The 72,089-nt window shown below is 37.4% G+C and overlaps 1 protein-coding gene across 1 annotated transcript; it reads left to right on the top strand.

Moving 5' to 3' along the window:
* Window positions 1–19,555: 19,555 nt before the first annotated feature.
* Window positions 19,556–50,720, top strand: pax3a (paired box 3a; the record flags this gene model as incomplete). Its single annotated transcript, XM_079818973.1, has 9 exons — window positions 19,556–19,640; window positions 20,481–20,716; window positions 21,279–21,408; window positions 21,671–21,814; window positions 36,316–36,515; window positions 37,147–37,312; window positions 38,226–38,446; window positions 46,514–46,777; window positions 50,703–50,720. 9 exons carry the CDS (start codon window positions 19,556–19,558, stop codon window positions 50,718–50,720), a joined length of 1,464 nt encoding a protein of 487 aa, XP_079675099.1.
* Between the last annotated feature and the right edge of the window lie 21,369 nt (window positions 50,721–72,089).

Here is a 72,089-nt window from a genome sequence, read left to right as displayed (position 1 = left end):
GATCCTCCAGCAGGTCCGCCTGGTACGCCTGAAACACCGCCATGGTGTGAAAAGCAGCACCAGCCTGACCCGCTGCCGTGTATGCCCCTGCCATTAAAGCACAGTTTGAGCTCTCAGTGTTGATGCCCACGAAATGCGAGAAAAGTCTTTTGCAAACTTTCCTCGCCAGTCGGTAGCCTCAACACATATCCATATTCCCCTATCCCCTCGACATCAGCGAAGTTAAACGCTGATGCTGATGAATATTGGGTCGAATATGGATTCTTCCATGCCCTCTCGATCTCTGTAAGAAGATCAAGAAGGAATGGAAGGCTCATCTGAGCTGATGGTTTATGGCCAAGGAGAAAACGATTGTGCAATCTACCACGAGCGATCTCTCCTCTAACGCGCCAACATGGCAGCCGCAGCCTGCCTGCAGTACGTTCCATAACATTCATCAGCTCAGCATACACGGTCAGGGTGGCTGAGAGGATTCATACCACTCTCACCAGCCATCCCTAAGAGCACTTGCTGTTTAGTCTCGTTAACCGCCAGATCGTCGCGACGATCGGCGAGCTGCATCTGAGAACCCATGATGTATGCCAACGCTGAGCCTCAGCTTGAGCGGGACAGCATCATCCAGTCCCAGATGCCAAACTTTCTTCCCTCAGGAAAAAAGCCAGACTAGAGTGGAGCGATCTCAGATTGAAAACCGCTCACACTCACACACAAACAACTTCAAATGAACTTGACTGTGCATGCTCTTGATCCCAGGCAGTAAATACACACTCATGTGTATTAATAATTGAATTTGTTTTACCTTAACTCGTATAGCAGTTCAAACAGACAGTCCCTGAAGACGAGAAAGATGTGTATGTGTTGGCACGGCGCCCTTTTATACTTCCGGGTCGCACGTTGATGACGTCATGGGCTGACGTCGGTCAAAGACTTTGCCGTGATTCGATAGTAGCTTCAGACACCAGTCACGCCGAGGGCGTTCCCCCCCCCATAGCGTCAGCTAGACGCAGCGAGAGTTCCCTTTCGAAAGGGAACTTTGTGTTTGCCTGAGAAACTTCGCGTTCGCTTGCAAAAACCTTTGTTCCTCCAAGAAACATTTCGTTCGCTCGCGAAACCTTTGCATTTGCCTGAGAAACTTCGAGTTTGTTTACAAAACCTTTGTGTTCCTCCAAGAAACATTTCGTTCGCTCGCGAAACCTTTGCATTTGCCTGAGAAACTTCGAGTTTGTTTACAAAACCTTTGTGTTCCTCCAAGAAACATTGCGTTTGCTCGCGAAACCTTTGCGTTTGCCCGATAAACTTTGTGTTTGCTTCCAAAACTTTGTGTTCCTCCAAGAAACATTGCGGTCCTCCAAGAAACTTTGTGTTTGCTTCCAAAACTTTGCATTCCTCCAAGAAACATTGTGATCGCTCGCGAAACCTTTGCGTTTGCCTGAGAAACTTTGAGTTTGCTTCTAAAACTTTGCGTTCCTCCAAGAAACAGTGCGTTCGCTTACAAAACCTTTGCGTTTGCCTGAGAAACTTTGAGTTTGCTTCTTAAACTTTGCGTTCCTCCAAGAAACATTGCATTCGCTCGCGAAAACTTTGCGTTTGCCTGAGAAACTTTGCATTCGCTTGCAAAACTTTTGTGTTTGGCTGAGAAATGTTGTGTTTGCTCTCAAAACCTTTGCCTTCCCCAAGAAACTTTGCATTCGCTCGCGAAACCTTTGCATTTGCCTGAGAAACTTTGTGTTCGTTTACAAAACCTTTGCATTCCTCCAAGAAACATTGCGTTTGCCAGAGAAACGTTGTGTTCGCTTACAAAACCTTTGCATTCCTCCAAGAAACATTGCGTTTGCCAGAGAAACGTTGTGTTCGCTTACAAAACCTTTGCATTCCCCCAAGAAACATTGCGTTTGCCTGAGAAACCTTTAGTTTGTTTACAAAACCTTTGCGTTTGCCTGAGAAACTGTTTGCTTCCAAAACTTTGCATTCCTCTAAGAAACATTGCTTTCACTCGCGAAACCTTTGCGTTTGCCTGAGAAACTTTGTGTTTGCTTCTAAAACTTTGTGTTCCTCTAAGAAACATTGCGTTCGCTTCCAAAACCTTTGCGATTGACTGAGAAACTTTGTGTTTGCTTCCAAAACTTTGTGTTCCTCCAAGAAACATTGCGTTCGCTCGCGAAACCTTTGCGTTTGCCTGAGAAACTTTGTGTTTGGTTCCAAAACTTTTGCGTTCCCCCAAGAAACATTGCGTTCGCTCGCAAAAACCTTTGCGTTTGCCTGAGAAACATTGCGTTCACTTACAAAACCTTTGCGTTTGACTGAGAAACTTTGAGTTTGTTTACAAAACCTTTGCGTTCACCCAAGAAACATTGCATTTGCTCGCGAAACCTTTGCGTTTGCCTGAGAAACACTGCGTTCACTTACAAAACCTTTGCGTTTGACTGAGAAATTTAGTGTTTGCTTCCAAAACCTTTGCGTTTGACTGAGAAATTTTGTGTTTGCTTCCAAAACCTTTGCATTTGCCTGAGAAACTTTGTGTTTGCTTCCAAAACGTTGTGTTCCTCCAAGAAACATTGCGTTCGCTTCCAAAACCTTTGCGTTTGACTGAGAAACTTTGTGTTTGCTTCCAAAACTTTGCGTTCCTCCAAGAAACATTGCGGTCCTCGAAGAAACTGTGTTTGCTTCCAAAACTTTGCGTTCCTCCAAGAAACATTGCGGTCCTCCAAGAAACTTTGTGTTTGCTTCCAAAACTTTGCGTTCCTTCAAGAAACATTGTGATCGCTCGCGAAACCTTTGCGTTTGCCTGAGAAACGTTGTGTTCACCTACAAAACCTTTGCGTTCCCCCAAGAAACATTGCGTTCACTTCCAAAACCTTTGCGTTTGTCTGAGAAACTGTGTTTGCTTCCAAAACTTTGCGTTCCCCCAAGAAACATTGCGTTCGCTTACAAAACCTTTGCGTTCCCCCGAGAAAAATTGCGCTCGCTCGCGAAACCTTTGCATTTGCCTGACAAACTTTGCATTCGCTGGCAAAACATTTTAATCTCTTTGTGAGCGAACGCAACGTTTTTCGGCAGAATGCAAAAGTTTTGCGAGGGAACGCAAGAGCATTGACAAGTAATTTTCTCACATTTTTGTCCCTTTAGGGGCTCCGTGCATGTGCATATTTAAGCATACATAGGGAAAACTTGTAAAACAAAACAATTGTCTCACTGTACTGTGTTTAATCAACAGAGGAAGTATGCTAATATCTATTAGTTCAAAATGTGACACTATTCACCTGTGGTGCCTTGCCTTATAACTTGTTTCTTATTGTTCGAGGTTAACCTGCAGTGAAAGTCAACCGTATTGACGGCCAGCTTGTGAGGAGCTCTGAACTTTGTAACTGAACAAGCGTTTTGAAATGCGCAAGGGCAGATTCCTCTGCGTTCGGGACGAGCACGGGTGGGGAAGAATGCCTCCATTGAGACCCGAGCTTCAGCACAGCCTCTCTTTGAGGTCCAGTTGGGCTTAAAATGTTTAAGACCAGAGAAGGATTAGAGAACAAAAAGATCCTTCTCTGTCATCAAAGAGGATCTTCTCCGGGACTCATCTAACTGCTCTCCATGCCTGCCCGCAGGTCTGAGCGATGGCGAGAGAGAAGAAGTGTAAGAGAGAGAGGAGGGGTGCAAATTTCAAAGGTAATCTTTAACTCTAAGCCTGGCAGACTGGCTGAAACAGACTCCCTCCTCCCAGTCTGAGCCAGCATGTTGTCCATCCCTCCCATTGGGCTCGCCTCTCCCCTAGTCGCCTGCATTCTTCCTGCCCTTTTGTTCCGAGGGCACTGAAGTGGCTGTATTCATGGCCGGGCCAAGCTGAGGAGAGGAGGATTTTGCATGACCTCGAAAGGGGGCGAATTTAACTCGAGACCGCTAAGTCTCTTCCTAAAACAACACTCCCTTGAAACAAATACCTGCTTTGTTCCGGCGGCTCTTTCAGGGCCGCGGCAGGCAGGCTATTAACACAAAAAGAGGGCAGTCCAGGAGAGAGCGGCCGCTGTGGTCAACCGACATGATCCCAAAACAGATATGGCTTGTGTTGCCGTATGTAGATGACCTTGTCTGAAAGTCCACGCGCACTTTGTTTGATTAAACTCCCTCGGACGACATGGGACAATGTCTTTTGAAGCCTGGATTGTTGACTGTTGGCTTTTGTAAAAGATTCGGAGGCATTACCAAGGTTTTTTATGGTTTAGTTTAGTTTAGCACATGCATGAAGAATAGCCTGTTATGTTTGGTTGATTCAGTGTTCTCTTCTGGCCTATAAACAACTTTTCTTTTATGATCTTTTTGACTCTGTTTGTATATACATGTAGACAGGACATTTATTTATGCATTTGACAGACACCTACAGTAAAACTTTTGCATTTATTTGTTCAACTGGTATCAACGCCAAGGTCATGGATTTGATTGCGCATATTGATAAAATTGATAGTTTCGTTATATCAGTATGTACCTTCCCTCGGAATAAAACCCATGACCTTGGTGTTGCTAGCGCGACATGGTCTACCAGTTAACAAATTAATCAACAAATACTGTATGTCTTAAAATTTTTTGGCCATGTACCATTGTTCCTTTGAAAATACCATGGTATATCAATAGGCAACCCAATCTCACGGCAATTCATACATTTTATGAGGTGGCTAATTCATATGAATTCATTCATACGAATTTGTAAGATTCATTTTTGCTAAATCATGCGTATTTTGTTCATCAGGAGATTGTTGGATCGTTGTGGTTTGCTATTGGTCGATCTCATGTGAGTGACAGGTTGTCCTGCCCTTGTGCCAGTAAACACGTCATCAGAGAAGAGATTTCACTGCAAGAGGAAAGGAAAGTTATCTTGATTAAAGATTATGAGGGTACACACATTTCTCGAATGTTCTCGGAAATACTGGTTAATATATATATTTTTTTTATTTTGTGATTTTTTTTTTTCTTCAGTTAGGGTCAGGAACATGCCTGCAGAGTTTTGTCACTCTGAGGTGTTGTGAAATGCGTGTACAAAATTTCGGACGATTTTGATGTTCGCCGGTCAATTTCACCCACAATTTCATGGTTAACCGCAGCTACACAGACCCAATAAAAAAAAAAAATCTCTTTTTGAATGCCAGTTTCTTAACTACCCTCTGAGAGTATTTAAAGTTACGTTTCACGAGTTCACACTTACATCAAATTAAATCGAGTAAAGATTATACGAATTTGGCGTGCTGTCTGGGGGAGGGCTGAATTTTGATAGAGATAGTCTAGAACTAGACTGTATTGTATTGTATTATGGATTGTGTTGACGTCTAATAAGAGTTTATTAATTCAAAATGAGGAGATGTGGTGGTGGAGGGATCGATGCTAAAAGACTGTCAACGAAAAGGAGGTAAATCTGCAGTATATATACACCTCTTATCGTTGATTAAATGGATTAACTTAAAGTGCTCCACTTGTGTTTAATTAGGTTTAATTATCTGAACATGCTCCTCCCGAAATTTGTTAATAAAACCACTTATTGGCATTGCATTGAAGGCATACATTTTCAAGAATTGAACGCATGATTTTAGTGTTGCTAGCACCATCCTCTATGGTTTAAACAAAAATAAAACATTTAAAATAATAATAAAAAAATACTATTTATAATATTAATATTATACAAATGATTAAAAAATAATGTGAGAAGTCTTACTATTAAAGGTTTACTGTTTTTACCAGACATTTTTTTTTCATAGCGTTTTTTTTTCTCTTCCGCCCCTGTGCATTGTATTGATCCAATTAGGGACAATTTGACCCCCAACATAAAAATCTTACCCAGAATTCTAACATAATACAATAATTTTAAATCTAATGATATGCACGGATAAATCATTTAAATACTGCAATCAAATCATAATTAATACTTCCATTGAAAAATAAAAATTGATTTGAAAACTGATGGTGTAGAAGGTCACACTGCAGTCCAGTTAACTTCTTGGCCTTTAAAATGATTTTATTGCACCCAGCTGTATAAATCTCTGAATGAGCTGTAATTTGTCCTAAATATGCGTCATATCCATCATATCCTGCTTTACATAATAGAAACATATATAAGCTGACATCAGTTTTGTTTGCCATGCAATAAAAACATTTACATTTACATTTTACATTTATGCATTTAGCAGACGCTTTTATCCAAAGCGACTTACAACTTGGGGGTACAATAAGCGATTGGTCGTGAAGAGTCGAGTGAGCGCAACAAGTGCCTGAAATACTTGGTCCGTGTACATTTCTCAGTGAAGCACAGGCTAGAGTAGGGAGGGAAAGAGGGGAAAAGAGGAAAGGAATTTTTTTTTTTTATTATTTTTTTTTATTTTTTTTTTTTAGGAGGTTAAGTGCTCACGGAAGAGATGAGTTTTTAGTTGACTTTTGAATGTTGTCAATGAATCCGCATTTCGGATGGCGGTGGGCAGATCATTCCACCAGCTGGGAACGTTGAATGAAAATGTTCTGGAGAGGGATTTTTTGCCTCTCTGTGATGGTACCACAAGCCTTCGCTCCTTAGCTGAACGAAGGCTTCTGGTGGGGGTGTGGCGACGTAGAATCGAGTCAAAGTATGCAGGAGCTGAGCGCGTGGTGGCTCTGTAGGCAAGCGTCAGCGACTTAAACTTGATGCGAGCAGCGAGTGGTAGCCAGTGCAGAGAGATGAAGAGTGGTGTGACGTGGGTCCTTTTGGGCTCGTTGAAGACCAGACGTGCCGCTGCATTCTGGATCATTCGAAGTGTTTGGATCGCACAAGAGGGGAGTCCAGCCAGAAGCGCATTGCAGTAGTCAAGTCTAGAAATAACCAGGGCCTGGACAAGAAGCTGTGTTGCGTGTTCTGTTAGGACCGGTCTGATCTTCCTGATGTTGTAGAGCGCAAACCTGCAAGAGCGAGCTGTCTTAGCAATGTGATCTCTGAAGGACAACTGGTCATCAAATGTAACTCCAAGATTTCTGACTGATTTTGAAGGGGAGATCAGGGATGCACCTAGCTGGATGGTGAAGTCATGTTGCATAGTGGGACTGGCGGGAAAGATGAGGAACTCAGTCTTTGCCAGGTTGAGCTGTAGGTGATTTTTACTCATCCATGCAGAGATGTCAGCCAGACAGCCGGAGATTCGTGCAGCTACTGTGGGGTCGTCTGGTTGGAATGAAAGGTAGAGCTGAGTGTCATCAGCATAGCAGTGATATGAGAAGACATGTGCCTGTATGATGGGACCTAATGAAGTAGTGTAAATGGAGAAAAGGAGAGGTCCAAGCACTGAGCCCTGAGGAACCCCCGTGGTCAGTTGATGTGCTTGGGATTCCTCTCCTCTCCAGGCAACCTTGAAGGACCTACCTGTGAGATAAGATTCAAACCAATGGAGCGGAGTCCCTGTGATGCCCAGTGATGAGAGGGTGGACAGAAGGATTTGATGATTTACCGTGTCAAAGGCAGCAGATAGATCAAGGAGGACAAGGACTGATGATTTGGACTCAGCTTTAGCTATCCGCAGGGCTTCGGTGACCGACAGTAATGCAGTCTCTGTGGAGTGGCCCCTTTTGAAACCGGATTGGTTCGAGTCCAGCTGGTTATTCTGTGAGAGGAAGGATGAAACCTGGTTGAAAACAACTCGTTCAAGAGTTTTTGCTATGAATGGCAGGAGAGAGACAGGTCTGTAGTTATCTATGAGTGATGCGTTTAAAGTGGGTTTCTTAAGCAGTGGAGTTACCCGAGCCTGCTTGAAAGTGGTAGGGAAGGTGCCAGTGCAGAGCGATGTGTTGATGATGTGTGTGAGTGCAGGAAGGAGAGTAGGAGAGATGGCTTGAAGGAGGTGTGAGGGAATGGGATCGAGAGGACAGGTGGTAGGATGGCTGGAGAGGAGAAGTTTAGATACTTCGGGCTCAGTGAGTGTGGAAAATGAGGAGAGAGTATGATCGGTCGTGGAAGTGGCTGATCTAAAATCCACAGTGTGTGGGGGTGAGAACTGATTGCTGATAGTTGTTGTTTTGTTTGTGAAGAATTGTGCAAAGTCGTCTGGAGATAGGGAGGTGGTGGGGGGTGGAGGAGGAGGACAGAGCAGAGAGTTGAATGTTCTGAATAGTGTGCGTGAGTTTGAGGTGCTGCTGATTTTGTTTTGGAAATAAGAATATTTAGCTGCGTGTACTTCATTCGAGAAGGATGAGAGCAAAGACTGATACTTAGCTAGATCTGATGGGTGATTTGATTTATGCCATTTCCTCTCTGCTGCCCTGAGTGTTGTCCGATGTTCACGAATAACATCAGATAACCAAGGGTTAGAGGGAGTAGCTCGTGCTGGCCTAAAAGAAAGAGGGCAGATATTGTCTAGACATGAAGTTAAGGTGGAGCATAGAGTGTCAGTTGCAGTGTTAACATCCATAGAAGAGAATTGTGTGGATGAGGGAAGGGAGGAAGAGACAGTAGAGGAAAGATGAGAAGGAGAGAGTGAGCGCAGGTTTTGTCTGAAAGTAACTGGTGGAGGAACTGGTGGTGTGTGAGTAGTAAGTTGGAGATTAAATGTGATGAAAAAGTGATCTGAGATGTGTAGAGGTTTGACCAAGATATTGTCTGTAGAGCAGTTGCGTGTGTAAATGAGGTCCAGCTGGTTACCAGATTTGTGGGTATGTGACGTGATGATGCGTTTGAGGTCGAATGAAGCTAGGAGGGAGTGGAAATCTGAAGCATAAGATTTGTCCAGGTGAATGTTGAAGTCGCCGAGTACTATGAGTGGGCAGCCATCCTCTGGAAATGAAGACAGCAGAACATCCAGCTCATCAACAAAGGTGGTCAGTGGACCTGGGGGGCGGTAAATGACTACAATATGTATTTTAGTGGGAGTTGAAAGCGTTATAGCATGATATTCAAATGTGTTGTTTTTGCAAAGAGCTGTGTGAGATGAGTACATGGATTATCAGGATTCACGACACAATATAATTGCAATTCTTAAGTATTTTTCATTTTGGCAAGTTCACTCTCAGAATAAAAAGGTACTTACCTTACCTTCCTCAGTGACAGCTTTGTACCTATTTTTCTCAGATTTAAATTATACATAATCTGAAAGCTGAATAAATAAGCTTTCCATTGATGTGTGGTTTGTTAGGATAGGATAATATTTGGAACTATTTGAAAATCTGGAATCTGAGGGTGCAAAAAATTCTAAATATTGTTAAAATCGCCTTTAAAGTTGTCCAAATGAAGTCCTTAGCAACGCATATTACTAATAATAATACATTTTTGATATATTTACGGTAGGAAATTTACAAAATATCTTCATGGAACATGATCTACTTAATATCCTAATGAGTTTGGGCATAAAAGAAAAATCAATAATTTTGACCCATACAATGTATTGTTTGCTATTGCCACAAATATACCCGTGTGACTTATGAGCTCCAGGGTCACATTTGTACATTTTTGTATGATCTGCTTATGCCTCAGTGATTGTTAGGTTTAGGGCAGGACCTTCATAATAGCTTTTTTTTTTAAATTTCATATGATTTACATCATACCAATGTATATGTGAAATCACCACCTCGTAAAAGTTACGGTACGTGAGTTGGGATACACCATTAGGAAACAGTTGTTGTAGCATTCAGCCAACACTCAGGACTTGTAGCGGGATGGTTTCTGGCCACGGCCCTTCAGCACTGTACCCTTGAGCAAGACACCTAATCCCAGGTTACTCCATGCGGATTGTGTCTATATATTACTCATCTGCTTGGGAGAAAAGCTTCCGCTAAGTGGTTAGCTTAAACCTTTTCTGTTCATTTTGAGGAGTGCAGTACAAAGACAACTTTTTCTTTTTTTTGTGGTAATTTTGTGTATTTTCACTATCAAGTACATGCGAATGGCTGATGGGGAAATGACTTGCATGCATCATTACTGAAAACGGATTTCACGTCAAAGTGCTGTATATCCCCATGCAAAATTTGAGCTTAAATCAATATAATCCATTAGACATTTGAAAAGCACACAACAACTTGTGATGTTGACAGGAAAGGCCCCCTCCCATTGACCTTGCGAGGACCTCAGAGCAAGCCCTTCTTAATGGACTGTGTGTGTGTGTGTGTGTGTGTGTGTGTGTGTGTGTGTGTGTGTGTGTGTGTGTGTGTGTGTGTGTGTGTGTGTGTGTGGAGATCAACTTCTGTTTTTTCTCCTGTCAAATTTGATGATTACTGATGGAACAACAAAAACTGGCTATGCATATTCTGTTCTGTATCAGTTGAATAGATGTTAACCTCTGGCATATGAAGTTGTATGGCACAGCAGCTTCAGTATGCTTACAATTAACTGTGATATGTTCTAGATGTTTAAAGACAAGCATTGGGGGTGTGTGAGATGTTTGCAGTGAGAGATCATCTCAGCCTGAGGCTCTCTATAAAACAAATCATCCCAAACAACGCCTTTCTTTGCCCTTGTGAAGGAGTGCTGCAGGGGTAAAACACAGGACACAGAGATTGAGAATCTAATATGATCCAGACATTAAGACATTTGTGCTTACTGAGGGGAATGGTGCCTGGAATGGTCTGGAAAAGACAAATGTATTTAGACAGATGAGTCTTTTTTTTTAAGTGTCATTTGGGAATTAAGTAAAGACTTGGCATGAGTCTTTATTGGCCAGATACCCTGTAACACGCACACACGCACACACACACACACACACACACACACACACACACACACACACACACACACACACACACACACACACACACACACACACACACACACACACACACACACACACACACACACACACACACACACACACACACACACACACACACACACACACACACACACACACACACACACACACACAGGAAACATTCTGCATTTTTACATTTTTAATAAAACATTGTTTAGTATGTTTTTAAAGCTATTTATATAAGGACATATGAAATGTTTACTTCATAATATCAATGTCATTATACAAATTTGTGTCCTCATAAAACACACACACACTGTGTTTTCATGTTTTATTGGGACTTTCAATAGGGACTTTCAATGATTTTATACTGTACAAACATTATATTCTATCCTCTTACACTAAACCTTCCCATCACAGAAAACGTAGCATTTTTTACATTTTCAAAACACATCACTTAGTATGATTTATAAGCTGTTTTCCTCATGTGGACCAAAAAATGTTCCCACAAGGACAAGGATTATTGAAATTACCAGGCCCCACACACACACTGGTTCACCATCTTTGTGGGGACTCGCCATAGACTTCATGTTTTTTCTGTAAAAAACTGTATTTTCTATCCCCGTACACTAACCCTACCCTTAAACCTACCCATCACACAAAACTGCATTTTTTTATATTTTCATTCTGTATGATTTATAAGATGGTTTCCTCATGGGGACCTCAATTTAGGTCCCCACTGTGACACGAGTCCCCTTGAGTCTGCGTGCATTTAAGTCCTCACCAGGATAGAAAAACATGAACACACACACACACTTTATTTTATTAGTATTACGATCTTGGACCCACATTGCCATCTGAGAAGCGGTAACATAGTTGTTATTACTTTTTTATACCTCAAGGTGGCGATGTTGACTTGATCTGTTTTATTAACGAAATTTGTTCTAGAAACTGGTTTCGCGTTTGTTGACAGCGTAAGATCTTAGTGTGTTAAACCAATGCATATTATTATTTCTTGTAAGTATGCCTATACTCTGTTTTCTTTAAATACGTTACAGTACTTAATGAATGGAATACGTGGCTTGGTCTCAAGACTATATTCTGATTAAATGAACGGATGGCAGGGAAATATGAGCGATCTCATCGGTCACGTGAGGGCAGGGTGGCAGGCAGTCAGGAGGTGTGAATCTCCCGTGTTGAGAGCGCTGGAGCTGTCCGACAGCAGAGGTGCTGAAATCACACAGGTCGCTAATTATCTCCACTCACAGTCTGAGAGACACAATGATACCAAAACACTAACGCTTTCCTTAACATAGTTGTCTTAAAACTGTAATTCCAATAAATACTGCATACATTCATGCATGCATACATACAGATCTCCGAAGCAGAGTCAGAGAACAGTACACCTGTACATTCTCTGTGCACATCTTTAAAGGGATAGTTACCCCAAAAATTAAAATTCTGTCATCATTTAGTCCCCCTGAAGTTGCTCCAAATCTGTATGAATTTCTTTCTTCTGCTGATTCTACTGAGGATAGACCCTATTGACTTCCATAGTATGGGAAAAAAGTGAGTAAATGACAGAATTTTAATTTTTGCGTAAACTATCCCTTTAATAAAAACTTTTGAATAATAAATGATATATACTGTTAAACATTTTAGTGTGAAATTACAGTATATTCCAGGTTAATAATTGCATGACTTTCACAGTAATTCCACAGTAGGAATTCTCTTGTAACTCTCATAAAATGACAAACAATATCATACTGTACATGAATAAATTATGCTGGTGAGTTTTTTGTTGGTTCACTTTGTGTTGTTTGTTTATTTTGTAATGTTCAGAATGTATCTTTTTTTATTATTGTTTGTTGAGTGTCCCCATTGTTGTGTTTTGTATGTCAAGTATTGATGTCTCTGCATATAAGTGATGGAAGAAGAATCTCAGCAGCTGCTTCATATTGTGAAATGTCCATCTTCAAACAATTATGAATTTAAAATAAGATATTGGTAAATCTTTATGCTGAAATAACCCTAATAATAGTGTAGTTTGACTAACTTAAAATCAGCCAATTCGTTTATTTTATAATCTAGCTTGTCATTGTTTTACCAAATGTTTTCATTTGTCACGCTTCTGACTTGGCTAGATCAGAAATTTGAATATGAATATACAAGGTCCGAGATCCCAAGCAAATGGAACACCATTATGGTGACATTTCTTGCAGTGGTCAAAAACTTTATCATGTGAATTCACAGTAAAACAAGAGCAGTAAATTACTGTGATGTCAGCATCATTTTGCTGTTGATTAACAGTAATTCGCAAGAAAATGACCCAGCATGCATTCATTTCACTGTACATTTTTGACTACAGTAATTTATTGTAAAATAATACTCTTTAATCCTGTACATTTCTAGCAATTTCTACAGTGTATGTATAAAGGTGACAGCATGAACTGACAGGTCTGTTCTCAGATGTGAGTTGGTTGGTTAACTTATCATTCTTTTTTGATTTTTAAATATAAATTTAAGCACTTTTCTTGAAACCAGCAAGATTTTCACTTTGCCATTTCCCCCCATTTGCAATTATTTTAAACCAACTGGTCTCAATTGACTTAAGTCAGTTAAGAAATTATCAGTTTTATTCAGCAAGGACGCGTTAAATTAATCAAAAGTGACAGAATGAAGACTTTTACATGGTTAAATTAAGCAGAACAATTGCTTTTATCATTTATACTAATAAGAAACGTTTCTTGGGTCTAGGATATTAAGTAAAGATCATGTTCCATGAAGATATTTTGGAAAATTCCTACCGTAAATATATCAAAAATGTATTAGTAATATGCGTTGCAACGGACTTCATTTATGACAACTTTAAAGGCGATTTTCTCAATATTTCGGCCAAATATTGCCCTATCCTAAACCATACATCAATGGAAAGATTATTTATTCAGCTTTCAGATGTATAATGTATGAATCCTAATTTCAAAATTTACCCTTATGACTGGTTTTGTGGTCATATTAGAATGATTTCTGAAGGATCATGTGACACTGAAGACTGGAGCCATGATGCATCACAGGAATAAATTACATTTTAAAAGAAAGTTAAAATAGAAAAATATATATTTTAAATGACTGTTTGACTGTATTTCTGATCAAACAAAGTCAGCCTTAGTGAGCATAATTCCACTTGCATAATTGCTTGCCTACTGCCAAAACATGTATATACTTTGCCACTGTACACTCTTAAAAATAAAGGTTCCAGCGATTACAGCGATGCCATTTTGGGTTCCCCAAAGTACCTTTCAGTGAATAGTCCTTAAAAGAACTTTTGTTTTCTTAGAAAGAGCAATGTAATAATATGAAGAACCTTTTTCCACAATAACCTTTTATGAATGGAAAGGGTTCCGTGGATGTTTAAGGTAATTCATTGGACCATCAATGTCTCTTGTTAGTTTCAAGCGCCCTCTGGTGGACACCAGTATATAACATGCAACGAGTCTTTCAGAGCGCTTGAATCTTCATATCTCTCAGGCTTACCACCTGTTGAGATGAGCGCTACTGGTTGCCGTGATCACCTGAGAGCGATAATGCCGAAGCACTGGCCCCGGGGCCAAGGTTCACCGCGGGGGCAATAAACTCCCTGTCCCCCTGCCATCATGTAAAGACATTACTGTGCCCCGCGGCCCTCACAACAAACGCTTCATTTCCAAAGGCTCTCTGACTCTTACTGGGTCACTTTATTTACCCTGTGTCATGCAAAAACCTTAATTTCCTTTGATTCCCAGTGCTGCTATATTGCCTTGAGTTACTTACATTCATTACCACCATTTAATTAGTGCCATCAAACACTTCACGGTTTACAGTGGCTCAATGTGACATTAGTCGAGACTGTTAAACTCATTAGCAAACTCTGATAAGGGGTAAAGGTGAGATAGTTGGCATTTTCAACTGCGAGAAATCGATAGGCCTACAAACAGCCAACCTACGTTATATATACATATTTTATATATAGGCCTATTATATTTTAATGAACATATTTTCATGAATTTGAAAACCATTTATCATAAGAATTTAGTGGCAAAGGCCTCAGTGATCATTCGACCTCCCTAATAATAATAATAATAATAGGCCAAATGAGTGAATAAATAACTCATCATCTCAAAAGTGTTGGCAATTTTTGTAAGTGTTGTGAGCTGCAGAGCAAACGCATTTAACATGAGAAGGAAACTGCTAACAACCATCCCTTTATAGTTATTCTAATGAGCAGGGGAGTAAATAAAGTCATCACAACAGCAAGTGTCCATTGTGAAGAGAAGCAGTATTGAGTAGTTTGTCACTTTACTGTAAGAGCGACGTGTTTCCCCACAGCAGCTCCAGCGGTAAATATTTACTTAAGCATTCGACAGTGGGATGCTCTAGAGAAGTTACGCACATGGGCTGTGTTTGTTATTTCATATTCACAATTATTTGTATAGCGCCTTTCAAAGCAGCTTTACAGAAAATGCATGCGTCTATCAGTACAATTTAGTCTCAGATATGATTGTCCAAGTTATGTAGGCCTGTTACGGAAAGGTATACAAATGTATTAATTTAACCGATGTATACATTTAAGGCAGAAACAATGAGCTCATTGAAGTAATGAATACATAACAACATGATTATAGAAAATTTAGCATAGGTGCATGTTGATTCAGAGTTAACTTCATCTGAAGTCCTCGCAGGATATATATACAAATAAATGAAATTATATTTGGTAGCCTACACAAAAAAATATTAGATTTGTTCTGAAGCCTGCGCTTTTGAAGACGTAGAACGTGTAGTTGACACGTTTCATAAACATACATGATCAAAATGTAGTTATGAAAAATATGTATATAAAGTCTATTATTTTAGGGAGACTATTAGTTGCACTATTTTGATCACTTTTTAGCTTTTTTGCATTGCATTTAAATTGTGGGTGACAAATGAAATGTTGGGAGTTCATTGTAAACTGCACGTATAATAATGATATGCTATAAGAATTTAAAAAAGTTTTAGATTAGCATGCTGTTACTGTAGCTGTGTATTTTATGCATTTTTCAGCTATCATGTAAAAACGTTTAGCTCTTTTCTTTCATCCATTTAATATATTTAGCCTAAAAAAATTGATTTTAAAAAGCAGACATGAAAAAATGCAATGAACTTACTGTACTTTGCTATTTTAATTTCCACCACTTTTATTTTACTTTAAAAAACGTCCATAGTTAAACTTCGATTTTTGTTGGTTGATATTTTTGCAGAAGAGTTATCATTTACAGATATGTCCGTGTTTACTTTGAAAAGCAACCCCTATTCAGATTAGAGCAAAGTATTACATCTTAAGTCTGAAAACGAGAAAGAGAGTTATAAATTATGAAAGTTATACATTGTGAAATGACCTACTGCTGAGAGTGTACATCAAACCATATCTTCAGTCACTTCGCTTCTGTTTCAGTCTATCACTTGGTTTTGCAGTCTCTCCTCAGAGCTGAAACATTGTTCTTGAGTTTAATCATAATGGCATTTTTTTTTTTCAAGAGTTCTATGAAACACATCCAGGGGTTATTTGGTTTTAAAGTCTAAACTAAACCAGGGCCGCTTACATTTCTCCAGTGTGGCGTTTGCCTCTTTATTTATGATGTCTTTTCTTCCACCGATGTAGAAAATTTCTGACTTGGATTTTTCACTCCAAAATTGATTTGACACGGATATCCAGTATCCCTTTAAAGATAATCAAACTGAGTCTCTCCTCATTCCGCGTATATCCCCACTCACTTTATGACCATATCGAGTTACTGCGAGCCTGTTGTGTGCAATAGACATTCTTCAATCTGAAAACATTATTATAGTGTTTATTGCACTGTGAGCAGGGAAAATAGCTCATGCTCGCCCTAAACATTTGTTCGTAGCAGGTTTTTCTGAGATATGCAATGCAAAGAATTAATTAGAATAAAGTTTGTTGTGGTAATGAAATAAGACCCCCCCCCCCCCACACACACACACACTCGCAGAGACTGAAATGCACAAGCAACCATAGGCCAAAATACAAAGAAGCAATTAGTAAACACTCAGTTGAGCCAAAAGTGGCCTATCAATACGCACACGAAAACGTAAGGAAATTTCATAAAAGTAAACCGTGTGATTTGCTTAAATCTGAAAAACAGCTATAAACATATGTTGCTGCACACGCTGATACCATCGCAATACGCAAAGCATGCAAAATATTAATTAAATTACTTTGTCAGGATACCAAAAAACGTACATGCGGTAAATCTTAAATTAACTGTTTTATGTCATGAATATGATTTAATTAATTTTGAACAGACCTGACTACATTAGGCTGCACCGAGTTATTTTAGGAGTATTTTCTATAGATTGTATTTTCTGTATTTTCTTCAGATAGCACCTTTACATTTTCCCTTTTATATTAGTGCGTGCAGGTATTTAATAGCCTATATTAAATAAATGCTGCGACTTTATCGCTAGATGTTTTTCCCTGCATGAGACAAATTCCATTAACAGGCTCAACTAACACAACTTACATTTTAATTTATTACATTTGAGTGAGTTAAATGACTTCAAATTACAATTAGTTTTAAAAATTGGAGAAATGTTATTAGTGCGTGAATGAACGTCCTTTTCTCCATGGTCTGTTGTCAAAGTTTAAAGTGTTCTTTTATCTATTATTATTATTACACACACACACACACACACACACACACACACACACACACACACACACACACACACACACACACACACACACACACACACACACAAACAGCGACGCGTGTCATTTTAGTTTTTTGTTTTGGCAAATAGCTGTCTAAATAAACGACAACAACAACAACAAAAAAACTTTTTACTTCTCCCCCCAGTAAAAAACTTTTACTTAAATAGGCCTATAGATATTAATAATATTAATATGCAGTGTAATAATTATTATAAGTGTTTAATGGATTTCATGGGGTTTTCGAATGGATTTTATAGATAGATAGATAGATAGATAGATAGATAGATAGATAGATAGATAGATAGATAGATAGATAGATAGATAGATAGATAGATAGATAGGCCATTTCCGATATGAATTGCAATAATTTCACTTCACTTTTGATGTTTTATCCCTCAGGCCAATCCGGCAGAAACGGTCAGATGTCAATTAAAGTCAGGATGGGCGTCTGTGGCGCTCCTCTTGTTCTGTGGGCAGCCTGGCCTGTGGCGCGCCGCGCGGGCTCCGCTCTCCACGCCGCTGCGCTAATCCGTTTATGGAGCACCTGGGACCGTGGACGGCAATAACAAGCGCTTATCCGTCGCCGCCGCGAAACATGCTCATCTGAGCAAAGCTATGCGATAATGCCCACATCCCAGAGGACCAGAGGGGCACTTTACCCCCTGATTGAACTGTCGACGTCTCTGAGTAGATAACTCTTGAGATGACAGCCAGCGTATTTGTCACATTAGTCTGATGGAAATCGGACAAGACCTGAGATTCATGGGACATTCTTGAGTCAGATTCAGATTTTTTTTTTTTTTAAATGTCCCCTCTTGTTTTTTTTCATTAGGCTATTTTCAACTCGGAGTGGGTTCTTCTGTTTGAACAGTTGAACGTGTGATAGTTTTTTTTTCTTTTTTTTTTCTGTTTGATTGACCAGGGGTCTCTCTGAATGAACGGGGACCTTTTGACTGACGCGAGGTTCTCATTGAGCTCCTGCAAAGAAAAGGAACTTCAGTGACTGCGGGGAACAGAGGAGGAGCACGTGAGATGGAGAGAGTTGAGTGCGCGTGAGAGAGAAATGCGGACTAATGCAAGAGAATGAGTGGGATGGATGGCTATATTGAATGTCTCTGCGTTATAAATAACGCTTCTTCACAATTGTATTCGTCTCCACAGACAGCTTTTACGGCACTCTCGGCGTCATACCCTGCTGAGACCCCCGCGAGCCGCTCCTTTCATTCTGGAGAGACTCTACTGTCCACACGCATACAATAAATACCTCTGTGCTGTGCAGCTTTTGGGTTTTTACTTAAAATGTGGGGTCTGAAGAGTTTTTATCTGCTCAATACCAATAGATAATAAAAACGGTTGAGGCAGAAGAACGCATAATGGAGCAACTCTGCAGTGTTTCCCAACTTTGTTCTAGAAAGCTTCCCAACTCGCCCCAGATCATTTTAGATGTCTCCCTTATCTGACACTTCCATTTAATGTCTTGGAGCCTCAATTAACGATCATTTTGATAAGCAAAACATCCAAATTGTCTAAGTTTGTTTGGAGGACTTCCCGGAACGCTCGAGTGGCTCCAAACCACAGCATTCAAGAAAATGAAATGTTATTGAAATGAAATGAAATGATTTAAGAAAACGCCTGAATTATCTTCCAGATTGCTCTCGGCATCACAGTTTATGTGTGAGGGTGTTATCAGTGACACATCCCCTTGAACTCCCGAGGTCATGGCTCAAGAAAGTTTCGAGATTTGGACCAATCAGAAGGCTTTCCCAGGTCTTTGGACCCTCCCTCCTTGACCAATCACAGTCCTCGATGGGTAGAAGGAGCCAACAACTCAACAACTGATAAAATGTTTCGCCACTGATCACCGTTTCAATCCACAACAACAAGTGTGTCAACAACAACGGAACTGAAGCTCTGAGAGTTTTATCTTCCAAACCGCTTTGAGAAAACCTGGATATCCGTGATTAACTACAGAGGATTGGCAGCGACGCTTTGACTTTTGAAGTTGACTTTTCGTTTTCAACTGAAGACTTGTTACTTCAACAGTCCACTGACACTTGCCGATCAGTGCTTCTCGTTTGGATAACTTCACTTCTTCTATCAAGTGCTCGTGCACCCGTTTCTTTCGTGCAGAGGAGATATGACCGCATTAGCGGGGGGCATTTCCAGGATGATGCGCCCCACGCCGCCCCAAAACTACCCGAGAGGAGGCTATTCCTTGGAAGGTAAGGTGTTCCTACACAGCCCGAGCTTAGATGCATTCACAGAGTTGGTTCTTCACAAGACAGATTTGATCTGATGCACTTGAGAAGAAAAGTGACATTATAGGCCTGAATATTTAAAATTAGGCTACATTGTAAAAATGTAAACGCGCATTGAAAACTTGGGTTTAATTTATTTATGGCGTGCAAGCTGAAACAAAACAAAGAACAAGCAACATAACGGTGGACGTTTTGTACAGTGAAAAACATTAAGTGTAGGCCTAGACTGTGTAATGAAATTTATTTAATATTTAGTTATAAAAACTTTGGGTTACACTATTTGAAGGTGTCTTTGTTACAATGTAATTATACATTTACAGAGTAATATTGAGTAACTACATTGTACTTACTATAGGATTAGGTTTAGGGTTAGTTGCATGTAATTATGCATAATTCATAGTTATTGCTACAGTAACATGCAATATATCTAACAATGACGCTGTAAAATAAAGTGTTTTAACCTAGGCCTATATAAAATATTAACTATATAAAACTGTACAGCTTTTATATACTTTTAAATACTTGTATACTGGCTATATAAAAAAGTAACATATTTGCAAATTATTGTCATTAATTGTATTTTTTTGGCCAAACGGCCAACGCATTTTTTATTAGTAGCTAGTAGTATTATCATTTGTTATTGGTAGGCAATTAGTTGTAGTTTCATTGTTGTTGTTATATGTAGGCTAGCTATTTGTATCATAGGAAAGAACATACCGCTGTCGTGCTGATTATATTTTCAATTTTTGTCCCAAGGAAATCACATACAGTGTCAGTCACTGACTTTTCCTCCTCTTACTGCAGTCTCCACGCCGTTAGGTCAGGGCCGCGTGAACCAACTCGGTGGAGTCTTCATAAACGGACGCCCTCTGCCCAATCACATCCGCCACAAGATAGTAGAGATGGCCCATCACGGGATACGACCGTGCGTCATCTCCCGACAGCTGCGCGTCTCGCACGGATGCGTGTCCAAAATTTTATGCAGGTACCAGGAGACCGGATCCATTCGGCCCGGTGCTATTGGTGGCAGTAAACCCAAGGTAGGACATAATGTATAGGTTCACACTAGTTTCACATTTAACTGTGTGCATGGAGTTTTGGAAATTAAGAGTTTTGAATTAACACATGTTTGGTATTTTTTCGTTGTTGTGCCCATTGCTTTACAGTGTACATAATATGTATTTAATGGTTCTCATCTAGGCCTATATATAGGTTCAGCAAATAAATAAATAAAACCAATTTGTATGGTTCTAGTTAGCCAAAAATGTTCTTCAGATCAGTTGATTTGTCTTTGGGTCTTTTGAAGCACCAATGCATATGATTTCTTAAAGAATTAGAGAATAATAAGTTCTTTCATGAGTCTGTAAAACGCTAAATTCTAAGTGCAATTTACTGTTGTTTTACAAAACACAATATATCCCACCTCCTCGTTTAATGACGGCCGGGGAATAAACATGTTATAAACTTCTCAAAACTAAATGCAAACTGATTATTTGATCCATACATTGGATAAATTGTTGTTATATATTTTAAAATTGTTTTAGAAAATTATATCTATATATATAAATGAAATAAATGACCGTGTTACATTTGTAATAAAAGCAGAGCACAACTCCCGACGTGGAAAAGAAAATCGAAGAATACAAGAGGGAGAATCCAGGGATGTTCAGCTGGGAGATTCGGGATAAACTTCTGAAAGATGGAATCTGCGACCGAAATAACGTGCCCTCAGGTACTGAACTTTATCTGTCAATCTCTGCAGTTTACTTCGTGTTTTTAAGATATTGCTTAGGCTACCACACCTGTTGCTTGAAATAGAAAAAAATAAAACAACACAGATGGTTTGTGACTTTAAAACATCCCAATAAAATGATATACTAAATGCATCGTGTTAAGCATTTACATTTTATACCCGCGCATTTTCAAGCGTTTAAACATTCAACAAGTGCAATTCTGTGATGTCATTTCATGGCGCTTTTCTTGTCTCTCCGCAGTGAGTTCCATCAGCCGCATGCTGCGCTGTAAATTTGGTGGAAACGGGGATGAGGATGAGGATGATGATGAAGTGGAAAAAAGGGAGATCGAGGAAAACGAAAGACGAGCCAAACACAGCATCGACGGGATTCTCGGCGACAGATGTAAGTTCTGACGAGTTTTATTATTTTTTCCCTTGCGGATTTGAGATGAGCACATGGGTTTACTTTTATAACAGATAGAAAACATTTATTGTGTATGTTCCTCTTCTTCCTAATAATAACTATAATAATAATGAAAACAATCACGCAGGTTATTATTAATAGGCTATCGTGGTAATATATGTTCTGTTGAGACAATAGGCTATTTTAAATTTTTTGACAAAAGCGCAGGTCTATTTGGAAGTGCATGAATGTCATAAGCACATGTATAGGCCTAATGTTTTTATTTAGTTATTTTTTCCCGCCCGATTGAATATCGCTATTAATGATTCACTTTGAATCTTTTGGCACCAAATACTCAATAGATTGATGGGAAAAATGGCCATTGCCTTCAGAATATTTTAGCGGGTTTTTTTTTTTTTGTCTTTCCTTAAACTCATTGAAACTGAATTGAGGAGCATCGGAGATTAACCTCCTAAAACGAGACGTTCCTGGAGTGAAACTGGCCGAATCAGTAAATCAAACATTTGTCCAAGAATAGCGTTCACTAAAAGACGCTCCTGCGGTGCACAATCGGACACTTGAGGATGAACTTGGGAAACAAAAGCGAAAGAGTCCATGAGACTCACGCTTCAGTTTCCCCAGGACAAAGCTCGGCCTAGCAGTAGCTTGGTCCTGACAAAAGACTCCAAGCTTTTCAAAATTTGGAAAGAAAGGAAGAAAAAACGGTCCAACAAAAGGTGCAGAGAGGACATTATGGACGGGCAATGAGAGATGAATTATTCACGAATGGCCGTAGTCCCGACTCAGAAGTGTTTTATAGACTTCGAGGCCTGAATAATGTGTCCATTTTTAGCTAGATCATGTCTTGGAATTTTCCCTTTCACCTCAAAAAACGACGTCAACAACATTTGGAGGTTATGCTTAATTTTAGGATGTTTTCATGTTTAAGCATTTCAAATTAACACTTGTTGATCATGATGTGAATTTTCAGTTTGATGCCTTAAAATGTTTCACGTTTAAATAAGCTATTTTTTAGCCTATGGAATTCCTTGTTCGATAGCTACTGTTTCAAGTAAAAACGCGCAATAGGCCTACAGGCTATTTATACTTTTTAACACAATAGGCCTAGCCTTTTATATAAAACAAGTAAATAAGTAGGTAGGTTAATGGGAGTTTGAATTGACCCCCATAGTTATGAACCTCCCAAAAGATGTCAAAACGCCTATAGGTTGATGACTGAAATGTATTCTTTATATGCTGTTTAACAATCTTTTTCAGTAACCATAAAAGCAAGATTACGAGTTCACATGAGGAAGTAGGCTATTCATATATTTTCGCCCTTCTTGCGCTTTCCTAGCATCGGATATCGACAAATCAGAAGTAGCTAGCCTAGGCTACTCTCAGATAATAATAAAAAAAAAAAGTAGGCTACAAATCACAGGTAAGCCTATCATAAAAACGTTTTTATGCTTAATTTTGCTTGTTTAAAATGTTTTACTGACGGTTAACACGGCTGACACGATAACGCCGCGAAAATCGCAGAAAAATTCGCAGATAAGCTAATTTAGTAGCTAGGTCAAATTAAACTCCATGTTTTCATGGAACTTTAATTAGTGACACTCAAAAATCACAGATATAATTAAAAACGTTTTTGTGGTTACAATCTTGCTTGTTTAAAATGCTTTACTGACTGACGGTTGACACGGCTAACATTGCTAACGTGTTGCTACACGATAACGCCGCGAAAACTGAAAGGTTCACACAAATAGTAATTCGTTAGCTAACCCTAATTGGTGAATAAAGCAGCATTTTTTTTCATGGAAATTTAATTAGTGACACTCAAATGTCAAAACAACGTGTCAAAATATCATGAAAATCTTTAACATTCACACAGGCGATAGCCTCGAGGCAAAACCCATTTCCCCAGTTGAAGAAGAAATTGTATGTATTAACTTGGAAATTGATACAGGCAGCGCGTTTTTCTAACCCCCACAGGCCTGAAATTCTTGCGCAGTGGAGTTTGTTCTAGATGTCAAGTGGGGAGAGAGAAACTCTGAGCTCGGTGCGCGCAAGCCGGATCACCCCGCGTCATGGGCCGCGCTACAATTGGCGCACATTATACTCAGTCATTGCAATGAAAACCTTTTCTAGTAGATTAAATCGAGCCCTTTATTCCTCCCCACTTTCATCTCAGGACAAAAACCCGCCCCCTTCCTCTCCGCCCGGGGCGCGCATTCATTCCTCCCTGGCCTTTTCCTTCTCTCTTTTCCAGCACCGCCATCACGAATACAGATCAGTTGGTAATTAGTTTAACAAACGACTGTCGATATGTTGTTGTTGTTGTTGTTTGGAGATGGATGATTGATATGAACTTTTGAAACGCACAACATTGCGAATGCACTGCTAAAACCTGGCTGCGTTAAGAAAAACTAGAGAGAAGTAAACTCAAAGTTGGTTTAGTCATTAGTTCAGCTTCATGATAGCTAGATTGTCTTTAGATTGTGGAGTATTCCAGTTAAACAAACTAACGCAAAAATGAAAAAAATGTGTGTTTATGAATCACAATGTTGCTGATTTGTTAAGGGTTTGTTGCCTCTCAACATGCATTTCTGCTTGATTGCGTTATGGTGTTACAGTTGTGCTATTTGCAGACTTTCCCCACCCACCCCATGTTTTATTACACTTAACCCAAGCACACTAAAATTATTTGTGATTTATCTGCCAGAAATCTACTGTGATAAGTTAATTTTTAAAACTTAAAACAACTTTTTAGGGCTAAAGCATTAGAAGCTTGTATTTGCATGCATTTAAATCTGGACTTGCAACAAAGTTAGTTAGATGTCTATATCTGCATTGAAAAAAAAGAAAGAAAGAACAAAACAGTGAATGAAAGAAAGGAAGCGCAAGGGTAAAGGAGAAAGGAAAACAGCCTTTTGAAAGCCCCGTTAATGTTTTTGTTTTCCTAGAAGGATCAATCACCTCTGGCTTTTATTCACATGTAGATGTGTCTACATCATAAAACTCAATGAGTCCTGATCTCCATTGACACACTGTAAACTTCTCCTCTCTCCATTCACTCTCGTCCGTTTGTTTGCAGTGGGCTGATTCTGCGCTGGCTGTATTTCACTCTCTCCTCCCTGCTTGTGGGAGTTGTTGTTTTTTCCTATTCGGTACTCAGTTAAAATCTCAAAAGGGTGTTTTCAGAATCAAGAGGGTGTTCTCTAGCCAAATATTGATTAAGTACGTGTTTGCTGAGTCTATAGTTGTCGGGTAAGAGGGGTGTGTAGGCTCTGGGCCCCTGCTCCTTCAAAACCTATTGTTGGGCCCCTTAAAGGCTTGAGATCAAAGCAAAGGCCCCTTCAGATTTATTTGTCTGGGAAAAGGCAGAGTAGAGAACCATTGCTTACTAATACGGGATTGAGCATACACTTCAAAAGATGTTTTTCGAACGTTGTTTGATGAGGCTCAGAGCAAACATATAGATTTATTTCCCTGTAATAATTAGATTTTTCTTGTAATTGTTATTTAAATGAGCTTTTTTTAAATGTTGAAATAAGTGCTCACCATGGCTGCATTTATCTGACAAAAAAATCTGTAAAAATAGAAATATTATTACAATTTATAATAATAACTTATAACTACAAATAACTTATCTATTTGGTTATATTTTAAAATGTTATTTATTCCTGTGATGCAAAGTCTTCAGTGTCACATGATCCTTCAGAAATCATTCTATTTTTATTTTTTTTTTAAATATAAAATCATATTTTTCATCAGTTGGCTTTCCTCCCCTAAAATTATTGGATCCGTCTTGGCTCCTCTCTTGTTTGGGTTGAAAATATGATAACGACTTCAGTTCATGAAATGAAAGCTAAAACTTTCCAAACATTATTTTTTTTTGAAATGTCAAATCACGGTTCTAGCGCCTGGCGTCGTAAGTGAATCGATAAAACTTCTCCCACAATGCTGTGTTTGCCTGAGCACATCCCCTCCTTTTCCCTATACCATTAACTTTGGGAAAACTGACAATCCTCGAGCCTCATTTAGCTAATTAAAAGTAACTAAAGTCATCAAAGAGCCACGGCCCCTCTCTCACAGATTCTCATTCACGGCAGGCGAAAAAGAAAACTCCGAAATACAAACAGTCAAAGGGATCAAGTTTTTTTGAAAGGGAGTCCCGTGGAGGCCAATTGAATGAGCTTAGTGCTTTCAGACGTGCCATGGTGAACGCAGTCAACATGTAATAATTAGTTTCATTGAGCTGCATTCCAACAATCTGCTGCTTTTCTCCTGGGCTCATTGTCTCCCAGCAGGCCAATAGCCAGGAGGACAGAGAGAATCAAGCAATGACAACACATGAAAGATTCAGCTGCCTTTGTCTGAGAAAGCAAGGAGGACTTTGTTTGTGTAAATAAAATAGGGCTTTTGCCTGCTTTGCTGACTGGATACCAGCGCAAAAGAAAAGGGTGGAGAGAGAGCAAAAGATGCCCTGCAAAAACAGACAGCTGTGTCACTCAATAATAAACAGATATTTTTGGAACTATTTTTTTCTTCTTCCCGCAACCGCAATTGTACTCTTAGCTGTACAGCCAGATGTATTTGTCCAAAATTGGACCACAGATGGGCAACCATAGCCATATCTGGCTTGTGGGGGTCTAATTTTATACATTCTTTTGAGATCTGCCCCCTTCGATCAATAAACAAGGGTTCTTCTTCTCTCTCTCTCTGCTGGAATGTTCCTCAGTCATGATTCCGGGGCCCTGCGGCAATGGAGATGAGCAATCATCTGCCTTTTATTCAGCAGTTCCTTGAAACCCAACAATCTTCGCCCTTCTCTCTCCGAGTTTATCGCGGTTACGGATCGCGTCAAGTTATCCGAACATCAAGCGGCGCTAAAGATGAAACGTCTTTCGACTAAGGGCCGTCGTTGTCGTATTCGCACGTTTTCGTGGCGTTCTCAGAAACGACCTAGACCGTGCATCATTTCCACATGATGTCATTCCATTTGATTTCAAAGTGGCACGCAAAGGAAGAAAACACGCATGCACGCGGTCGCACCAAGCTTATCTCCAAGTGAATGCGGCCTGTATGCTTCATTAGGTCCGCTTTATACGCTGGCACCAGCATTGTGATCCTCAAATATTAATTCAAAGAACAATTAATGAATGCGAAGCATCTTTGAAGTGGGGGTGCGGGGTCAAACCCGGACCAGCCCCTAGCGACTGATGGACTCCTCTTCCACTCCTCTCTTCTCAAAGACGGTTTGAAGTGTCCAAAAGAAAAAGTGAGCAATAGAAGGTCAATGAGAATAGGGGCTCCTCGCCGAATAGAGCTCTCTGTTTCCTTGCAAGTGTTTGAGTGAGTGAAACTCTGGCAAAGGAGCGATGAAAAGGAGGGGAAAGGAGAGGTCGAGGGTTTCAGGGGCCTTGCCATAAAGACTCACAATGAGGCAGTTAATTGAGAAGAGCTAGACGCCGTTGTCAATCACTTAACTTGAGGAAATTCACTTCTTAACTGCCAAATGATGCTGGTGAGAGAGGGAGAGAGAGAGAGAGAGGGAGATAAAAACACACAGAGAGAGTGGGAATCTGTAAGAAACGACGGCAGAATCATGTTGAGATGACTAAAAGCTTGAATGAGCCGAGTTCTCTCGTTGTTCTGGAAGCCTTATGACTTCCAGCTTCTACAGTGGACCATTGTTAGCTCACTTTCTCTACTTCATGTAACTTAGACGAGCACCAACTCAAACGTGCAATTTCTGATTTGTTTCAGACAGAATTCATTTGGTTTTGGAGAATTTACAGAAGACTGTCAAATTGAGCTCCAAACGTGTTCCAACTGTTGTCTTCGCCGGTTTACATCATTTTAAAAAGGGAGTTTAATGAGTAAAAAATTCGCAGGGAAACACTGTCATTTTACAATGCCACGTCTGAAACTGAAAGTGTTTCTTATGCATTACACGCTTATGTTTCATAATTCATCGTTTATGTCGCATCACAGCCTTTGAAATCTAAAAATGAAGGTTCTTCTATGTTTCTTCAAAGCGCTTTAGATTAAACAAATGCCCGTATTCATTTCAAGAATTAGGTTAAGTTCACTCAGTGGGATTTTGTTGGTTTAAAAAACTTGATGTTGCATCGATTTAATATTTTAAATATGTTCCTTTTGGCATTAGGCTATAAAACCCTTTTTGGTTCTAATTATAACGTTTTTTTTTCAGAACGTGGTGCATATTAGCTGTTGTTTTAAGAAACACAAGACGTTTTACCTACTTAGTGTGGTTACCAAGTTCCTGCTGAAACCAAACTTTTGAGTGTATTTGAATTAGGGCATTGCATAGGACTGTCAGTCTCTTATTCGTACCCCAGAGAGGGTGAGATGTGGCTGGGCAGGGTCAAGGGGGAGTCCTGGGTCAGTGGCTGTGCAAACTCCCTCTCTGTTGGAAGTGCGGGTTAAAATAATGTGTTTGTTCAGTGTGACAGGTAACAGACTCTCTATGATGGCCAATAAACGCTTTGAAACTAAAGAACACAAAGGAGAACTGATTTGCATTAAATGGTTGCATTATACTGTGTTTTAGATGTGCTGTTTAGCATCTTTTTCCACAGAAAATTTGAATATATCATTCAGAAACAATGTAACAAATCCAATTCTTAATCAGTGTATATATATTATTTTTTGAGTAAAAAAAAATCTAAATATCCCCAAAGCAAAGAGAAGAAAAATGGCATAATATATCAGATTTTTTAGAGCATTCATATTGAATTTAGTCTTTTTTAATATTATAAAAAATATATTTTATACATATTTCATATAATTATTATTTTTTAAATACTATTATATTAAGCATAAACATAAAACATGATTATTTTAAGCATAAACCATTTGATTATTTCTAATATAATATAATTCTAATATCAAAGATAATGTGTTTTGTATGATGAGAGGTGAGGTCTATAGTTTGCCCAATGTGTCTGCAGTTATCATGGGATATTTAGTGTCATTTTGTCAGCTTAGCATGTGACCTATACCTGTCCCAGTAATGGCTTACTCAATATGTGCATGTTCGGTACAAAAGCATGCGTAAATATAACGTGATGTCAATGTAATGAGCGTGCATATATTTAGGAGCATGTGGTGTGTGTTCCTGCGGCGCAAGCACTGCGTGGGTGCTGCGTTTTGGCTTTGTCCCGTTGTTGGGAGCGATTCCATGCTGCAACAGGCACCTCTGTCCTGTTCTGACATCATAATGAGCAAAGCATGCTGGGAAACCATAATGCCTCAGCATCCCTCCTTTATGTTCCTTGTGTCCATCTCCAAAAATGGATCTTAACGTATTTCTTTTTAATACACAGAACAACAGTTTAAAAAAATCACTGGCTAACCATCATATATTTTATGTATTTATTTATTACATTAGTGTTCAAAAGTTTGGGGTCAGTACTATTTTTATTTTTTTAACAAAATGAATACTTTTATTCAGCAAGCATTCATTAAATTGAACAAAAAGATAGACATTTATAAATATTTTAGTGCTGGGCAATCGATTAATCGCGATTAATCGCATCCAAAATAAAAGTTTGTGTTTACATAATATATGTGTGTGTACTGTGTATAATTATTATGTATATATAAATACACACTCCTTCATGTATATATTTAAGAAATATTTGCATGTATATACTGTGTGTATATATATATATGTATATAATTTATCTTATATGTAAATATAACATATTTTTATTAAATATATACATGCATGTGTGTGTATTTATATATTCATAATAATTATACACAGTACACACACACACATATATTATGTAAACATTAACTTTTATTTTGGATGTGATTAATCGCGATTAATCGATTGCCCAGCACTAAAATATTACGGTTTTCACACAAAAAATTTAGCAGCAAAACTGTTTTCAACATTAATAATAATAATAAGAGAGTTTATTGAGCAGTAAATCAGCATATTAGAATGATTTCTGAAGGATCATGTGACAATGAAGACTGGCGTAATGATGCTGAAATTCAGATTCGCAGGAATAAATTAAATTTTAAAATATAATCAAATAGAAAGCAGTTATTTTAAATTGCAATAATATTTCAGTTTTTACTTCAGTTTTTTTTTTTTTATCAAATAAATGCAGCCATGGTGAGCATAAGAGACTTATTTCAACATTAAAATAAAATCTTACTAACCCTAAACGTTTGAACAATATTGATATAATGACTTATTATATAATGATATAGGTAATACATGTATGTGATATGAGCAATTCCAGGCCATTTTAGTGTAGGTTTCATAACTTTTGGATCATTTGCACCCATATAGGCAACAGGCAAGCTCCGCCCCTGATATTTTTCAGGACCATGATAACAATAAGCACAGTTAGCGGTTAGTCACATTTCAAGGATGATACTGTCCAAAAGTGTCCGGTCATGTTTTAGTCCACCTGCAAGGTTAAAAATGATCTTTCAAATGTGCTCTTTTCCTCTTTGTCTCTCTTTCTCCGTCTACCTCTCTGTCTCTCTCGCTCGGTTTCTCTCGGGGCAGCTGCTGGGGTCGTGGCTCTTTAGCGAGTTGAGTGACTCCCTGCTCCTCCCTCTTAACAAAATGCCAACCCCAGATGGAGTCGTGATCGTTCCGTTAACCATTCTTCTCCCTACATCTGCTGGGATTCTATATACTCTTTAATTCACTCACCAGTGGCTGGCTGGGGCGCGGGCTGAAAGGGCCAGCACTCCTCCACGCTGCAAATAAATGCTTCATTTGTCTCTTCTCTCTTTTGTTTTGTTTGGGGAACACATGTCACGAGCTCAATTACCCAACCATTTAACAGCCCCTGAGGAGGAGAAGACTCTCCCCTACCAGGAGCTATAAACTGCCCAGATGGTCGTCTGTGGACTCCGGTGCTCTCGCTCCAGCATCCCTGTGTTTACTTTCACTTTATCTCTCTTTGTTTTTGCGGCTTTGTTTGCGTGTCAAAGTGCGTGTTGTATTAGAGTTACCAACCTGACTTTCCTGTAGAAAAATCACAAAGGAGATCTTTTTCAAATCTCAATTTCTTCAGCGAGTGGAGTCCGTTTCTCCTGGGGAAAAACACTCCAGTAATCTCACATGAGGCAGATAAGACCCCAAAAATGTCTCAAACCATACTCAGATGGGATACCAGGCTAAAAGAACTCAAATGTTTCTCCTCAAATTCTTCCAAGACTATTGTTCCATGTTCTTCGGGTTATTGTTCTTATTTATAAAAAACATTTGGAGAAGCATCTGAGACGAAGTTGATCATTTAAAAGTATAGTTCACCCAAAAAGGAACATTTTGTCATCATTTACTCGCCCTCATGTTGTGCCAAACATGTACGAGTTTCTTTCTTCTGTTGTACACAAAAGATGATGTTTTAAAGAATGTTGGTAGCCATTGACTTCCATAGTATTTTTTTCCCCTACTATGGAAGTCAATCGTCAACTGTTTGATTACCAACATTCTTTAAAAAATCTTCTTTTCTGTTCCACAGAAGAAAGGAACTCATACAGGTTTGAAACAAGGGTGAGTACGTGATGATAAAAGCGATAGTCCACCTCAGGTTTTAAACCTGTATGACTTTTTCTTCTGTGGAACAAAAACAGTTTTTTTTTTCAGTCCATGCAATGGAAATCAATGGGTTCCAATGGTGTTTGGTTCCCAAGATTCTTCAAAATATCTTCTTTTGTGTTCCACAAGTTTGATGGCACGAGGGTGAGGGTGACAGAACATTCATTTTTGGGTGGTGTGTCCCTTTAAATGAAACATTGCTGAGAACTCGAGTCTGTTGAGCTATGAAATTAGCAAGCTTTGAGCAATAGTTTTCCTCTGGGTTTTCAAATCCATCATTTTAAAGTCAACAAAACTCCCTTCGAGTTTTGCACAAAGCTGCATTTGCTTTGCGTCATTTTGGCTTCTGTTTTGCAGCCTTCTCTTGTTTCTCTGTGATTATGCCTGGAATTCACCACATCCACTTTAACGTCCATCCAAATGCTACGGAGTTCATTCAGTAGAGCACTCATTTCTCTCTCTCTCGCTCTCTTTTCTCGAGTGCACTGATAAATGCTGTGTGTAGCTGGCAGGCTGCAGGTTTGTGGGGTTTGTCCTGTGTGTGAGAGGAATATAAATCTGATGTGTGAGCGAGAGGCACCATGCGCTGGTATCATGAATTAACGCTCACTAAATAACAATAGACCAACTGATGACTCTTCCTGTGTTTAGAAGCTCCAAAACTACCACACGTCCTCTAGCTAATGGGATATTTAAGCAATGTTTATCCATAACTACTGTGAAGTTAAAGCAGGTCATACTATGCTTTTTATGATTTAAGACACTAGTTTATGTCTAGAGGTGTAAAAATCTGACAATGAAAGTTCAATGCGTTCACCACAGAATTTAATTTTGAATGTAATTAGTTATTTATTTTAATGAATACAATAAAACCCAATGTTATTTGTGTTAATTACCTAATTTTAGACACATTTATAATAAAATTCCTCCATATCCAGATCATGCCCACTTCTAGGTGTAGATTGTCCTTCCAGTTACACAACAAAGCAAATGTTGACTCCCCTAGTTCTTATGTTTGTTGTTTCATAATTTAATTTGGTTGGATTGTCTTTACTTTTAATGCCAGTGGAGTGGTCCACAAGTTACCTGTCTTGCCTCCTCAGTCTTGTTCTTGGTGTGTCAGATCACTCATTGTAGCTAGACCTTCAGTTGTCTGCTTTAATGGAAATTTTGCAGATGAAAGACAAAACCTCTGTCAAAAGTCAAAGAGATGCAGAGTAGATGAGCACGAGGGCGAGAAGATAGATGGGCTGAGCTGTCGGTGGTGTATTGGGACAGGTATGCTGTGGGAAGTGGACACAGTATGAGTTTCCTGTCCTGCTGAAATTCTGATGGACAGTGACTGAATCTTTTGGTGAGTCTGTCAGTGTTGCCATTTAGCAGGGCGAGACGTTTTCAAGTCATAAGACCCCTGATTTATTTAGAATTCAAAACTTTTCGGTGGCTTTTTGAGCCGTTTAACAAGTGTTTCACACAATTCCAATACGGGACAGCGATGATGTCAGCGAGAAACGTTTTTTCTTTGCATTTTTTCCATGTACAGGCGACAACGTTGTCTAAAGGATCCCCGTTCACACGGATCCATGAAAAACGACTACAAACACTGTATTATTCATGCCTGGCCAATAGTTGGTGGAACACTAAGCGTCTATAGACTGAACACGTAATACCCATGCGCATATCGTTCATTTTTTTCCGCAAATTTGCGTTTTTAATCTTTTACAATAACGCTTGCACTTGAAATGCTGTTGTCATGAAAATGGACGGCCAAAACACGTTAAAAGTTTCCCGTTTTTAGTTGAAAATGGTGTGTAAACGGCCCCTAAAATGATTTGTTTGACAAATGCTGTTCTCCCTATGGGAAGCTTTTGGTTATTCTGGGAAAATCCTATGCATTTTTGTGATGCATTTTTAAAAAATCTTGATATTTTAAGATTGTTAAAATCCAATTTTTTTTTCTAAAGGAAATTATGGGAGCCATTTCTGTCTGTATTGATCTGATTCTCAGAGTGAATCTGGTTTATGATGTTAAATGAATCTCTACTCCGATCTATGGCTGTTTGTTGTAAAAAATCCATGGAAAATCATGGAATGATAAATTATTTGGGAGACGTGCCTGTTTAGCGTACGTCAATGCTGTAAATGGACATGATGGACGAGACCGGGGCTGACTATCATCTTAAACTAGAATCGCTATTCCCACACACCCCTCTCTAGTCACTAAACTAGTCCCCCAGGTGCCATTGAGCGATCGGCCCCCTCTTCTTCTTCTGTCCCCCCCCCCCCAACTCTCTCCATATCGCTCTTTCCCCATCACCCCCCCCTACCACCTCCACCTCTGTAACCCCCTGGCCGTGGAGGAGGAAGGGTTCGGGGGCGGCCCCCCGCTGTTCCCCTGCGGAGCCCCCATTGCCCTGCGTCCAGCCCTCATTGTGCCCACCTCCCCCCCCGCCCCCTGCCAGGCAGGTGACAGGGGCCTCAATGCTGCCCGGACCGAGCTCATGGAACCTACAGATGGAGCGTGGAAATCAGACTCCAAAGAGCTCAGTCACCATTCTCACTAAACAGGCCAACAAAAGACTGCCAAATAACTCCCCAAAAGAGATGGAGTGAGAGGGAGAGAGAGAGGGAGCGCGCGAGAGAGAAAGAGCCAAATGAAACAGTGTAATTTACAGATTACAGTCTGTTGCGTTTGACTTTTTTGCAGCAGTAATGATCCAGAGAATTATGTGAAGGGAGACTTACTCAATTTATTATTTTCTATTTATTTTATTGTACTTATTTACTTTTTGTTTTATTAATTTTTTTATTTAATTTTACTTTATTTTTTGCAGCATTTTATTTTGCAGCAGTACTTTTAGAAACTCGAGGGAATTGTGGGAACACTGGCTTATTTATTTAATTTTTATTTATTAAATGTTTGCAGTGACAATGATAGAAACTCAAGGGAATTAAGGGGAGTCTTATTTTATTTTACTATTAGTTTATTTATTTTATTTGTATTCAATTTTTTTGCTGCGGTAATGATAGAAAGTAAATTATGGAAAGCCGAAAACTGAGATGTTTTGCTTGTATCCAGATCATAAAATGATTTGGAATCTCTCCTGCTCTTTTTTTTTCTCATGCCCCCTGCAAACTTGATTTGATGGTTTGATTTTCTGGATGTTAGTTTTGGGAGAATAACATGTTTTTATGTGCTTTTCTAATTTGCGAGTCAGTTCTCTGAGGGCTTTCTGTATGAAGGATATGATGGATACCATTTCCTCAAAAAACTGTTTTGCTGTCTACTCAAAATAGTCCAAACTTTTGGGGTAAATGGCATGAAAAAAGAGACTTTTCTCTAGTGCTAGAAAAGGACAGCCATCCCTGTCTCTCTTTCCGATCCAATTCCTGTGAGATGCTGGAGAGATGCAGTAGCATTTCCTGTGTGGCTCCAGGGTGGAGACCGAAGGCTTGGCTTTGCGTGACTCTTCACTTTTAATTAAACATTGAATTATCTCTCTCTTCTTCACACTTTCTCTAGTTTGCTTTCTTTTTCTATAAGAGAAATACACCTGCAGATCTGTTGGGAAGTCCAGATGAGTTTTCACATAGATTACTGAAGAAAAATGAATGCGATTGCCACTTTGCGTATCCTACTTTTTCTGCATATCCCTTACTTTTTTGGTTATTATACGTGGTCAATTTGAACTGAAACTTAATGTAAAGTAAGTTTAATGGACGTTTTTAATTGCAGTTTTAATTTTAGGATCTGCGGATGCGGTTTCGCTTGGCGAAGTCTGGGCGTCTTTTTACGTTTTGTGTTTTCAAACATATGGGGGTGAAAATCGAAGAGAGAGCGAACAAGAGAAAGGAGATGGCTAGTGTCAGACGAAGCAGATGTGGCGTTGGCGAGTTCTGGACGGGGGCTTTCGAGGCGTATTACTGGACAATAGCTGGCTGTCACGCTAGTTTGAGGAGCCTAATCATTTGATAGGGCCCCCCTCCTTTGGGTACAGATTCCCTGAGCTTTAGTCCACTCACACTAACATTCTCTTCTGCTGAATTAGCTACGAAAGAACCTCTCACCCGGTCCAACTTTGCCCGAAATAATACCTGCATATGAGCGAGTGATGTGTGACGTGTGCATTGGGTGAGAGTAAATGTAAGAGATACTGGCCTTCAATTTTAAGCTGGTGGAAACAAAATAACTTATAACAATATTGCGGTCAATTTATCTAGCTGAAAATAAAAAGATTAAAGTGATACATGCATTTAAATGCGTTTTTCAGATTTCAGAATTGCCATGCTGTGAATCTTATTGGATCTTGTAAAATTTTACATTAAATGTGTATGTTTGCATATTCAGTATGCAGAATGTGTTTCATTTAAATATTTTAGTCATCCATTGTGAATCAAAACTACAACCTCATTTCTAGAGTATTGCTGCTCAAAAACAATTTCTAGCGGACTTATTTTTGATTTATAAAATGTATACATTTACTTACTTTTTATTTTATTTATTTATTTATTATGTTTGTGTATGTATTATTTTATTTTATTTTTGGTTTATTATTTTATTTTATTTATTTTTTATTTATTTTTATTTATTATTTATTTGTTTCGGTTTGTTCCAAAACTGTGACTTTCTTTTGTCTGTGGAATACAAACATTCTGATCACTCTTTTCTATATCATGAAACTATCATGGACTGGGGCTGTGAAAAGTGTCATAAATCGTAAAAGAAACTTTTGCACTATTTTCCAACTCTTTTGAAGCCATGCAATAGCTTTGTGCAAGGAACAGATCCAAATTCATTTTAAAGTTTGCGCTCCGCTGAAATAAATGAAAATCTCTTTCAGAGTGCTAGTTTTATTCTTTATTCAATAATCATCTCATTTTAATGTTTACTTTGTAGCAAGCCACTCGGATGAGGGCTCAGATGTGGACTCAGAACCGGGTTTGCCACTAAAGAGGAAACAGCGGCGCAGTCGGACCACGTTTACGGCCGAGCAGCTGGAGGAGCTGGAGAGAGCTTTCGAACGCACCCATTACCCTGATATATACACCAGAGAAGAGCTCGCTCAGAGAGCTAAACTCACAGAGGCACGAGTACAGGTACATTCATGCACTTTTAATATCCAACTCTTTTACAAGTAGAAGTTTTGTTAATGACGCGACCATATCAACTCTGGCTCTTTTTTTTTGCCTGTGAAAAACTCCACACATACTTTCTCATAAGTTGGATCGCTGCTAAAAAAACTTTAATGTGGTTTACACTGGGAGACTAAATTTACCAGCATTTAGCCCTGCACCCCTGCCCCGAAGTCACATGACACACTCGCATAAACACAGGCTTCTTTGTGCCACGTCTGACCTCTTGTTTTTACCCTAGTATTCTGTGGCAGAAAAGCCCCAAAACAGAATCTTTTAATAAACTCTATTATTAAGTCCTTCTAACCCAATTAAACTAGAACCCGTGACATGATGTCATCGCTTAATGAGCACAGATGTTTTGATCGCAATCAGACCAAACAAGCTTCAAGCTACTGAACACACAAAGAGTGCCTGTGTAAACTCATCACACACACACAAACACATTCTTATAAAAATAACATGGTCGAATATCATATCCCTGAATAAAGTGTGATAGGAAGTCCATGCTGAAATGTGTCATGTTTTGGCACCAGTTTGTGTGTAAAAACAGTCTTTTGAGTGTATGAATGTTTAATATAAGCATGTCCTGCAGGTTTGGTTCAGTAATCGAAGAGCTCGCTGGAGGAAGCAGGCAGGAGCCAATCAGCTGATGGCGTTTAATCACCTGATACCTGGTGGTTTCCCACCCTCTGCGATGTCGAGTCTTCAGCCCTATCAGCTGGCGGACAGCCCTTACCCTCCCTCATCTATCTCACAAGGTGAGAACTATAAAGCATAATAATACACTACTGGTTAAAAGTTTGGGGTTATTCAAATATATATAGAAATGAATACATTTATTCAGCAAGGATGCATTCACTTGAACAAAAGACATTTACAGTGTTTCAAATTTCAATTAAATGATGAAAAAAGATTCCTGAAAAAAAAAAAGCATCATATTAAGTTTTCAAAATTGAAAATAATAATACATGTTTCTTGAGTACCAAATCAGCATATTATAATGATTTCTGATGGATCATGTGACACTGAAGACTGGAGTAATGATGCTGAAGATTCAGTTTTGCCACCACCGGAATAAAGTTTTTTTTCATATATATTTAAATAAAAAAAAAAAGTAATTTTAAATGGTAACAATGTTTCAAAAATATTACTGTTTAACTGTATTTTTGATCAAATAAATGCAGCCTTGGTGAGCAGAAGAGACTTAAAGAAATCTTACAGACCCCAAACTTTTGAATGGTAGTTCTTTCAAACAGTCATGCAAATTGCCAAATAGTATCCCTACGGCACTTATGAAACAGTTTCTGAAACAATTTTTGGTTCATTTAGTTCTTGGAAGCTCAAAGATATGAATTTGGATGGAATTTGTATTAGCATAGCACCTCGATGTTTATCAAAGAAGCTGTGTCTAATTTTTCCACCCCTAGGTGCTGGCAGAGGGAAATAAAATTGCCAACTAGCAGCTTTAAAAACTGAAATGATCTTGAAAATGTCTTTATGTACAACAATTATCACCCAAAAAGCCCTAGTTTTTATAAATATCAACTAATAAAACGGTATATAACTTTAACAAAATGATTCCATTCTCATTTATATCTTTCCTCTGTCTTTCTCTTTCTCTTTCTCTTTCTCTTTCTCTTTCTCTTTCTCTTTCTCTTTCTCTCCCATCAGTGTCAGATCAGCCCAGCACCGTGCACAGGCCTCAGCCTCTTCCCCCCACCTCAGTGCATCAGACTGGGCTTGGCAGCGGACCGGGGGCCCAGGAGGGGAGTTCGGCCTACTGCCTCTCCTCTGGACGTCATGGCTTCTCTGGTTACTCGGATGGCTATGTGGCCGCGCCAGGCCATGCAAACCCAGTGAACCCCAGCATCAGCAACAGCCTCCCATCACAGGTCAGTATCATTTCATGTAAAATATACAGTTTCGAACATATAGTACATGGCTGTATATATTGACCATTTGCCAGAGGTTTCTACCAAACAATCTGTGTTATAGTTGGAACGTTGTTATTCAATTCACATGCAAAGAGGTTAGGCAATGATACAGGGTCATACATGGAAATCTTAAAAGGTACAGTCACAAAATACGCCTGTTGAAGGGCTTTCAATAGTCATTATCAGGGTTAGTGCAGATTCTGTTTGGGGTCAACTTTTTTGTTGTTGTTTTTTTTTGTTAGAAGTCTCTTACTCACCAAGGCTGCATTTATTTTATAAAAAATACAGTAAAAACAGTAATATTGGGAGATATTATTACAATTTAAAATAACTGTTTTCTATTCTAATATGCTTTAACATTTAATTTATTCCTGTGATGCAAAGCTGAATTTTCAGCATCATTACTCCAGTCTTTAGTGTCACATGATCCTTCAGAAATCATTCTAATACGCTAATTTGCTGTCTAAGAAGCATTGATTATTATTATTATCAATGTTGAAAACAGCTGTGCTGCTTAATATTTCTTTGGAAACAGTGATACTTTTTTCCAGGATTCTTTGATGAATAGTAAGTAACATTTATTTGAAATCTTCATTATAAATGGCTATACGGTCACTTCACTTGATTGATTTAATGCATCCTTGCTGAATAAAAGTATGATTTCTTTAAAGAAAAAATCGTATTGACCCCAAACTTTCGAATAGTCTATATTCTTAAGCTTAGATCGTTGTTTATTGTGGTGTTGTTTTCTGAAGGTCTGGATTGGCAATGTGTGTGACTGTGAGAATGAAGGTGTGAGGAGGGGTAGGACATGACCGATAGGATGATGATGATGATGATGGAAACGAGAAGTGAAAGACAATTATTTGTGATTACACACTCATCAGCTGTTATCTGTCGGCTCGCCTGCTGCGCACGACGTGCTAACAACCAGAAAATGAGCTCCTAACTGCCTCAAAGCATCCGGTAGTTAGACAGGAGCTGTATTCTGGCTACTGTCCTCAAACTCAAACCCCTCTGAGTGCTGCGTGATACAGATAAATGGAATGAAAGAGATGGACAGAGAGAGGGAGAAAGAAATGGACGCAGAAGAAAAATTAAAGTGATTGAGATAGAGAGCAGCCCTGGGGCTATGAAACAGAAGATGGTGTTGAGAATGAAGTTCTTTCTCAAAACACACACACACACATAAGGGAGACAAAAGCCTGAAAATGGCAGGAAGATTTATGGAAAACAAGCAACATGGCAGTCTAAACACATCGCCATTGATCAGATATGATATGGTACAATAACGTTTTTGTTAAAGGGATGGTTCACCCAAAAATAAAAACTCTGTCATTATTTACTCACCCTCATGTCGTTTCAGACTTGAATGACATTCTTTCTTCCAGAGAACATTTTGAGGAACTCTTGTCATAAAACTGTTTCCATGGTTGTCTGTCTCCAAAAAGAAACAAAACACACAAAAAATCACCTTGAAAGTATCATAAGAGTCCATACAACTTAAATTTGGATCTGTCCCTCGTACGTATATATGCATGGGTCCAGAAGATCACTTTTATGCTACTTTTTCCACTTTTGAGACTTGACAGTCCTTGTTCTTTAAAAGCCTACTTTTGTGTTTCATGGAAAAAACACCAGCATACAGTTTTGACATGGGGATATAAAAATAATGACAGAATGTTAATATTTCGTATGAAAAGTTTGGTAACGCTTTGCAATAAGGTTCTATTTGTTAACACGAACAATGAAAAATACGTCTAAAGCTTATATTAATGTTACTTAAAAGTGCATCTGTATCTCTTAATATTATTTAATAGACCTGAGCTAACATGAACTAACAATAATAATGAACAGTTGTATTTTTATATAATGAATAAATACTGTAGCAAATGTATTGCTCATCGTTGGTTAATGTTAACACTGTAAAATATGTCGTTGGTTTAACGTAAAAAAGTTAGTTACCTGCCTTAAAATTTTGAGTTAATACAACGAAGGATGCTGCTTTAATAATTAGAAACTCAAAATATCATGTTTGCTGAACCACATTAATTATCTAAGTTGATTTAACGAAAAATAATAATGTGATACATTTTTACAGTGAGTTAATTCCTTAAAGGGATAGTTCACCCAAAAATGAAAATTACCCCATGATTTACTCGCACTCAATCCATCCTAGGTGTATATGACATTCTTCTTTCAGACGAAGTCGTATTAAAAAATGTCCTGGCTCTTCCAAGCTTTATAATGGCAGTGAATGGCTGTTTTGAAGTCCAAAAAAGTGCATCCATCCATCATAAAAGTACTCCACACGACTTTGGGGGGTTAATAAAGGCCTTCTGAAGCGAAGCGATGCTTTTGTGTAAGAAATATATCCATATTTAAAACTTTACCAAAAAAAAAAAGGATGGCTTGAGGGTGAGTAAATCATGGGCTATTTTTATTTTTGGGTGAACTATCCCTTTAACTAACGTTAAGAAATGGGACCTTATTTTAAAGTGTTATCTTTATTTTTCTAAATATGCTTCACTTCGTGATTTTTAAAAGCATGAACCTTATGAAATTAAGACTCCTCTCCGTGGATTTGGACTATCGCCTCGTGTACAGTAATTGAACTGCACAAAGTTATTTAACATGACGTATTAATTGAAGTGTGTCTAATTGCAGCGCCCCCAGCAGCAGGGTTTGTAATCAGAACCAATTCCTACTCATTAAGGCAGCATTCCTCCGTCAGGAATGACTTAGAGGTCAGGTAACTCTCACACTCGCACTCAGTCTGTTATTGCCATTAGTGTGTGTGTGTGTGTGTGTGTGTGTGTTTCTAACCTGGCACAGGGTCGGCCAGTGCCGTTGTGTTGTTGTTGAAGGGCAGGGATTCTCGTCGTCATGACGATGTTGGAACTCTCAGCGTCTGGGATTCTAATTATGAGATCCTCCAGACTCTTAATTGATTGGAATGGGAGAATTTACCCTCCATAATGCGCTGTGTAATTTATGCAAATGAGCCACTTTGTTGGCTAATTGTTTGAATTATGTATTTATCTGTGGTTTAATGTATGCTGAAATAAGCTTGGGATTCGGGCGTGATGAGGAGGGTTGTCCCTGCATATTGGGCTGTAATTTATTAGCAAATGAAACCGTGATTATTTCGAATTATATATTCATTTATCTATTAATTACAAAAATATGATACTACAGTGATGTATTAGATGGAGATACTTTGAGAAATACCATGGTACTGAATGATTGCCATGGTACATATTATGATAGTACATTTTTTGTTGTTGTTGTATAATATTACTTGAATAATATTACTTATTCACTAGGGTTGGGTATCGTTTGGGCTTTTTACGAAACTGGTGCCAAACCGATACTTTTAAAACGGTATTGGTGCCTAAGCGGTGCCTGAACCGATACTTAAAAAAAAAAAAAAAAGAACCACAAAACCAGTTGGATGACATTAAAGAATGTTTTTTTTTACTGATTTATTTTAATTATTTAAATTGAACAATTTATTAAAAGTTTAAAGTATACTTAAACATATAAATATAAATAAATACAAAACACAATTTACTTAACAAATTCACAGTAAAACCTAAGCCACCTGACCCAACTATAACACGCCTAATTTAACACTAAATAACAGTTACACTACAGTACTAATAACAGCAAAGTAGTCGGTATTCTTGGTATGCTACTAACCAGCTTCGAGGTTCAGCTTTATTTTGAAATATGATCATATTCTCTGGCTTAATATTTTAGACCGCACCACCTTATTGTTTCCATGGCGACGCGTCATGCTTCTCACATGACACACAGCAGCCACAATAGTGCTGAATGACAGCTCAGCTGTATCGGGTTTATTTCGTCTTTCTTTTTTAATCAAAATATTCACAAATTTGTTAACTATGTCACAAACTATCTGATATCCTGATTTTCAGTTAATGTGTGTTAGTTGATCTATAATGCACCGGAATCTGCGTTCTGATTCGGTCTGGTTACATACCGGGTACCCAACCCTATTATTCACATAGTTTTCTGATCCAATTCAACCTTTTTTTATACCATAATTTCCTGTCAATTGTCTCAAATGTACTTTTTAGACACTTTACATAAAGCCTTTATGTATAATGCACTATAAATGTATACACAATGTACATTATAATGCATCTTTTCCTAACTAATTGTATCCAAAGTTATAATGCATTATAATATTTGCAGATTCACCTGAAATGAGTTGTTTGTCTTGTGTTTCAATGCATTATACTTTCTAAAAAGTATATTATATAGTATTATAATGTGGATACAATTATTAAGGTGCATTACAAGGCATAATTAATGCATTCAAATACTTTTATAATGCATTATGAAGAGAAAAAAAAACGCTTTGTTGCCTGTTCTTTCAGTAAAGTCCTTAAAAGGCACTTAGTAATTTATGTTTTTTGTGCAGAGTTTAAATCAAAATAATTGTCCAGGTTAAATATAAAAAAATGTATGAAAAAAATTCATGCATCAGTTTGTAAAAACGTCAAGAAATGGTAATGGTACAAAAATCGCTTGACTTGTATTTAATCTACAATATTCCATCAAAATGAGATTTTATATCGATTTGGAAAAGTGTTTTCGCTGTTTTGAGATGTGGCCATCGTGGGATGCTTTATCCCCCAGGTTCCTCAGGACAGCTGCATGCATGCATCACACTGGCTGGGAAAATGTTTTATGAGGAAGCTTTTTGTCAACAACTCCTGTCTGTGGTCTCGACATGGAAGGAAGATTTTCGCTTTCACCTCACATGTAGCCGGGGCCCGGGCCCCCCATGGGGAGGTGAACGAGAGAGTTTAACCTCCATGTGCTTTTCATTTGTTAAGCATCACACATCACCGTGTGACTCACACATGCTCTGCTGTACATGATATACGCTGTCAGCTCGTGTGATCCTTGAGTTATCTGCAAGGTGGGGAAAGCACCTGAAAATCTGTGAGCGCTTAGAGCTTTCAGTCCGTTTCTCTCCTGAACAGCTGTTGAAGATGAACCCTTAGAGGAATTTCATGACCCTTCACACAGCTTGTAAAAGTGTTAACCGCACAAACGCACATGGTTTCCTAGCTAAGGACCATAGACGCCTATTGTTTTGAATTAATATACTGGATTTAAAACAAGTTAAGACAGCATTACCACAGAAAATAATTTAGATTGTCCATTGTTATTTTAATAAAATAAATCAAAAATAAAAACAGCGTGGCACTTACGAAGGAAGTGAATGGAGCCAATTTTTGAGGCTTAGAATTTTATAAGAGCGCACTCCTGTTGAAACTTTTGTATTATTTTATTTGCATGGATTTTTATAGTCTTTTCAGGCATTGCATTGTCATTGAATTTTTTTTAAAGCTGCATATAAATTAACATAAAAATTAAGCATTTTTGTCATGCTAAAATCATGTTAATAATTTTAGTATCACTAAGATACTTTTATCTTTTATTACTTTTATTTTGTTGTATTTTTATATCGTCATTTAATTTTCATTTTAGATATTTATTTGTTGTTTTTTTATAATTGTAAAAAAAAAAAAAAAAAATATATATATATATATATATATATATATATATATATATATATATATATATATATATATATATATATATATATATATATATATATATATATATATATATATATATATATATATATATATATATATATATATTACCTTGGCTTCTAGCTGAAATAGTACATTTTTAATATTTTATTTAAGTTAACATTTATTTTATATCAAAATGTTTTTTTTTATTGTTGTTATTTTAGTTAACTATAATAACCTTGGAAAGTGCATCACTGCAACCAAGATTTTTTTTTCTTAAATCAATAAAAACATGATTTATGAATTGTTTTTGTTATCGATTGAGGACATTTCCAGATGTCCCCAAAGGGAGGTTTTTGTAAGATTTAGCTCACGTCTGATGACAAATTTGTCCCTAAAGTATATCTAAGCAAACCCACCCACATATTTAATGTGCAATATTTTCTCTTCAACTGTTCCTCTTCCCACAGCATGTGGCACACGTATTCACTTGTTCTATTGGATTTTAACATTACATTTCTTACTCTTCTTGTTTTTTCATCTGGTTATGCTCTTTAGCCAAACACACAACTTTTTCAGGAACATGTTAACCGGGCAAAGAAATACAGCCTCTCTTGTATGGCTCCGCCCCCTCTTTGGTTGCACCGGGTAACTGTTTAAAAGGAACCATGTGTCCGGCAGGATGGGGAATAATTTGACTCTCATGGACTCTGGACGGTTGTTCAGTCGGTGTGCAGGAGATTTTTTCTGGGCCGGGCTGGTTTTGATTAATGATTAGCAGAAGGAGGGAACTGATATGTACTTGGCCCATCAAGGAGCGTACGAGAGCTCACAGACACTGATGGCACACTCACGTCCCACTTCCATCTGTCTGTCACTGGTGTGAATTAGATACGGGCGGCCACAGGCGCTGTGTGAGAGCTGGAGAGATCTTCACTCGCTGTCACCGAGTCATTTCAGATGCGAGTTACACTCTTGTGTTTGATAAAAAAGGAGCGTTTTTTTCATAACGGATTGGATTAAAAACTTTACCCTTGTCATTGTTTAGCTTGGTATGCTGAATTCATTTCACATCACAGAACTCAAATGAAAAGCAAATTTCCGTCATTTTCTTTGGTGGAGATGTAGAATTCTCATAGATCTGGGAACTTAAGTCATTCCAGGCGTATTAAAAATGGAACAAATTGTTATACATTTTCTGAAGAGGTTTTGAAAACTGAAGGACTGTGCTGTGTGTGGTCGCCAGGGTGTTGCCAGGTGCTTTAATGTAAGTCTATGGGATTTTTCACCCATTTTATCATCTGCCACGTGAAAATTTGAAATCTGATCACTTGGAAAATAAATAGCATACCTGCAGGATTTGAGGTACCAAACAGTTTGAGCACAAATGTGGGACAAATGATGTGCTATTTCATATCAAGGGATAGTTCACCCAAAAACGAAAATTCTGTCATTGTTTACTCACCCTCAAGTTGTTCCAAACCTGTATGAGTTTCTTTCATCTGTTTAATATTTTGGTAACCAAACAGTTGACGGGAGCCATTGACTGTCAATGGAGCCAATGAACTGTCTGGTTACCAACATTCTTCAGAATATCTTCTTTTGTGTTTAACAGAAGAAAGAAACTCTCAATACAGGTTTGGAACGACATGAGGGTGAGTAAATTATGACATTTTTTGGGTGAACTATCCCTTTAAGCTTGTTCAAAACTTAAACCGAAAGTATGAGCAATAGTGCTGGTGCTGCTTGTACTATTAACAAAAAAGGACTAAACATTTATTAAAAACAGCTGGTTTGTCTTCATAAAACTGTTTTGTAAGCATATAGATCAATTGCTCACCAAAATTTTGTCAGCTAGTCTCGCTAGACTCCATAGCAGTGTTCATTGGCCAAGGACCGCCCAGAGGCCGTCTGACTGAGATGTAAAGCAACCAATCACAGGTTGTTTTGTCCCGCATCATATTTAAGAGCGTGAAATGTAACGTTGATGTTCCTACAATAATAGACCGGTGCTTAAAACTCTTTGATGTATTTTAAAGTGTCTATGCTGCGAACTTTACATACTTCCCATACTTTTGAATCTGTTGATCCTGATGCGCACTCGTTGTCTGATGTAAACACGTCGGCGTTCGTCCTCCATGAGGCGGTTTGGCGTCACGGCATCTTTGTTTCCAGGCAGACTGTTAAAGAACATGACATATGTATTCCGGACATCCTTTAGAATTCAACCAATCAAATGACGACTTTGAAATTCCTGAAGTGTTTCCGGTTAAGTGTACCATACGCATCAGACGTTCAGCTAGTGGTCCATGGCCATGGCGTCTGAGGCTGAGACTGTGTATCAGCTAACCAGCCTAATCTAAACTGGTCCAGGCTAGTCTTTTTAGCAACTTGCTTGTTAAAAAAGGAACTCAACATAATGTTCTCTTTTTTTTCTCTCTCTCAGGTGATGGGGCTGTTGAATCCGGGTGGAGTTCCCCACCAGCCGCAGAGTGATTTTGCCCTCTCTCCGTTGACGGGCGGTTTGGAGCCCAGTGCGGGCATGGCTGCCAGCTGCCACTCCTCTCAGAGACTGGAGGCTCTGCCAGGCCTGGCCAGCATGCCAACTCTTCCCAGCTCCCAGTCCTACTGCCCCTCCAGCTACAGTTCACCCGGGTACAGCGTGGACCATGTGGCATCTTACCAGTACAGCCAGTACGGGCAGAGTAAGGTGAATACCAGCACTGTTTGTACTGTAGCGAGATAATATTTGTCAAATCGCTTAATCGCGATTAATCACATCCAAAATAAAAGTTTAGGCTGTGTATAAATATTATGTATATATAAATACATACACATGAATTATTTCTTAAATATATACATGTATGTGTGTGTATTCAAATATACATAATAATTATACACAGTATACACACATATGTAAACACAAACTGTTATTTTGGATGCAATTAATCGCGATTAATCGTTTAGACAGCACTTTTTAAAACATTTAAAAACATAAAATGTTCCATTTTGTATTTTCTTTGCAGTACGTGAGAACATTTATTTAACGGAGTGTCTACTCACACCAAGTGCAAATAGTGTGCCTTGTAGGCAAATGCTATTCGCACTAGCTCCGCCTAACAATGCCTGGTTGGGCCAAACAATATTTAAAAAAACGTGTGTATTTCAACGTCTTCAGTGGTGCAATCAGTAAAGCGTAAGGCTTGAGGATCTTAGTTTTGACGCGATCGACCTGGGTTCGAATCCGCCTTTTGCAGAGCTCGCTCTTATCTCTTTTCCCATCACATATCACATCGGAAAGACATTGACTTTCAATAAAAATTAAGAAAATGTTCTAAAAGTGGAAATAAAGTGCCTAACAAAATGTTTAATAATAATAAAAGCATTTATTTGGTAGGGTTAGGGGTAGGTGTAGGGAGTGATTTTATTGTCCCAATAAGGTGGCATCCATTTAATAATTTTAATAAATATAATAATTTACATCTCTGTTATTATTGCATCCTGTTAATGTACAACAATACAAAGGTGCAAATAGTATGTATCTGTCAAAATAAAGTATAAATTGCATGTAATTACTATTTACACATATTGCAAAGAACTGCTACTTTATATTGTGTAAATAGAATATATCACTATTTTCACTTAGTCTATCGCTAAGAAAATGTTATTTTCACTGAGTGTAAATAAAATCTAGTTGCTATTAACACTAAGTTCGAATAGTGCAAATAGTGATAGATGCTATTTACACCAAATAGGCGCTGTTTAAGAAACAATGTTCTTCTAACATTGTGAAAAGTTTTAGCAAATACCATTAAGGTTTGGCAAAAAAAGTAAAAAGTTATAGTAGTAATTTCTTTCCTATTGTGACGTATATTAGAGTGAAACCGCTTCTCGAACAAGAAAAAATGTAGGCCGCGATTTGGTTTTGTCCATCTGGGAATTGATTGGATGGTTGGATCGTTGTGGTGTGCTATTGGTCGATCTCATTTGAATGACAGGTTGCCCCGCCCACACTCCGTTAAACACATCATCAGAGAAGAAAAGAGATGTCGCTGCAAGAGGGAGGAGAAGTAATTTTGATGAAAGATTATGAGGGCAAATTAATAAAAAAAAGAAAAAGATGTGCACGGATAAATAATTTATAATAAATACTGCTATATTCCTAATATTTACACAACATTTACATAACGTTAACCAAAGAAACAAAATACTATTAGCCAAACTGTTCTGGAAAGAGGTTTTTTCTTGGTTAGCTTGTTTTTTTTTGTGATGTAATGGAAGTAGCGACAGCAAGACATTTTTGATTGAATTAAATAAGATATTAGTTTTTTTATTTTTATGCATGGACTAATCATTCACAATATGAAAATGGGGTGAATTTTCATTTCATGCCAACTTTAATTAATCTCTTTACTGAAGAGCGGTTCAAACTTTTTTAAACTTCTAGTCACATTGATCCATTTTTAATTTCATTTAATTATATATTTTTGAGTTTGCACACTTTTTGACACTTCAATTGATGCAAGCCACATGATTTTGATGAATCGCATCACCACATCTCGTCGACTTTTTAGAGCAAACGTGCTAAGCTACAGCTCTTCCAGAGAACATTGATTCTATAGAGAAACACGATCATCTGAACGTCAACTGAGATTATTTTCAGTGGAGTATTGGTCTTTTAGTCTGAGACGTAATCATCAGTTTACGTTAGTTAGCTGTAATCCGCCGGGCCGCCGCACAGGTTAGCGATGTCATGGTTTATGATGCTTAACCCGCAACCTTTCACGACCCTGTGAGATGAGCTATATCTCATCAGCTCCAGGCATCCGTCAGCCAGCCATGTAATGAGCTCTGGGTAACAAAGATATCGTTCATGATCCACTCAAACACAGTGAAATGAGAGGAGCTGCCATCTCAGAACTTGTTTGACAGAGTCGGAGGGAGGGGGGCCTTACACACCAGGACTGCATGTCGAGTGCCCAATCCAGGACTGCATCTTGATATCATTAATTTGCTGGGGTCCGCACCCCGTAAGCACAGAGCTGGGGGTCCGTGGAGGAGTTAGCGGGGGTCTCGTGTAGGAGTAGAATGGCCCGTGGCAGGCAGATATTAGAACCATGTGTTTCAGACGGGTCAGATCTGTAGTTGCTGTTGATCATTGACTCTGATCCATACAGAACTCTGAATATAGGACAGCTCTCTTTTCATCCCAACCCCCTCAATCTTTCTTTTTCGCTCTGTCTGTCTGTATTCTTAGCCGAATTGGCACGCACTTGCTCTCTCAATCATGTGCTGAGTTTTGCTGGATCTTTTGCTGTTGCATATTTCAATTGATTTTTCTTTCTATTGGCAAAAGCTAAGTTGATATAATCATACATTGATGTCAGTGGTTCTCTGGAGCCCACTAGGAGGCATCAGTACACTTCCAAGACCTTTATGTAAAATAAAGCATGTAAATAATAATTTCAGGCCTTTTTGTGGCGTTTTGTGTTATACAATTAATATTATTATATCAAATAAAGGCTAAAGGCTACTAAAAAATATAATTCGGCAACATATTAACAAAACGGGCAAATTTTAATTAGTCCACTAAACAATTAGCAAAGGATTTTAAAATATATTATGTGATTAAAAAAAAAAAAAAAACATTTTATTCTTTTATTTTATTTTAAGCGATATTTACTAATGTTAATTTTGTCCACAACAAAGTAATGTAAAAAAGTGTAAAAGCACGTTGTATAAATTACGTGTGAAATTGACATTAATTTATATGCAATTACATACATTTAAATATATATTTAACACATTTTTAAAACATGTTTTGACATATTCAATGGAAGTTATTTTTTAAGCCTTACATTTTTTATTTCATTTATTTAGGGTGTCATTGGGATACTATCGTTGTTTTGAGCAATATTTTGAATTTTATTTAATATTTTCTTTTTTAATTTTAGTTAGTTTTAGTAATTTTCTTGTGTTTTTGTCATTTTTATTATTGTTATTTTATATTTTATTTCTCATTTTCATTTGGTTTAAGTTGAAATACTAAAAACTAAATAATAAAAACTATATTGACATGCTACAAAAATATCAATAATAAAGATGACAAAAACACAACAAAATTACTCAAATTAAAACAGAAAATCTAAAACAAAATTCAAAATACTGCCAAGACAACGATAGCATATTAATGATACCCAAATAATTCTGATTAAATAAAATAAAAAATTATGATGAAAAAAAAAAAACGTGTTTTGAATATGTAAAAACATGCATATTTAAATGTATATAATTGCATATAAGTTAATGTCGATTTCAGATTTTATTTATACAACATGCTTCTATACTGTTTTACATTACTTTGTTACTGTGGACAAATTTAAAATAAGTAATTATATATATATATATATATATATATATATATATATATATATATATATATATATATATATATATATATATATATATATATATATATATATATATATATATATATATATATATATATATATATATATATATATATATATATATATATATATATATTAATGGTTATGTTATTTCAAGTATTGAAAATGTTATTTATGGTTTTAGTTAACGGAACCCCAAGCTTAATTTTTGTCTGTCTCTTTCAGGTGCCTTTCATTATCTGAAACCCAGCATTGACTGAAGGAAGACAGACAGGACGGAGATGAAGAGATCTATGGATGGTCTGACCGTAAACTCTTGCACTTGAGCTCTCCTTCACCTCTTGAATGTTTGACCAAAATGACCATCCATCCTCAAACTCCCGCTCCTCACTGGGTCTCTGAGCGAGGAGCATCATGGAGAAGCCAGGGGTGACGGCGGTCCTCCCCAATGCACGCGGGTCCAAAGTGCGACTGAGTTGTTTTTATGAGGGGGATATTGTGGGTAGGGTTGGGTTGGGTTTAGGACCAGGATCGAGGCGGGTGCTGGGCGGCTTAGTTTGACAATTTAGACGTGGAGGAAACAGCCTCTCCGTATATCCACGCAGGCTACTGCATCACACGTTCTGACGACACTTACTGCCTCCTTCCCGAAGAGCGACAAGTCATGGGACACACGGAGGACAAAGGGAAAGGACAAATAAATAACTCAAAGACTGAGACTGTGCTTATAAACAGCATGGAATGGCAGGGAAGAGTGTGGCGCCATACTCTGATATCAGCTGTCCACTGACGGACGCACTTTAGTGACACGACTCTTTGGTTGAGACACATTTTTTTTGTTGATATATTTAGGAAGTAAGGGCTCGGAAAAGTGTGCCAACTTTCCTTGTTTCCATAAATAAATGAGTAAATACACAAGAACATGTTCACATTCAGCACAAGTCAACGCTCTTCAACGAGAGAAAGAAGGAATGCACTCATTTCACAGGAATGGCATTTCAGTCGTGTCCGAGAGATAGACGGACTACACGGAGAAGTGTGACCCCTTAATCACCACCAGTTCATCTGAGCACACACAAAATACCCCAGTATGAGACAGAAGAGATGTTCAGAATGGAATACTATCATATCGCGTATTGCATACTGTATACTACAGTATAGAAACAGAACATATTATGCAATGATAAATATTTGAAATTGTAGTATGCAACCTGTTGTATATTAACTCTTTCCCCGCCAGCGTCTAAAAAAAAAAGTTGCCAGCCACCACCAGGGTTTTTGATCATTTTCACAAAAATGTAATGGCCCATAGAATTTTTTGTTGTATGTATATCTCAGCATGCAATATATCAAAAGAGCAGACCATCTGCTTTAAAACAAAAAAGCCATGCATTCCTTTTTTATCAACACTTAAATATGGGTATGTTTAATAAAAAAGCAACATTTTGAGCAAAAAGCTGAGAAAATCACGTTAGTCAAAGACTACATTCAGAACAATGATCAAACAAAGATGGAGTAGATCGAGTCCATCAACACCCCTAATGCTTGCACAGTCCTATAGCGCATCCTGGGTCGACATTTCATTCAGTAACATTAGGCAGTTTTGATTGATATGATGTTTAATGTTGATGATCATGTTATTTTACATATGCATCTGCTTACATACGATCACTTGTTTTTTTGCATCATCTTCGTCTGTGTTTTGATCAGAAGATTCTGTACTCATTCAGAAGATGTGTAATAGCGCCCCCTAGTGTATAACAGTGAAAACACGGAACCCCGGAAAATTCCGTGTTTGGCGTGGAAGCGGTTTCTCACAAATAACGGAAAATTCCGTGTTTAGAGGGGAAGCGTTTTCTCACAAATAACGGAAAATTCCGTGTTTGGCAGGGAAGCGTTTTCTCACAAATGACGGAAAATTCCATGTTTGGCGGGGAAGCGTTTTCTCGCAAATAATGGAAAATTCCGTGTTTGGCGGGGAAGCGTTTTCTCACAAATAATGGAAAATTCCGTGTTTGGCGGGGAAGCGTTTTCTCACAAATAATGGAAAATTCCGTGTTTGGCGGGGAAGCGTTTTCTCACAAATAACGGAAAATTCTGTGTTTGGAGGGGAAGTGTTTTTCTCACAAATTATGGAAAATTCCGTGTTTGGCGGGGAAGCCTTTTCTCACAAATAACGGAAAATTCTGTGTTTGACGGCAAGTGTTTTCTCCCGAATAACGGAAAATTCTGTGTTTGGCGGGGAAGCGTTTTCTCCCGAATAACGGAAAATTCTGTGTTTGGCAGGGAAGCGTTTTCTCACAAATGACGGAAAATTACGTGTTTTGCGGGGAAGCGTTTTCTCACAAATAACGGAAAATTACGTGTTTGGTTGGGAAGTGTTTTCTCACAAATAACAGAAAATTCTGTGTTTGACGTGGAAGCGTTTTCTCACAAATGACAGAAAATTCTGTGTTTGGCGGGGAAGCGTTTTCTCACAAATGACGGAAAATTCCGTGTTTGGCGGGGAAGCGTTTTCTCACAAATGACGGAAAATTCCGTGTTTGGCGGGGAAGCGTTTTCTCACGAATAACAGAAAATTCCGTGTTTGGCGGGGAAGCGTTTTCTCACAAATGACGGAAAATTCCGTGTTTGGCGGGGAAGCGTTTTCTCACAAATGACGGAAAATTCCGTGTTTGGCGGGGAAGCGTTTTCTCACGAATAACAGAAAATTCCGTGTTTGGCGGGGAAGCGTTTTCTCACAAATGATGGAAAATTCCGTGTTTGGTGGGGAAGCGTTTTCTCACAAATGACGGAAAATTCCGTGTTTGGCGGGGAAGCGTTTTCTCACAAATGACGGAAAATTCCGTGTTTGGCGGGGAAGCGTTTTCTCACAAATGACGGAAAATTCCGTGTTTGGCGGGGAAGCGTTTTCTCACAAATGACGGAAAATTCTGTGTTTGGCGGGGAAGCGTTTTCTCACAAATGACGGAAAATTCCGTGTTTGGCGGGGAAGCGTTTTCTCACGAATAACAGAAAATTCCGTGTTTGGCGGGGAAGCGTTTTCTCACAAATGATGGAAAATTCCGTGTTTGGCGGGGAAGCGTTTTCTCACAAATGACGGAAAATTCTGTGTTTGGCGGGGAAGCGTTTTCTCACAAATGACGGAAAATTCTGTGTTTGCCGGGGAAGCGTTTTCTCACAAATGACGGAAAATTCCGTGTTTGGCGGGGAAGCGTTTTCTCACAAATGACGGAAAATTCCGTGTTTGGCGGGGAAGCGTTTTCTCACGAATAACAGAAAATTCCGTGTTTGGCGGGGAAGCGTTTTCTCACAAATGATGAAAAATTCCGTGTTTGGCGGGGAAGCGTTTTCTCACAAATGACGGAAAATTCTGTGTTTGGCGGGAAAGCGTTTTCTCACGAATAACAGAAAATTCCGTGTTTGGCTGGGAAAGAGTTAAATGAATCAAGAAAATCAAATTGCTTTGAGTTCATTGGTCACAATGGAATAGGAAGGTCGTGTTGAATCCATTGCATTGTGGGATTGCGTATTTCACAATGCAATGGCAAATCCATCTAGTTAGTTTTGCATGCAGAAAATGTGCATATTGCACATAATATACATAGTGCATACTGCAGAATTAGTGTGTGTAGTATGGTAGTACGCTATTCTGAACATTCAGAGACACACACGCCACAGAACGAACCCAGTGAAAGTGCAATACACACTCAATACCTCAGAAACACTCGTCTGTTCTCACTCGCTCGAGATCATCTGTTCTCAAACTCTGCTCTGATTGTTTTTCATGCAAGAAAAGATTCCAGATGATGCAGCGTTTCATAATGTTTCATAATATTTTTACACAGCGGAACCGAGTTCTTTGTTCTGTAACACAGTGTTCATCTGCCTTCACGTCTTAAGAATTGGAACAATTATTTTTTACCTTGTTTGTTTTTTATACTTTTATGTTTTTTTGGTTCTCGACTGCATATAATTGTTGATGGAGAATGTGTAAAATGCAGCACTATTTACTATTTATAAGAAAAAATAAATAAATTGCATTCAAGCTTATTGTTGTGAAATTATTGATTATTTTAAAAAAAATTTAAAAAGGGATCTTTATTGTTTGTCTTTATCTTTCCCATCTTTTTTTGCTCTCTCCTCCCATTACATTATTTTTCTGGATCATGTTTAACATTTTTAAATGATTCTGCACCTGTGTAAAACAATAAACCATGTATGAAATGCTGTTTTTAGGAGAATTAGCATGACGGTTCACAATAACTATCAGATTTATTCAGTAAAAACTGTTTCATAAAAACAGTCCTCCTCTCAGGAGCTCTTCACAGGTTACTGCCTGCTGGACTGCAGGGTAACGCTTTCTTTCTTTCTTTCTTTCTTTCTTTCTTTCTTTCTTTCTTTCTTTCTTTCTTTCTTTCTTTCTTTCTTTCTATTTTTTCTTTTGCTTTTTCACTTTTTGGCTCTTTCTTTCACCCTTTTCTTTCGCTCTTCTTTTGCTCTTTCGCTCTTTCCTTCTTTCTATTTTTTTCTTTTGCTCTCACTTTTTGGTTCTTTCTTTCACTCTTTCTCTTTCACTCTTTCTTTCCTTTGCTCTTTCACTTTTTATTTTGCTCTTTCACACTTGCACTTTCACTTTTTCTTTCACTCTTAATTTCTTTTGCTCTTTTTCTTTCGCTCTTTCACTTTTTTCTTTTGCCCTTTCACTCCCTTTGTTTTGCTTTCTTTTTCACTTCTTTCTTTCGCTCTGTTTCTTTTGCTCTCACTTTTTGGCTCTTTCTTTCACTCTTTTGCTTTCACTCTTTCTTTTGCTCTTTCACTTTTTTCTTTTGCCCTTTCACTTTTCTTTTGCTCTTTCACTCTTTTGCACTTTCACTTTTTCTTTCACTCTTAATTTCTTTCGCTCTTTTTCTTTTGCTCTTTCACTTTTTCTTTTGCTCTTTATTTCACTTTTTTTCTTTTGCTCTCTTTCAATCGCTCTATTTTGCTCTTTCACTTTTTCTTTCATTCTTTCTTTCACTTTTTTCTTTTGCCCTTTCACTCTCTTTGTTTTCCTTTTTTCACTTCTTTCTTTCGCTCGGTCTTTCTTTTGCTCACTCTTTCTTTTGCTCTCGCTTTCTTTCTTTCTTTTGCTCTTTGTTTCGCTCTTTATTGAGTGTATATGTCAGTTTTTAACATGTACTCTTTTCTCTTTTCAAAATTGTTAAACTTAAGTTCAATACACAAGTTCGTAATACAAAAACGAATAATCAATTTGCTACATTTCTACAGTAATATATTGAAATATATTCAGAATCTGATATTCTGAAATACTATCAAAACAATTCGATGCAGCTGATCAACTATACAGGTGTTAGTATTTCAATTTCATTACCATCTATACAAAAGAGGAAACTTTTTAGGCTCAAAACTTGGGTAACTTTTTCAAAACTCCTCAACCAGTGATCACAACATCAGTCGATGTGGGATATACTGAAGATTATGTAACATTGCTTTGGCACAAAATGCATTCAATGACGACATCTTGCATACGTTTCTCACTTAAGACACAAACACAACCTAAACTTTATGTACCTACAGGCCAATTTGCATGTTTACAATACAAAACTGTTAAACTTAAATTCAAAACCTAACATAATACACAATTGAATAAAACAGAAATGTGCTACATTTCTACAGTAATACCACATTGAAATATATTCTAAATCTAAAAAATGAAATACTATCAAAACAATTAGATGCAGCTGAACGCCTACACAGAAGTCTTTCTATTTCATTACCGTCTATACAAAAGAGGAAAACTTAGGAATAATTTTGTACTGTGATGTACACATGGATAATGTAACATACTGCAGTGAATTACAAACAGAGAGTGTCATTCTTGTTTTGTAAATAAATGTTTTTAGGTCAGTGTTTTATGAGTGACAAAGTGTGTTTGTTGGGTGACAACTTTTGCTGGTGTTCTGGAAGAATGTCTTGATTTGAGACATGAATGAAGTGGTTTTACCAAAAGCCATTTTAGCCCAATTTGAATGTGAAATGGAGAACTGAAGAGTTTTGAAAAAGTGACGTAAGAGAAATGTGTCCTTGCAATTGTAACAACTGTAAAGTATTGTACAATTTAAAAAGGCCCAAATGTGTTTCCCATCCCGTTTTTCCTGGTGTGCCAGCCTTAAGTGTGAAAACAGACCACAAAATGTGTTCCCGTCCATAAATTGACAAAATCTACACATATTTTGTTTAGGTAACTGAATGTATTAAACTGATCTTTTTTTTAAAATCACGATTATTTACTCAATGTATCAAATTAATTCTTCATTTCTATTTTGCTCTCATATTTGTTTTTTAATGCCATCATTTTTGTCAAAGCAGTTAAAATCTTTCCAAGTACCCCCTGGAGTCTGTTTACGGATCCCCTGGGATTGGGAATCGCTGGTTTAAACCATCCTTTGGACATTAAATTTAATGTAGCACACCTTTATGTCGTTTTACATTTGTTTTTCACATCCACCAAATCTGGATGGCTATGGAAGTGTCCCTCTCTTTTGCTCGCTTTTTCAGCATGGAGCCTGGTGTCAGACACAATAACATATACTGGAGACAACTTAACCTTTGACCCCTCGCACTCTTTGAAATCAGTAGACAATCACAGCAGAGCTGACAGGGCAAGAGTTTCTCCCCACTCCCCCACGTCATTCTGAGACAGACGGCTGAAAGAGGAGAGAAACGCTGGAGCAAAAAAAAACAACAGGGAGAAAAACATGAAAGACATGAGACTGTTTCTCGCAGTAACAAATGACGTGGAATCTGGTTAGTTGAACCTTTCGGCTCGTACGCAAACGTGCAGAATGTGAGAGCAAATAATTCAGGAGTTCAACCACTTTTGGAACGTTTTTCAATGTCCCGGACAGAACTAATCGTCACTGAAATATTTACAGCAGTCATTCTGAACTGAACCGAAATGGCTCGCATGTCTGTTCTGATTGGTCACGGACAGCTTGGGAAAAGATAATGCTAAATGCGAAGTGATAAAATGCAACTAACTATATAATCGTGTAGTTACGATGGCAAATAAATAGGCTCAGTAACTAAAGGGAGAAGAAAACACGGCCAGTCAAACTCTGTGTTATGGCCTAAATTGAACTCTCATTTGAAAGATGAGTTGTGTCACATGTTCTCATGCTCAAAAACCATGAACTACACAATGTAAAAGAAAGAAACGACAGACTAGTGTTTTTGAAATTATTGTTCATGGTAATATTACTGTAACAATTGTAAATATTTCATTTTGAAATAATATGAATATGAAATAATAGTCAGAAAATCTATTTTCGTTAAGTTAATCTTAAAAAAAAAAAAAAGGTTTGCATGTGTGTGTGTTTTTTGTTGAGTTTGATACATCAGGCTTTTGTGGCTCATATGGAGCTCACTCGAGGAGAAAATAACACCTCTTCAGAGGACAACACTTACCAAAAATATGCAATTATTTGTATGGCCAAAAAGTACGATTCTGATAGCTTGTAATGTGAATCAATGAGATCTTTATTACTCTATTTCAAATGAATAAAATGCATATAAATATCAGCTGTCACTCTATCTCCCCAAAATATGTCTTAGTAAAATGATATGATTGAGAGATGTGCAAATAAACGTTCCTCAAATGCCTGATGTATCATATTTAATATTCACAAATTCTGTCATTAATTCCTCTCCCTCATGTCGTTCCAAACCCTTAGGCCTTTGCATCTTCAGAACACAACTGAAGATATTTTTGATGAAACTACCACTTTCAGGCCACAGAAAGGTAAAGACATCTTTAAACCAATCCATGTGACTCAAGTGGTTTAACCTCAGTTTTATCAAGCGTCATGAACACAAACATTATTTACCACTTCATTTACAAATTATTATGCTGCCTTCATGTGCTATCAGAATTATCGTAAATACAAGTTTCCTAGTTAAAAATTGGACATGAACAACACCCTATCAAGTTGTATTTACCACTGGGAAGTTCAGGGATAATTTTGATAGCCAAGATCCAAAGAAGGGCGGCTCACAAACTTTCAACATGGTGGAGGGGAGAACGATTGCTGCTGTGACTGCTATTCTTAATTAGTTTTTCCCCCCACAACAGCTGCATCGCCTTGTCTTATCATTAAAGCTGCAGTCTGTAACTTTTTTAGGTAAAAAATTATCCAAAATAAATTGAGCAAGTACACAACAAGCCAGTATTCAAAACTATCTCCTTACCTTACACTATATAAAAAAAAAAAAAATCATGTCTCCAATTGAAAATTTTCAAGTGACCGATCACATCTACATTTTTCAGTTGGCCAAATTGAATTTCTGTGAATTGATGCAATTTAATTCACAGAAATTCAATTTAGCCAACTAAAAAATTTAGATGTGATCGGTCACTTGAAAATTTTTCAATTGGAGACCTGATTTTTTTTTTTTTTTTTACAGTGTAGCCCCATTCACAACGGTAAGCTTGTAATAATGTGTTATAATTTGAGTGGTATGGTGGATTTTCACTGGAGTCACATGGGTTACTTTAATGATGTCTTTACTACCTTTCTATGCCTTGAAAGTGTCAGTTGCATATCTTTTCTATGAAATGATGTATGGATCATGTATGATGTATGAATCAGCTTCAAGCAAACCTATGTTGCTTCAATCCAGTAAGTGTTCATCTTGCAATTAGGGTTGGGTACCTGAAATTTGGTACCGGTACCCAACGGTACCTTTTTTCTGTACTTTTGGGATGTTTACTTCAATAACTGTAAAGAACCTTTAAGTCATTTATAAAAGGGTTATTTACATTATGCCATAGCTGCCCTGGTCGCTGTCTGCCATTGTCTGTGATGTTTGATTACTGTAATATTTACTAATATATAGTAGGCTAATAGGTACTTAATTTAATTCATAAAAACAACCATATTATTTTTTTTTCTTCTTAATTTAATTTCTAAGAAAAGTTTTCCCACAAATTAGGTTATGTATTTTCTGGTAATCAAGTGAAGACATAAGACATTCATTTAATTTATCTTTTAATTTAGTTAAACTTTTTTTGTCAAACAAAGTGCTGCACAACTGAGCTTTATATGGTTAAAATAAAAATAAAAACTTAAAAAAATTAAGTTTTGATAATTTATTATTATGACATTAGTGTGTTAGTATTATTATTAAATTGAGACTGTATCTAAATTCTACTGTACAACAGTAATTTATTTGTCAAGTTAGCCGAACTTTTATTTTGATGGGTTGCCGTGAAAAGCTTTGAGTTTCTGTGAGTTTATGATATGACGGTCGTTTTTCTCAAATGAAACGGTAAAATGCTCATGAAGTGACTCAGTGGCTCTGGAGATGACCTTCGTGCATTCATGAGAGGCAGAGATGGAAACATGCGACCATCACGCATGATTCTGAGTGAGAGTGTGTGTGAGGTAAACCCATAGACTGTAAACCACATGTCTATGCATTCATTTGCACAGAGACACGCATGATTCGTATTTAAATGGTCTTTTTGCGGTTTAATATTAACAGACACTAGTCTATATCACATGATGCGTTCTCATGTACCGAAGTTTGGTACCGATTGATTTAATGTGAATCGGTACTCGGTAGTACCAACGTAATTCGGTCGGTGCCCTTAAAGGGTTAGTTCACCCAAAAATGAAAATTCTGTCATTAATTACTCACCCTCATGTCGTTCGACACCCGTAAGACCTCCGTTCATCTTCGGAACACAAATTAAGATATTTTAGTTGAAATCTGATGGCTCTGAAAGGCCTCCATTGGCACAATGGCACGGTTCACTCTCAAGACCCTTAAAAGGTACTAAAGACGTCGTTACAAAGTCCATCTCACTACAGTGGTTCTACAATAACTTTATGGAGTGACGAGAATAGTTTTTGTGCGCAAAAACAACCTAAATAACGACTTATATAGTGATGACGATTTCAAAACATGGCATCATGAAGCTTTGAAGCGTTATGAATCAGTGAGTCGATTCAGCAGTTTGGATCGCCAAATTTCAGCAGTTTGGCGGTTTGACACGTGATCCGAATCATGATTCGACTCACGATTCATAACGCTTCGAAGCTTCATGATGCCGTATTTGAAATCGTCATCACTATATAAGTCGTTATTTAGGTTTTTTTTGCACACAAAAACTATTCTCGTCACTCCATAAAGTTATTGTAAAACCTGCACTGTAGTGAGATGGACTTTGTAACAACGTCTGTAGTACCTTTTAAGGGTCTTGAGAGTGAACCGTGCATTGTGCCAATGGAGGCCTTTGAGAGCCATCGGATTTCAACTAAAATATCTTCATTTGTGTTCTGAAGATGAACGGAGGTCTTACGGGTGTCGAACGACATGAGGGTAAGTAATTAATGACAGAATTTTCATTTTTGGGTGAACTAACCCTTTAAAAGTACAGAGTTAGGTACCCAACCCTCCTTGCAATATTACTAACAATATAAAAATGATTCTAATGTTTACTTTATAAAAAAATTGTAAAGATTTCACATGCACCATCACAAGGTGGACATTTTTAGAATTTTACAAGACCTTTTTCTTGCTAAAATATATCAATCAGACGACAGAAGGCATGTTGTAGATTTAACAGTTTTTTCAGCAAAGTTGATAATATTATAATACGATTGATTTAGAATTGCATTGCATCATGCTGCTCAGTGTGTAGACTTTCAGCTGTGTTTGTCATTTAGTAAATGAAATAAATACTGATATGTTCAAACAATAAAGTAATACATTTCCATCTGCACTGCTGTTGTCAGCTTTGGAAGAGCATATAGGATCCTGTACTGTATGTTCAGTAGTAGTGGTGGTGCAGGGCCTTTATCACAACACTAATGATAAAGAGTGTTTATCATGGCAGTGAGAGAACAATTGGATGCCACACAGCATTCCTTTCCAAAAGTGTCTCGCTATCGTTTCTCTCTCTTTCTTTCTTTGGTCAGGCTACATGGTGTTCATGCAACGGACCGAAACCCTCACAATCATCAGAACAGGTCCAGTGGATGAACGTCAGCAGAATCCTATTGAAGTCTCTCTGACATGAAGTTTAAGGAGCACAGCAAGCTGCGTTCGATAATTGAGTGACTCCAGCATGTCCAGGACTGAAGCGTTGAACGTCAGGGTGACTGACAAACGAAATCTTTTTAAAACGTCTTACTGAAAAAAAAGAACTTCAATCACACTTTGACATTCTGGAGTAAACGCCTCCATCAGAGCGCAACTTCTGAACGGCACGGATAATCTATCCCATACTGCTCCAGCAGCTCCATATCTACTCTTTACATCAGTATCAGCAAGTCTTTGTGAAAATATCAGCGATGTTCATGGACTAAAAGTGTACGCTCTGAACTCTTGTGTTTACCACCGCTCAAGGTGAAAGAATCGTCTTTTTGACCTTGTTGAGAACCACAAACAGATGATCTCTTGAAATTCGCTGTAGCATCTGTTTCCTCTTGAGAGTTTGAAACCTTGAATCTGACCTCATTATTAGTATCAAAATGCCTCTTGGTGGCGCTACAACGAACCACACATTGCTTCTCGCTCTGCTGGACAGGTGCCGACAGGCCATTCTGAAGGAAATCGAGATGAATCATCAGGTTTCCCAAAATAATGCGACCGCAACAGCCCCGACGTCCACGCCTCTCCTCACAACAAGCAGACGCTCTTACGACAACGCCTACTTCTACATCCTGTTTGTGATGTTCTTCTACTCTTTCCTGGCTCTGGCTCTGTTTAAAGGTTTTGTTCAATATGATAAAGGCAAGAAGGATTCCTACGAAGAGTTCATGACCCCCACTGACTCCTCAAAGCAGAAATACAACGCAGGCCCAGTCACTGACAAAATCGATTTTGAGGAGGAGAACAGCATCTGATTTCTCATGCCTCCAATGAGATTCTAACTAGAACGCTACCGTTCAAAAGTTTGGGGTCAGTAAGATTTTTCTTTCCACAGAAATGTAGCCTCATTCAGCTGTAAATTGACAGCAAAGTCTTTTAAATTGTTACAAAATTGTTCTATTTCAAATAAATGCTGTTTGAACTTCCTATTCCATAAAAATATTAAGCAGCACAACCGTTTTCAGCATTGTTGATAATGTTTCCTGAGCAGCAAATTAATGATTTCTGAAGGATCATGTGACTGAAGTGATGATGCAGAAAATTCAGCTTTGCTTCACAGGAATAAATTACATGACAAAACAGAAAACAGTTATTTTAAATTATAATAATATTTCACAATATTATATACAGTATAAGCCTATTATCACTCAAATATTATGTTAGATTTACTTAACTTTTTTATGTCAACTGGTTCCATGTAACTCGGTTATGTTGCATTTAATTAGCATGATTTATATTAGTAAACTTAAGCTTATTACATAAGGTTAAAGGTGCACAATGTAACTTTTCCGTCTGCTAGAGGTTGCCTATTACAAAAAAAAAAGGCATAGTTTGATGACGCCACGTTTGAGCGCAGAGTCTTGGGACATGTGGTCTTCACCTCACAGCCGGTGGAAAAGAATCGGGATAGGACTCGGGCAGAAATCATGTTCATGGATGTGATTATTGACGTTACTGTAGTATGAAGCAGAGCAGGACCGAGTGTTGTGGGAGTTGAGCAAGGCCGCTGGAGAGATTGTTAATAAGATGAAGGTAATACACACCTCGCGAGCAGCAGGACTTTTATTATGCCACAGTCGCCGGCGCCACTTCCGCTTTTCCGGTCATATGAGGTAACGCAGCTCTGTTTATCATATTAGATACATCTGCGTGTGTTGAAAATTATGTTATGACATTACTCTGTGCGTTCACTTGGCGGCTGCTATGACACTTGTTCACACTGCAGTGAGAGTAAAGAGTTTCTGCAAAATAAAACCAAGGGTAACGCAGATATGACGCAATTGACAGGCGACTCCCTCACACGTCCCGGTTCCTTGGTTAAAATAGCAATTTTCTCACGATTTACAAATAGTTGGAAACATTTGGGATATTGTAAGTACTCAACTGGACAAAATATATGGCCTAGTGGTTTTTGGATATTTTACTGAAAAAATGTTACATAGTGCACCTTTAATTCAAAGCCATTTGGCCATCATATATACAGTATATATATATATATATATATATATATATATATATATATATATATATATATATATATATATATATATATATATATATATATATATATATATATATATATATATATATATATATATATATATATATTCAACTTTTACAAATGTTATTTAACAAGAATAACAACTTTAATTCTTGTTAGCAGGTCCTCAACCCAAGCATGCTCTTTTCTTCATCACAATGGTAACACCCCCCCCCCCCCAAAAAAAAAACCCATTAACATACCAGAAACTCCTTTAAAAGCAAACTTAAAATAACATTACACATTATCAAGTCTCCCAATTTAATCATCTTAATAAAACTGCATAAAATAAAAAGCATGATGGGAAGTGTAAATCCTGTTCTAGTTTCTATAATACTTTAACACAACTAAAATCATTTATGTACCCCCAGTCCCAACTCAAACGGATTAAGTTAAGTGATTGAAAAGAATTGCGTTGAATTAACTTGATTTATTTAAGTAAATTGAACAAACATCAAATTTGATTAAACTTGATTGAAACGTTCTTTCAAAATGAAAACATTAATAAAAAGTCAGTTTAACACAATGCAATCTGATTGTTTAAATAAAGTGAACAGTATTGTTAAATCATTTTTTGAGTGATTATATAAGCTGAAATGTAACAAAGGGTTACCAGTTAATATCAGAAGGCCAAAAGTCTCTCTGTTTATAAATGTGCTTTGACATAAAAACAACATTATCTTTTACTGGCTGTAAAATGCATTCAATTATGGAATGCAATGGGTTTTCATCCAAATATGAACTGTAGCATAAATGTGCAAAAATAGGATGTTTAAAAACTGTAAACATTATATGGGCAGTCACTGTTAGGACCTGAGATGACTCTTTTATGAATGTCAGTCTGGTTTATAGTGTTGTTTATCCAATAGGTGATATGATATTGACGTTTTAATATGGAATACCAGCCCCTTTGCAATTTCCATCTTGTCTTCTCTTTAAATAAAACATAGTTAAATAAAACCAATTGATGTTTGTTTTTGTTGGTGGTTATTTGGCGGTGTGCAAAAAAAATGTTATGCTCTAAATTTAAAACTATTCATTTTTAAAGCGAGCTTACAATTGTATGACATTGCGACTTATGTTGTGTTGGCGACCATTTTTTTAATAGCAAGTCCAGCAGTTTCTCTCTCAGTGACCCCTGTGCGCAAAGTTACCAGCAATTGCAAGGTGAATTTACAAATTAACAAACGCAGCCCTATAATTACATTTGTTTTGACAAAATCAGTATTAGGAAGTAAGGTTATACGATGTGTGCTCGGAGGTTTTTTGATGTGGAGAGGTTAGATTTAATCAAGCAGAAGGCAGAAGGCAGGGATGCGGAGCAGGGGACGGCCGTGTACGGGATTTGATCCGTGCAGAAAGCGGCGAAAAATGCGCGCGGAGAGCGCTCGTCTAATTTCAACCTCCCGCTGACCCCGTGTGATCTTACATCTTCGACCCAGAGCGGCGAGGACGCATGGAACCTTAGACTTTATCGGTTCTGTGAATTAACGTCAATTGCATCTTGCAAGGATGGCGGGGGATGCCTTTAATGAGAACATACGCTTTTCATTTTGACGACATTCTGTCGGCCAGATCATGAAAGCCAGATTGAGAGAGAGAGAGAGCGCGCGCGAGAGCAAGCGGTGTAATCTTCAGTAACGCACCAACAACTTGCTACACGCAGTTTTGAGTCTCCTCAAGTTTCCAAAATCAAATCAAGGGCGCATCGGATGATGGTGGCCAGGAGAAGCGAATGGAGCTGTCGAAGGGACCTGAGAGTTGGTCAGACTACACCTGGTATGGGTAGGCTACTATAGCAAGGACTGAGAGTGCTGTGAGGCCCTGGGCTTTGATGTTATGTAAAAAAATTACGAAAGATTACATCACAGATATGAGAAGAAAACAATAAATTAAGTTGAAATTAAAAGAATGAACAAACACATCGCAAAAGAGATAATGTAGGCTACCAAGACAGATGAGGGGTTTCAAGATGTCACGGATCCCCAAATATGACCATATCCTCGTGTGAGGGACTCCCAATGCTTAACCCCATCCTAACATTTTAATGGCATCTATATATATTTATATACACAGAAAAATTAACATTACATATCTGAAATTCTATTCTATCGATTAAGTTACAATATTTTCTAGTCACAGGTACTGTAAAATGTAGGCCCTATTATTTATTTGTGTATTTATCTAATTTGAATCAAAAATGTATTTATTTATATTAATTAAAATGTATTAATCTAATTTAATCTGTTTAATAGATTTATAGCTAACTAAAATTGTATTTATTTATATCTTGTTTATTTTTTTAATAGTATTTATTTATTTATTACAGTTTTTCTCTAGACTTTTCCACTTACCCTCATGCTTGCGGCCTGGGACTGTGCTTAACAAATCAAACCCTGGCTGATGCCACTGGCACACATTCAAGTGCTGTTTGTCTTTCTTTTTTTTCTTTTTTTTTGCGATCAGATGTTTATTGAACAAAATAAAAGGCCAACAACAATACAAGGCAATTTAAAATTACAACAAAAAATAGATAGATAGATAGATAGATAGATAGATAGATAGATAGATAGATAGATAGATAGATAGATAGATAGATAGATAGATAGATAGTCCAACACACCTATGCAAATTATTCAAGCTTGTCAGCTTGTCCAACTACAAGACGGGCAAAGTTTCAGGCACTGTTGCAGAAACCAAATCAGTCCGAAACTGAGCAACAGGTGGACACTTCACGAAAGTGACCTGTACCGTCAGAGCTGTGTGAGCACATATAGGGTACAGGGTTACTCTCTTCATCAAATAAAGCTTGAGAGGGGTTAAATACGTTCTTAAAATGTATTTGTTGGTGGTCAGGTTCCTCCCAAGTAAAGTCTGGATCCCAATTCAGGTAATCACATCTCCAGTTTATCATAAGAGGCCTCCATAAAATGATATAATAAGAACCAAGCCTCTACTATTCCTTTGCGTAGTAATCAATTTATACAACGGGTGCACAGACAAAGGTTGTTGCCAAGGTACACCATGCTTTGAGGGCCGATCTGAGCTGTAAATAGAAGTAAAACTGAATAGGCCGGTAAACTGAATGAAGTGCTGTTTGTCTGTCCGTCTATATCAGTTGCACATCTGCAGTGGCTTGTTTCCAGCTGTTGGGTCACAGTGGGCCTCTCAGTTTGAGGCCTCAAGGCAAAGGCTCATTCGGCCTGGTTCATAATCTATCATAATCCAGCATTAATATGTGTCACTATACCAAATCTAACCCACTAAAACTTTGAAAAGTTAAGATGCTGCCTTACATTTTTAGGTAAAAACAAACAACAACTCATTTCTTAATTCTCTGCAACCATATCAAATGTCTTTTCCAATCTAAAAAAAAAAATGAAATTGAAACTCTGAAAACACTGGAATTATTGTAACAAATTTAATTTAATCATGTTTTTTTTTGTTTTTTTTTACACTGCTCTCTTCTTCTGCCAGCAAAGGTTTTTAACCACAGGAATTTGGTCTCTGACGTGTTTGAATGTTGTTAACTCACAGCAGGTCTGATTTGCTTAGTAAATAAACTTGAACTGAGTTTAGTTGGCAAGAAAATGATAAATGAAAAAATATATAATGAATCAATGAATTATTGAGTGGGTTTATCTCATCAATGATTAGAATGACATCAATCATTCATCATCTTGCTGAAAAAAGCTTAATCCAGTTTGCTGGTCTGCTGGTCTTCCAGCCTAGTCAGGCTGCTCTGTTTGATGGTTTTAGAGGGTATTTGTGAATTTTTCAGATTTTCAGCTGCATAAAATATGGTGAAATCACTGCAAGGAGTGACTTTGAGTGGCTTATTGTAAAACGGCTGCAACAACAATGTAATTGAAGACATGCCACGTTTTATTTTTGTAATACATTTTAGACATATTGTTTTTTAAAGAAGCTTTTCAAAAAATGTTGCCTAACAAATCACAAATTCACAGTGAACAGGCCACTTATGACTTTGTAAATAATAAATAATTATTCTTCAATATACATTATGTATATATATATATATATATATATATATATATATATATATATATATATATATATATATATATATATATATATATATATATATATATATATATATATATATATATATATATATATATATATATATATATATATATATATATATATCCCTCTATGGTACAGTGTTGCCTCCAGGCAACATAGTCTATTTTAGTTTATTTTTAATAAAATGAAACACCAATTTATTGTTCAAACCTATCTCAGGGAAGAAGAACTCACATACTAATCAATGAAAGCTAAAAAATTTGTCACATGACCCACAGGGGTCCATTTTGTGTCCTGTTTCAGCACATGTGCACAGGTCACATGGCTCCATATTTTCTCCAATGAAAAGTGCATTTTTCACTCATTTCCGTCCAGTTAATCACCCACAAAAATATGAGTCACCTTCACTGGTAAGTAAAGAAGTATTTTCAAGAACGTCACATTATATATCATCAAATGTTTTAGAGTAAATAACAAAAAACTGTGTGTTGCCACAGGTTGGAATCTTGTAAGGAAAAGAGTTAGAATTCTCTAAATATATTTGCATTTTTGCATGATTTTGTAATGCACGTATAATAATAGTAATTCACATACTATAAATGCACGTTATGATCTGCACATTTTCTACAGCACTTAAAAAAAGGTATAAAACACAACTGCCTGTCGATGAGGGTGAGGATGAGGTGTCATGTGATGAGGAAGATGAGGTCATGGTGACAATCCAGTGAGGGTGAGATCGAAGATGGAGATAAGGATGAAGATCGATATGATAACTTGACATGATAACTTGATGTGATGGTTTGGTAATACTTGTGTTCCACGATGGTACAATGTTGCCTGAGAGCAACAGCTGAATTTGAAATGTTACTTTTTATTAAATATGAAGTTTGTAATGCATTATAAACTGGATAAATGTGTTTGTTCAGGGGTCTGGTTAAGAAAGTGTTTATGTATTTCTTTTTTCTGCATGAAAATGTCAAATGTTTCAATTTGTCCATTGTGGTACAATGTTGCCTTGAGGCAACAAACTTAAAAAAAAAAAAAATTTTTTTTTTTTTACTATATATATATATATATATATATATATATATATATATATATATATATATATATATATATATATATATATATATATATATATATATATATATATATATATATATATATATATATATATATATACTGTACACACATGTTGTGTTCCATGTGTTATGGGGGACATAATGACTTTTATCTGTATTTTCATCTCCTAACCCTAAACATACCAATCACAGAAAACATTCTGCATTTTTACATTTGCACAAAAACATAATTTAGTCTGATTTATAAGCTGTTTTCCTCATGGGGACCCAAAAGGATTGTTCCTTATTTTTTTTTTTGAAATAATACTGAAAATATAGTTTACAACAATCATCTCACTTGTTGAAGCGATGACATGTGCAAACACATCCAGTGTCTTGAGTCTGATGGGATATCAGTGGCTGGATATTTAACTAGAACCCAGAAATTGTTTCTCTGAGGGCAGCTGCATATCCTGGGTCAAGAGAGGAGCATCCTGACCCGAGGAAAGACTCGACCTGTCTTAATTTAATCTATCCTCCCGCTGTTCTTTGAAGACACGTTGAAGCCTGGGGGTAGAGCTGAGCTGACCATCTCACTTCTGTGACCTGATCATACCTCCACAACTTCAGAGAAGAGCCAAGCCAAGCTAACACAACAAGACATGTTTTCAGTCGGCTTCCAGATTGAAACTAATAATGACCACTTTGTAATTTTAGGGTCATGTTGCACGATTTCAGGGTGTTTGCATAATTAATAATCGTTCATGGTAACACTTCACAATAAGGTTTCATTAGTTAACATTATAATTAACTACAGTAGTTGACATGAGCTAAAAAATAACAATATATAACAGCATTTATTAATCTTATAGCTAAGGCTAATTTCTACATTTACTAATATATTTTTAAGAATAAACAAGTTGCATCTGTTAACTAACATTAACAAAGGTTATTAAATGCTGTCAAAATATATTGCTCATCGATAGTTCGCATTAAGTAATTTTATCAAATGAGACATTGTGTTGTAACGTGTTACCTAAATCAGGAGTTTTCAAACTGCGGTCCGGGGACCCCCAGGGGTCCTCCAGAAGGTTCTAAGAGGTCCCAAGAAAATTTCAGAGAATAAAAAGGCAAAGCAAAAATGTTTAAAGTCTACCGGACATTTAATTCCAGAATTGTATATGCTTTGTATCTTTCTAGTGAGTTTTTCTCACTATAGTCCTTTATCTTGCTCACTGGGGTTGTAAGGCAGTATTCTTAACTGCTTATAGACATTTATTGTGAAAGTTGCTTTCACAAATAATTTTTAATTGAAAATGTTCTTCACCTTCAACATTAAGTATAGCCAATTTAAGTTGGGAAACAATATGTTGTATTTATAATGTCACACTTACTATTTATCTAACAGTTTATATGTTTTTTTTTCATACATAAAAATATATAGATGGATTTTAGGAACAGGGTCCCTTATTAAAGGTTCATCATATTTGGGGGTCCTTGGCATCATAAAGTTTGAAAACCCCTGACCTAATAATAAAAATTATGAAACAATTATGAAAAACAAGTGTAAAAGGAAACATAGAAATATCAAACTATTGTTTTGAAGAAAAAAAAAGAGTAAATAATAATTAACTGGTATATATTTTTGGGACGTGAACATGTTTTTTTTGTTGATGAAAGGGGACTTTAAAAAGTTTGAAATGTACATTTCACTGTATTTTCTGGTGCATTTGGCTTTGAGTTAATAATGGTAAATAAAGTTGGAAATAATGTAAATAATAATTGCACTTGCATAATGTTTTATAGCAACTTATTTTGTGTGCCTGTGTTATGCATTTATGTTATGCATTGTAGTTTGAGTAGCCTAATTATAAATAAACAATAAGTGTTAAGTTTTCTTGTTAGTTTAATATCAAATTTAGACTCGATACTCATTTTTATCAGCAACTCTCTCAACTCTAAAACTAAACGTGTAGTGATATCGTTTTATTTCATTTGAATTTCCAACAAATGCATTTTTTATTGCTTTTATGTAATGATAATAAGATAATAAGATTAGTTGCAAAAATAAAAATGATGTAAGACTAACTTTACTTAGTAAATGAGTAATTTAAACGTGACGCACATCAAGCGATGTTGTAATGCAGGTTTCGTACTCTAGTGCCATCTAGTGCCATCGTTCACTCACCGCGGAGTATTAACCAAACACGTGACGTGGAGGAAGACCAGATGCTGAAGGCCACAGCACAGGTAACGATTAACTACTGAAAAACAGTGTGAATATTATGACAGAGGTTTTGCTGCTCTAGTATAGGCTCGTAAAAATGATGTAATGTTATGGTCAGTGTTATTTCCTGCTGATGTTTCGCGCTCGCGCTGCAGTCTCCACCTCGCTGTCTCCTCGTCAAACCCTCGAGGTGGTGGAGAGTGAACTAAAGCCAGAAAGGAAGTATCAGAAAGATATTCCTCACAGTATTATTATCTAATTTGTGCTGTAGCATGTTTTATGAACGTATTAATGTTAATCAGTGCTCAAAATAAGCTCTCCCTCAAATATCAATGGTAACCAAAAACAAGTAGGCTACTACAGTTTTTTAAATGGGCCTTTGCGTATTATTTAAAAAATGTAGCGTCTTAAAGGTGTAGGAAAGGCAACCATATATTGAAAAGGCATAAAGTATAAATATTTTAAGACTCCACTGGAGAAGATGACAAAAACAGAATACCCTTTATATACAAATTATATTTTCAGTCATGTAATCACAAATATTAATAATCTAGTCCATCTTAGTTATCAGAAGACATTTACCCAGTGACTAATTATCCAGATTTATGCAAACAGTGACGTAATTATAGAAGAATCATTTACATGCTGCATTGCCCCATCATTGACTCTGGAGCAAACACAAAGGTGACTTTGAACATAATAAAGATGGTGGTGAGGTTGATGATGAGGAAGTTAAAGGTGATGAGGTTGGTGATACTAATGTTGGTGGTGAAAATTAGGTTAACTGAGAAGTTGGAGATGAGGATGATGAAGATAAGTATATATATTACAAAAGAATTGCATTTATGCAGATATTAAAAAAGAATTGCATTTATGCAGATTTAAAAATGAATCGCATATGAAAATAAAAAAAGTAGCTGCCTTGAATTAAGTTCTATCGATTTAAAGTCATTTAAACTTAAATTACATTAAACTGGCTTAAAAATGAGTTGAATCTTGTATAACTTATAAAAAGGTTAAAAATTTAAAATCTTATTTTGATGAGTTAAAGTAATGTAAAAACATGTTGTCATGGT

The sequence above is a fragment of the Gobio gobio genome (assembly GCF_949357685.1).
Source record: "Gobio gobio genome assembly, chromosome: 6".
Classification (NCBI taxonomy): domain Eukaryota; kingdom Metazoa; phylum Chordata; class Actinopteri; order Cypriniformes; family Gobionidae; genus Gobio; species Gobio gobio.
The sequence above is the reverse complement of the archived record's forward strand: the minus strand, read 5'-3'. Positions and strand labels throughout refer to the sequence as shown.